At 41.4% G+C, this 72,089-nt stretch overlaps 1 protein-coding gene across 1 annotated transcript; it reads left to right on the forward strand.

Moving 5' to 3' along the window:
• The first annotated feature begins 3,201 nt into the window (after positions 1 to 3,201).
• Positions 3,202 to 37,761, forward strand: LOC120317438 (sortilin-related receptor-like). Its single transcript, XM_039364083.1, has 24 exons — positions 3,202 to 3,235; positions 14,555 to 14,749; positions 15,515 to 15,622; positions 16,018 to 16,149; positions 16,230 to 16,361; positions 17,168 to 17,302; positions 18,426 to 18,581; positions 19,832 to 19,981; positions 21,054 to 21,182; positions 23,113 to 23,239; positions 23,753 to 23,922; positions 24,740 to 24,852; positions 25,103 to 25,207; positions 25,981 to 26,053; positions 27,387 to 27,469; positions 28,042 to 28,138; positions 29,856 to 30,040; positions 30,821 to 30,940; positions 31,886 to 32,050; positions 32,745 to 32,919; positions 33,069 to 33,175; positions 34,211 to 34,403; positions 34,687 to 34,899; positions 36,068 to 37,761. The coding sequence occupies exons 1-24, from the start codon at positions 3,202 to 3,204 to the stop codon at positions 36,133 to 36,135; spliced, it is 3,165 nt and encodes a 1,054-aa protein (XP_039220017.1). The 3' UTR covers positions 36,136 to 37,761.
• Positions 37,762 to 72,089: the final 34,328 nt, after the last annotated feature.

Here is a 72,089-nt window from a genome sequence, read left to right on the forward strand (position 1 = left end):
TGCCAGAATTAAAAGGACAGAGAGAAATTTTGAATGGGAAAATAACAGCCTTGGAATTAAAAACTGTGATGCAAAAACAAAAAAATAATAAAATCCCGGGGCCAGATGGCCTCCCAGGGGAAGTATACAAGACTCTTTACGAGGACTTTGAAAAGATATTGTTGGATGTGTGTAATGATGTGTTGGAGAAAGCTAAATTACCAGACTCCTGGAAAGAAGCTACCATATCCCTGATCCCCCAAAAAAGGCATAGACCCCAAACAGATCAAAAATTATTGGCCAATTTCGTTGCTAAATTCTGATTATAAAAATTTTACTACTGTAAATGTTAAATTTACTCAAGCACAAAATTTGAGGGAAAATTTTTATAAAATGTTTTATAGATGGCATTTGGATCCTAAAATGTTATCTTGTATGTATCTGAATTTGCAACCCAAATGTTGGAGATGTGGTTCCTTGGATGCAACTTATTTTCATGTTTGGTGGACTTGCAAAATTATTAAAGCTTTTTGGATTATGATTTGGTGGAACATTCAAAAGGTTTTTAAAAGGAAAATTAAATTTACTCCCCAATTATTTCGTTTGGGTATTTTTGTGGATTTTGATGTTAAAGAAACTATTTTAATGCTGAATTTAATAACAGCAGCAAGACTACTGGTGGGTCAGTATTGGAAAAAAGATTCTCTGCCTTCTTTAGAAGAATGGGTATTCAAGGTTTCTAATTTAGCAGAAATGGCTAAAATTTCTGCTTATTTAAAGGACCATTCACAAAAGAGATATGTTTCTGTATGGAGAAGATGGATAGAATATATTCAGAAGAAGTATGGAACAACAAAGTTTCATTTATTTTATGAATAATGGATTTTTATTAAATTATGAATTGAAGTTTGCAGAGAGTTAAGGGTTATTATGATTTTGGTTATTGTATAAGTAGTAAATTTAAGTTGATTATGTTTAGGTTTTTTTGTTTTTTTTTTTTGTAACCCTGTACTGAGCTCTGGGAAGGCGGGGGGAGAAGGCGGTGTGGGGAGGGGGGACGGGAGAGTATGGGTAGTATGTTCAATAGTTCAGATAAGTAGGAATAGTTTTATATTTTTAAGACTTTTTTTTTCTTTTTTTGGTGATAGAGGATTGCTCGGGCATTTTCCCCTAGACCGCATCCAATTGAGAAGAAGAGGAGAGGGATAAGCAAGTAGAAAGATGGAGGAGAGAGGGAGGAGATGAGGAGAGTGAGGAGGAAGAAGGAAGGGGGAAGTGAAAAGATGAGAGGGGGATGCGGTTTGGGGAGAAATGGGTGAGCAATGCCGGAAATGGGTGTGTTGTATTTTAACTTGTTATGTATCTGAATTTTTTTTCTTATGATTGTAATGAAAATAAAATAATAAAATTTTAAAAAAAATTTACTACTACAATGGCAGAAAGATTGAAACTAATATTACAGGAGATAATACACCGAGATCAAAATGGCTTTTTACCTACAAGACAAATTAGAAATAATACGAGAACGGTGTTAAATGTCTTAGAGTATTACGAAGCACATCCGGGAAAACAGGTAGCACTAATTTTTTTAGATGCGCAGAAAGCATTTGACAGTCTCAGTTGGCAATTTATGTTCCAACAGATTGAGGACATGAAATTTGGAGGGAAATTTGAGAATATAATTAAGGCAATATACAAAACATAAAGGGCCAGTGTGATAATTAATGGAGATAATACCAAAAGCTTTGACATAAATAAAGGGGTAAGACAGGGATGCCCAATGTCACCTTTACTTTTTATTTTGACCTTAGAAGTGCTGCTAACGCAAATCAGAGCCAATAAGGAGATAAAAGGGTTACAGGTTAAGACAAAAGAGTATAAGATACAAGCATTTGCGGATGATTTGGTCTTTTTATTGAGGAACCAATAGAGAGAGGAAAGATTTTGATGAAAGAAATAGAAAAATATGGAATAGTGGCAGGATTAAAAATTAATAGAGAAAAGACCAAAATGTTAGTCAAAAACCTAACCAAAAAACAGAAAAGGAAATTAGAAGAGAATCTGGAATTGCAAATTGTAAAAAAGATCAAATATTTAGGAATCTGGCTTACTACAAGGTGCTTCTCAATAAAAGAAGATAACTATAAAAAATTGATACTACAAATGAAGAAAGATTTTGAGACCTGGGGGAAATTACAATTATCATTATTAGGTAGGATTGCATTGATCAAAATGAATACATTACCAAGATTATTATATTTATTACAAACAGTCCCGATAAAATTAGAGATTTTTTTTTTTGAAGAATTAGACAAAATAATAAATAAATTCAACTGGTCAGGCAAAAAAGCACGGATAAACATGTAAATATTACAAGATGGTAGAAGTAGAGGTGGACTTGGGCTCCCAAAATGGGAAATTTATTATCAAGCAGCTGGACTACTCTGGATCAAAGATTGGATAAACCTAGACAATAAAAGAGTTTTAATGACTGAAGGGCATGACTTACAGGCTGGCTGGCATGCCTTTTTATGGGGGAAACATAGGAAAACACACACATACTTTTATCAACATCAGATAAGAGATGCGCTGATTCAGACGTGGGAAAAAGTTAAAAAAAGACATTATAGGAAAATACCGAATTGGATTTCACCGATGGAGGCGATGATTCACCCTAACACCTTGGATAAGAAAAAGATGATTAGATACAAAGAACTATTAGACAACAATTTAAGGAAACCTTAAATCAAGAGAAAAATTAGAAGAACAAGGAATAATCATAGATTGGTGGCCATATTTACAGATCCAATCTAAACATAGTAAGAATATGGAAGAGCATGGAATAGGCCAGACCCCACATCAATTGGATAAAATTTTAACAGTTAAGGAAGGAAAATTTTTAACAAAAACCTATAAATATTTATTAGAGGTAGATCTGGAGGAAGAAATAGCAAAAGGGCCAATGATAGCATGGGTGAGAAATGTGGGCCGAAATATAAATCTGGAAGAATGGGAAAGATTATGGAACATAAATTGTAAACTGACATTGTTAACTGCATATAGGGAAAATCAATACAGAATGTTCTATAGATGGCATTTAACACCGGTGAGATTGGCCAAAATGTACACAAATATGAATCCGGAATGTTGGAAATGTAAAAATAAGAAAGGAACATTCTATCACATGTGGTGGCTGTACCCTAAAGCAAAGAGCTATTGGGAATGGATAAGGAACTGGATACAGGAGATAACCAAGGTACAAATTGAATTCAAACCTGAACTATTTCTTCTGGGTATAATAAATTCAAAGATGTAAAAGCAACTCCAACACATCATTATACATATATTGACAGCAGCCCGCATAGTATACGCTCAGTGTTGGAAGGGTGAAAACATACCTACAAACGATATGATTATATACAAAATTCTCGAATGTGCGGAAATGAATAAACTTACGCTAGAATTAAAAGACAAGGAGGCAACAGAATTTTATGAAATATGGAACAAATGTTATGATTGGCTAGAACAAAGAAAGAAAAAGACATGATTACTGATGTAAATAAATTTAAATAATATATATGAGATATTATTTTGTTTTGTTAAGGGGAAAAATGCATTTTTCAGTTTTATTTTTGTTGTACAGTGAAAAAAGGAAAAATAAAAACTAAAAAAAAAAGAGCCAGTGTGTTTGGTACATGAAGGCTTATTAAAGGTGTCAGGAGATTAAAAAAAAACAAAAAAGCATAGTTCAGAGAAGGTGGAGAGAATGAAACCTTTTGAGAAAGAAAGAATTAGACTTCTTCCTTCAGGTCTCTTCATGTCCCTTGATCCTTTTTGTAGATTGCAGGATGTTGCATGGAAAGCAAGCATAGATGCTGTTGGATTCCATCCATGATCTTTCTGAATTCTGTGCAACTATATCAGCTGTTTGATTATTTGTGCATAATATTCTGCATATATTTAGGGAAACAATATTGCACAATAAGAAGGAGGAGGGAGCAGCCAATAGAGAATATATTTAATTAGGCAAAATAGAATTATTATTATTATCATTCATCGCACAGTCAGCCAGATGTTCAGACTGGATTTGGCATTTTGTCTACCTATCGAGTCCTTACCCAGGACCTGGGATAGGCAGATGTGGATGTTTGATGGTATTACAGGTATCGTCGCAGGATGGAAGCAGTTCCTAATAAGGCCGCCTTTTGCAATTGACTAATAGCAAATTGGTCAATGCCAATGGTGTTCAAGTGGTGCTCCAGTTGTTTTGGGATTGCACCTAAGGAGCCTATTACTATTGGTACTACCCTTGCTTGCTTTTGCCACAGTCTTTCTATTTCTATTTGTAGGTCTTTGTATGTTGTTATCTTCTCCAGTTCTTTCTCTTCTATTCTGCTATCTCCAGGCACTGACACGTCCACTATCCAGACTTTTTTGTCTTTCTTATCGACAATTGTTAAGTCTGGGGTGTTACGTTACAGGTGCTTGTCTGTTTGAATTCTGAAATCCCAGAGCAGTTTAATTTGATCATTTTCTATGACTTTCTCTATTTTATGATCCCACCAGTTTTTGCTTACAGGCAATGATATTTTTTGCAGATTCCAAATGCCAACCATTGTTAGCTATTTGTCATGCGCTGCTTGTAAAAGTCGTGCAATCTTCTTGAAAACCGTCTACCAAGTGGTCCACTGTTTCTTTCAGAGTCTTTGCAAGGCGGCACTTACTGCTGTTGCTGTCTTCTCAATTTTGACTTTGTATGCATGTGTCCTTAAGGCTTGGTCTTGTGCAGCCAGAATTAGTTCCTCGGTCTCTTTCTTCAATTTTCCTGCTCTTAGCCATTGCCAGGTTTTATTATTATCTGCTTTCCCAGCTATTTTTTTCATGTATTGGCCATGTAGTGCTTTGTCTTCCCCTGCCTCTATTCTGTTCTTCATTTGGTCTTTCGTGTAGGCCAGTTTGGTCTCTCCAGTAGTTAGTAAGCCTTCCTGATCCACTAATTTCAGTGCACTCATCATTGTTCTTCAGTATTCGCCAAGTCATTTTTTCTTCTTCAAACCATCTGATGTACTTTATGTAGCATTCCACGCCCACCTATTTTGCTTGGTAGATAAAGTCTATCAATGGTCAATGCAGTGGATCGAAGGAGGCGTGCAGTGATTCATTGGTATATTTTCTGGTCTGCCTATCATTGCTCTTTATTCCTGTCTGGAGGCCAGTCCACTATTCCAGCTGTGCTACCTAATGAAATGGATTTGCCCAGTTGTTGATTGCCCTTTTATGGTATTTTCCTCCATTGACGTTTGATTTTAAGATCTTCTTCAGTCTCTTGATGTATTCACCTCTAATCTTGTTCTTGACTTCAGTGTGCTTGATGTTGTCAGCTTGAAGGATACCCAAGTATTTGTAGTACTCTTCCTCATCCAGACTCTTAATGTTATTTTCGTGGGGCATCTTGATTCCTTCAGTTTTCACTACTTTTCCTTGTTTGATAGGAAGTGTGGCACATTTGTCCAAGCCAAACTCCATAACAATATCTGGTAATATACGGACAGTGTTGAGCAGCGATTCTATTCAGATGATGTTTTCATACAGTTCAGATATCCATGTAAAGGAGGTGGGATAGTCTAGCAGATGTTTTGATGTTTGATAACCATGTCTGAGTTATTCAGTATTGTTGCCAGTAGGAAACAGTGCCAATAACAAATAGTTAATGGTGATAATGAATTTCCTCCTTGAATATTCCTCTCTTGATATACCTCTCCCAGCTTTTTTCACAATGATTCTGCAACTGTGTCTTCCATTGTGCCATCGATCTTTGCACAAATTTTCTGATGTTTCTACTGACTCCTGTTATTTCTAGGCACTTTATTATCAAATCATGTGGCAGAGAGTCAAATGACTTTTTGTAGTCAATCCATGCAACATTCAGGTTGGTCTTCCTTCTCTTGCAGTTTTCCAAGATCATTTTGTCTATTAGGAGTTGATCTTTTGTTCCTCTGCTATTGGGGCGGTTTCCTTTCTGCTCAGGTGGAAAGAGATTGTTTTCAACTAGATGCTGTTGTATGCATCAGCTACCACACCAGTTAGTAATTTGAAAGTTGTTGGTAAACAGGTAATTGGCCTGTAGTTGCCTGGTGTTGCCCCTTTTGCTGGATTTTTTATTATTAGGTAGGTTTTCCCAGTTGTTAGCCACTTTTCAATTTCTCCTCCTTGTAGTATATTGTTGAACTGCTTGGAAATGAGTGGGTGTATAACAGTTAGATGTTTCAACCAAAACCCATGCAGTTCATCTTCACCTGGTGCTGACCAATTTTGATTTTCTTTGCTCTTTTTTCTACCATTTTTGTTGTTATTACTAGTTCTTCAATTCAACTTATGTTCTTATTTGCATCCAACCTCCTTTAACCAAGCTGCATCCTTGTTGTATTGGTCATTTGGGTTACCCATATCATGCTTCCAGAAGTTGCTACTGTTTCTTACATTGTCACCGGTAATGACTGTTCTTTGCAGTCTGTCTCCATTGATGGATTGGTTATTGAAAACGTTCTGATTGGATTGAAATTGGAGGTTCTGCCTATAAGTTTGCAATTCGAGCTTCATATCTACTGATTTTCCTGGCTATAGCTGTTATTTGTTGCTTTATTATTTCCAGTGCTTCCTTGATCTTCCTTGTTTCTAAGTGGTATTTCTTGATTAGGTATTCTTTGGTCTTCTTGTTCTTCAGCTTCTTTTCTTTCATCTGTTCTAGCTTGCTTGCATGTGATCTTAACTTGCTGATCTTATTTTCTAGTCTTAACCTTCCATTTTTCTGGTGCACTGTTTGTTTGTTTTCTTTTTGTTGATTTTACATCCCAGGTATTCTGTTATAACTGCAGCTGTGCTGTACATTAGTTGGTTTGTTTCTTGCAGTGAATTGGTGCTTATACTTGCTATTGAAGTATTTGCATCTTTTAATGCTTGTGCTAGCTGTTTCTTTGGAACAAGCTTCAATGCAGGTAGCCTTATTCTGTTGTTTTTGTGCTGTTCTAGATGCTCAGTTATTCTTTGTTTCAATTCTTTTATTTCTTTAGTTAGAGGGGTTTGTTCTTCCTGAGGAAGAGGTGCCTGGTTTCCAAATGAGAACAATTGTATATCTCTGCTGGATTCCTTCACTGCCAACTCCCCCTGGTTTGCCTCTACATTCTGAATTACTTCTGGTAAGGCTTTGATTTCTTTGCCCTGGGTAAACCTTTGCAGTTTGTCCAATTCTGTTTCTGTGAATACTTTATTTTGTGTTATAAATCGGCGTTGATCTGCTAGTCTCTGTTCTGTTATTTCTGATTCTGGATGGTGTTCTTTCCAGAACTGGTGCATTCGTTTTAGATATCCTCTTCTTGTTGGACTTGATCTGTAGTAACAGATAATTATTTCTTTGTTTTCAATCACTGTGTATCTGCGACGGGTAAACACCTTTTCTTCCAGTAGTTCTGCAGCTGCTGGCCCTGGTTGCTCAGCCAACAGTCCTGAGTCCTGTAACCATTTTTCACCAGATATCCAGGAACTCCAATATCTAGCGCGGACCTTGTTAACCCGGGCGACATCCGAGCCGGTATGGCATTCTGAAATTTACGTCTCACCATAGTTTTTATGGGAGAGACACTCTTTGTCTGACTCCTCTGATGAGACCTGTCCAGTATGGTTGAACCTCTGGCATAGCTCTCATCTTCCTCAGAGTACACAAGCCCCACAACCACGTCAAGGTAGTGCCTCACTGGGGTTATTATTATTATTATTATTATTATTATTATTATTATTATTATTATTATGAAAATAATGGCATTAACTGTTTTCCCTCCTTGTTTCAAAGTCACTATTTTTTTTTTTATTAAAAGTTTTATAAATTTTACAAAAAAGAAAAAAGGATACAAAACAAGAAACAACATATACAAAAAAATAAAACTAAACAATACATATATATATAAAAAAAAACCCCCACCCCTCCCAAACCCCCCCTCCCTTCCCCCCCCATGAGCTTCCCAGAGCAGAATATAGGCTTAAGAAATAAAAATAAAAATTAAATTAAAAACTTTATATTTATATATATAAAAAGATTATCTATAATATATATGAAAATAAAACTTATGAAAAAACTATATAATATTTTTGTATACCCAATCTAAATTGTATAAATTTTATCCATTTGTCCCAAACAGCAAGAAACTTCTCTTGCGTTTGTTGCTTTAAGAAGGCCGAAATCTTTGCCATTTCCGCCAGATAAGCTACTTTAAGAAACCATTCCTGCAATGTAGGCAAAGATTCCTTCTTCCAATATTGTCCTACTAACAGCCTAGCGGCTGTAATCAAATTTAACATCAAAACAACCTCCTTTGTATCACAATCTGTAACAATAACTAACAAAAATAATTGCGGAGTAAATTTTACCCTCCTTCTAAAAATTCTCTGGATATTCCACCATATTTTGATCCAAAATGCTTTTATCTCTCTCTCTGCATGACCACCAAATATGATAATAGGAAGCCTACTTATAACCACATCTCCAACATTTGGGTTGCACGTCAGGGTACATATAAGACATTTTTTGTGGATCAAGGTGCCATCTATAAAACATTTTATAAAAATTCTCCCTTAAGTTCTGTGCTTGTGTAAAATTGACATTTCTCACCCAAATATTTTCCCAGGTGTCCAATGAGACTGGCTCACCAAAATTCTGCGCCCATCTTATCATACAATCTTTAATTAGTTCCGTTTCTGAATCCAATTCAACTAAAACCGCATAAATTCTCTTAATGTGGGGTTGTCTTGAATCCTTCACTTGCTTAATAAGATTTTCATCTTCTCTAAGAAAACCCACCTTACAATCCATCTTCCATCTGTCTAATAATTGCCTAGATTGGAACCAAGAATAAATAAAGTTTTCTTGTGCTAACTCTTCCCGTGATTTTAATTGCCAGTTTTGTCCATCCCATTTAAGTAACTGTCTATAAGACACCATATCCATTTTAACCCCTCTTTTTATTGCTTCTATCGCATGCCAAGGTATAGCCCATAATGGTACTTTGAAATCACTTTTATAATATTTTCTCCAAATCCTAAGTAAAGAGATTCTTAAGATATGAGATTTAAAAGCCCAATCCATTTTTTATTGAATATTAAATAGGCATGCCACCCATAAAGTAAGTCCCATCCCTCTAGATAAAGTATCTCAGAGTTTGTCAAATTTACCCAATCACTGATTAGTGTTAAAACCACCGCATCCTAATATAATTTCAAATTTGGTACCTTAAGTCCACCCCTCTCACGGAAGTCTTGCATAATTTTAAACTTAACCCTTGGCTTTTTCCCTGCCCAGATAAATTTATTAAGACCCTTCTGCCCCTCATTTAAATTAATCTCATTTTTCAAAATTGGTAACATTTGAAACAGAAAAAGAAACTTGGGTAAAATATTCATTTTTATCACTGCAATTCTTCCCATGATGGATAATTGCAACTTTTCCCAGTTCTTCAAGTCCTTCTGTACCCTGACCCACAACCTTTCATAATTATTTTTAAATAATTTTACATTAGAAACAGACAACATCACCCCCAAATAGTTTACCTTATTAACAATCTCAAAACCCGTCAGGTTAGTCAAAATCTGCTTCTCCTGACTAGACATATTTTTAGGTAAAATTTTGGTCTTATTTACATTAATCTTAAAACCCGAGACCAAACCATAATGATGAATCAACTGTAATAAGTTTACTACAGAATAATCAGGTTGCGACAAAGTAACAACCAAGTCATCCGCAAAAGCTCTTAACTTATATTCTGTTTTATTAACATATATTCCTTTAATTTCCTGAGACTCTCGAATTTTGATCAATAATATTTCCAATGTTAAAACAAACAACAATGGCGATAAAGGACACCCCTGTCGAGTACCTTTCTCTATTGTGAAAACCTCCGAAAGACCTCCATTAACAATAAGTTGTGCTGTTTGTTTTTGATATATTACCTTAAGGGCTTGTAATATGTTTTCACCAAAATTCATTTCTTCCATTACTCTTAGCATAAAATGCCAATTCATTTGGTCAAATGCTTTTTCAGCATCTAAAAATATGAGCCCTGCAGGAACTTGGTTGTTCTTATCTAAATATTCTAATAGATTAATAATTTGTCTAACATTGTTTTTCATATACCTTCCTGTTATAAACCCTGATTGATCTTTATGCACAAGATGATGCACCACCCTCATAAGCCTATTTACCCAAATTTTTACAAATATCTTATAATCCACGTTTAAAAGAGATATAGGCCTATAATTTTTTGGTAAAGTAAGATCTTGATCCTCCTTGGGAATCAATGATATAAAGGCACTACGCCATGAAGGAGGAATCTCTAAACCCTGTAAGATACCATTAAAAAGATCATTTAATGGTTGGATCATCTCCTCCATTAAAGCTGTATAATAAACAGCTGTTAACCCATCCGTACCCGGTGCTTTCCCTAGTTTCAATTGTTGAATTGCTGAGGCAATTTCCTCCTTAGTAATTAAGCCATTAATTTCATATTTCTGATCCTCAGTCAGTTTAGGAATACTTGCCTCAGCTAAATATTTATTTATATCTAACAATTGTACATTAGTAGATTTATATAAGTTTTGATAATAATCCAAAAAAGATTTTTTAATTAATTCCTTCTGAGAAAATAGTTTACCCTTGTAATTTATTTTCTCTATTATTCTCTGTCTCTGTTTCTTTCTTAATTGATAAGCCAACCATCTCCCCGGCTTATTAGCATTACAAAATGTATTTGGTTTCATAAATAATAAATTGGTTGCAGCTTGATCTGCTATCAACATATTAAATTGTGACCTTAATAACTTTACAGATTCTTTAGTACTTTCATCAGAAGGATTTTGAATCAAAGCCCTTTCTTTTAGTTTAATTTCATCTTCAAGTTCTCTACGTTTCTGAATCTGATTTCGCTTATAAAAATTATTCATTTTTATCAAAACACCGCGCATAAATGCTTTACCTGCATCCCATACCATTGACATTGAAGTCACCTTGTACATATTCAAAGCAAAATAGTCCTTTAAACACTCCTTTAATTTTTGAACATTCTTCTCTTGTCTAAACAAATTTTCATTAACTCTCCAGGATCTTCTTTCCTCTTTCTCTTGAATCAGCTCCATCCAAACTGGACTATGATCCGTCAGTGATCTAGGAAAAATCTTAACATTCTTTACTTTATTATACAAATCCGTGGTAATCAAGAAAAAGTCAATTCTTGAAAAAGATTGGTGTCTATCAGAAAAAAAAGTAAAGTCTCTCTCCTCTTGGTTACGTTCCCGCCAATAATCCCTTAATTCCCAGTCTTCTTTCATATCAAAAAAGGCTACCTAAAGAATGCATCTCATTTTATAACACATTGTGCAGCTAGGTTTATAACACGAGGCACAAAGGTGTGCTTTCCCACTGTGCTGTTATCAACTTGACAGCGGTACTGCAGAACATCAAAACTGACACCCTGGCTTGGTTTACATATTTTATTTATGTATTTACAGTATTTGTATACTGATTTTATTATTTTTGATAACTAACACAAGGCAGTGAACAACCAATTACACCTTCCTTCTCCTAGTCCCCTCCCCCCCATGAGGTGGGTTGGACTGAGAGAGAATGACTGGCACAAAGTCACCCAGCTGGCTTTCATGCTTAAGGCAGGACTAGAACTCCCCGTCTCCTGGTGCCCAAAGTTACCTAACTGGCATTCATACTTAAGCCGAGACTAGAACTTCCTGTCTCATGGTGATTGGCCCAAAGTCACCTAACTAACATTCATGCTTAAGATGGGACTAGAATTCCCGGTCTCCTATTGATTGGCCCAAAGTTATCTAACTGGCATTCATGCTTAAGCCGGGACTAGAACTTCCTGTCTCATGGTGATTGGCCCAAAGTCACCTAACTGGCATTCATGCTTAAGATGGGACTAGAACTCCCGGTCTCCTATTGATTGGCCCAAAGTCACCTAACTGGCATTCATGCTTAAGATGGGACTAGAACTCCCGTTCTCCTATTGATTGGCCCAAAGTCACCTAACTAACATTCATGCTTAAGATGGGACTAGAACTCCCTATCTCCTATTGATTGGCCCAAAGTCACCTAACTGGCATTCAGGCTTAAGATGGGACTAGAACTCCCTGTCTCCTATTGATTGGCCCAAAGTCACCTAACTAACATTCATGCTTAAGATGGGACTAGAACTCCCTGTCTCCTATTGATTGGCCCAAAGTCACCTAACTGGCATTCAGGCTTAAGATGGGACTAGAACTCATAGTCTTCTGATGATTTGCCCAAAGTCACCCAGCTGGCTTTCAGACTAAGGCGGGACTAGAACTCCCCATCTCCTGGTTTCGAGCCTGGTACCTTAAATCATTAGGCCAAACTGGCTCTCTCTATATATTGGGTCTGGTGCTCTTTTAGGGATGAGAAATAAAAGTTTCAGCTGGTCTCGTTTCCCTAATCAAAACGACTTTGCCATCTCGGCCAGCTTTAAATCAATCTTTTGATGCCGGCTTATTTATTTATTCATTTAACTAGTTCCCATAGCTGCCCCACTCTTCTGGAGAGAGGTTGATCCTCACCCCCTGCTTTGGATGGGGGCTGAGAGACTTTTATTGAAGTAAGGAAGATGCCTGGGGTTGTAACTCACACCCCCTTGAACGGCAAACAGATGGGCTGTCTCTGAGCTCACAGGACTTGCTAATTAGTGTCATGTAATGTCCCATTTTATGGCCCACCCCTATTTGCACGCCAGCTCTGACAGTTTCTAAAATAGAGCAATCTATAGTCAAGTGGCATGAACATCCCCGGGTTGATTTCTCTTTGTGCCTGGATAAGAAGCTCTTCCAAAAAAGCCAGCTTGGTTTTAATCTCATATTCTTAAGATCTGGCTTGAAATGACGCTGGAGTTATTTTTAAAAGGCTTCCTCCCTCAGCTCTGCAGGTTGAGGTAAGACGCTTCCTGGAAAATAATTACTTTTCACAGTGACTACTTAATAGAATATCACCCCCAGAAGAGCATAACAGCTTGGAATGTTGTAAAAAACATGTCATTCTCTCATGCTGGTATAAGGAGCAGAGAACCTAACTAGGGTGGTGAAGTTGATTTTCTTTCCTGATAAAAACAGATCTCAAGTATATAATGAAACTAAGATGAAAGTGCCAGAACCGCTGAAAAAACAGGGATGGTTGTTTGATACTCAGAGCTACTCAGTTTTGTATTTCCAGCAAAATTTGAGGTTCTTTAAGGCAGTCCACAAGTCTTAAACGTTGCCAAGATTGGACACCCCTGCTTTAAGGTTTTTAGGATTACATTCTATAACTCCTATTTTAAAAACAACAAGAAGAAAAACGTGGCTCTTTAGCAGTGGTTCTCAACCTGTGGGTCGGGACCCCATTTGGGGTCGAACGACCATTTCACGGGGGTCGCCAAACAACGCAGTCCGCCATTTTTTCCCCCTTTCCTTAGCTGTGCTACTCCCTTTTATTCTATTGGCTTTTGAAAGCCAATAGAATAGACTATCTTGAATAGAGTCTAATTCTATTGGCTTTCAAAAGCCAATAGGAATTGTCCAGGCTGTCTCTGCCCTGCTGAGCCCGCCAAAAGTCCCATTCTGCAAATGGTGCTGCAGTAGTAGTCCTTGACTTACAACTGGTTGAGTATCCTCAACTTATGACCGGTTGGGGGTCGCGGCATTAAAAAGGTTGAGAACCACTGCTCTTTAGAATCATGTTTTGGATAGAGCAGGGGTTCGGAAAAATACAGGGGCTTGTGAAAAAGGACAGCACTATATGTCACTTATTAGAATTGCACAATATTTTTTTTTTTTTAAAAAAAAATACCCCATCAATTGATGCTGGGCAGGGAAAAGCCTCTTTTCTTTGCAGAAAGCATTAGTTAGTGGTGGGATTTACAGCCACAAATATGTTTTGACTGCTGGTTTGAGGAGAAGGTTTGGGCAAGCGGAGAAAGAGCGCGCGGTTTGCCAGGGGCTGTTCTAGTGAAGATCAAAGTCAGCTTCGTAAGCCTTGGGACACACAGCAGGGCAAGCCTGTCACTTTTCAGCTTTTCTTGTGAATTTTCCTAAGGATTTTCCTGCCTGACAGGCTGAGATGGTCAGCTTGACCTGATCCAATACAGCAGGAGTGTATTCTTGTTACCCAACAATATGAAGGACAATCATTTCAGCGTTTAAGACAGCTCAGCCATGCCCGCTAAATTTCTTTTTCCAGGCTGCTGTGGTTTGCAAACACAGCTGGTGGCCTACAGCTATCTTTAGCTTGGTTGCATTCAGACAACCGATTACATTGGGTGACTGAGTTAACTCATTTTCGAAGTCTGCCTTTGGGCTGGACGACTGATCCCTCATTGGCAGGGTCACTGGAGATGGTGTGTAGCCAGAAGGGGTTTGTTATCTTGATTTCCACATTCTCCCCTCCCCTTCCTTCTTTCCTGCTTTGGTCCCTCCATGCCGGTAAGTCAACACTGATGATGTTGCCTAGTTGGATAAAGAAACATCTGCAAGAAAACAACCAAACTCAGAGAGCACCAAGGCTCCCAGAGTAAGTCAACCATTTGTGTTGTGTTGCTTTTAGCTGTTCATCACACTTGTGAAGCCTCCAGTTTCCGCTGTCAAAATGGGCACTGCATCCCCCAAAGATGGGCTTGTGACGGAGATATGGATTGTCAAGATGGAACGGACGAAGACCCCGTCAGTTGTGGTAATGGACTTTTTAGATATAGGCAAACTCTCTTTCACTTTGACTTTTAACTTTCTCATAACACAGACTACGGTCAAACATCTCCTAATAAACTAGATCAATTCATCAGAAAGTCTAGAACTTTTAATAAGATGCTTTATTATAGCAAGACCAAGATGCGGCTACAAGAATTCCAGCATATCAAATGGGAGCACTGTTTATACAATCAATGTTCAAGTCTCTTGTGCCTCTTCTGTGTCAATGGCTAAAGACATTTCTCTTTTGGGTAGGTGGGTGAGTAGATGGAGAGAGGCAGTTTCCATCTGTTTCTTGCATTGGGTGGTCGCCAGATCTGGTACCATGTGAGAATATCTAAAAGGTTAAATCATAGCAACTAGACCAAAATTTTGTTGCTCATCCAAGCAACTTCATCAGTCAAAATAAAAATTAGATAGACAGAGAGTCATCGGAATGTACCAACTCTTAACTTACCAACTTCTAATTTTTATTTTGACTGATGAAGTTGCTTGGATGAGCAACGGAAGGTCTCAGATTAACAAACGTTGGTCCAGTTGCTACGATTTAACCTTTTAGATATTTTTGGCCTGGAAGATTGAGTCTTCACTGACCATGTGAGAAGTAATTTCCCCAGCCGCCTCATCGCCCTCTATCCAGTTCTCGTTGCTTTGGTGAAAACCAGAGACGTTCATTCTAGGTTTGCTGGGAGTCTCATGTATTTAAAACTTAAGTTTGCTTTCTTTGCTTCCTTGTGGGATTGGTTGGCAGAGAAGAAATGCAACGGTTTTCAGTGCTCAACGGGGGTGTGCATCCCTTCTAGCAAGCGGTGCAATGGGGCACGGGACTGTTCGGATGGCTCAGATGAACAACACTGTGGTGAGTGTACTGGAGTGCGTGAATGTTGTAGCCAGGGTGACTGGGGGGTGGCTGGGAAACCAGAAAGGAAACTAACTCCCAGACATTGGAGAACAACTTTTAATTGGCATTTGCAATTGTTCGTTTCACTCTGCATGTACAGGTAGTCCTACAACTTCACCACCGTTTAATTTAGGGACTGTTTTGAAAGGACAATAGCATTGAAGAAAGTAACTTGTATCTGGTCCTCATATTTACGACTCTGGCAGCATCCCCTTGGTCACATGATCAAAATTTGGGGCACTTAGAGCAAATTGGGCCACTGAAATGTTGGGCTCAGTTCTGCTTGTGAGTCAAGGACTACCTGTAAAACTTTCTTTCCCAATGTTTATTCTCTCCTTCCTGCCACTCTGGAGAATCCCTCTGTACACGCTACATGGATTTCATGTGCAAGAACCGGCAACAGTGCCTGCTGCGCTCCATGGTATGTGACGGCACCGTGCATTGCCGCGATGGCTCGGATGAAGATCCCGCCTATGCCGGGTGTTGTAAGTGAAGCTGCTAAGAAAATGGGATTTCCAGGGTTGTGGAATTTCCCTTTCCTAAACAAGAGCTATGTTACTTGCAGCCCAGGATCCAGAGTTCCATCGCACTTGTGACCAGTTCAGCTTCCAGTGTCAGAACGGCGTGTGTGTCAGCTTGGTGTGGAAATGTGACGGCACCGATGATTGTGGAGATTACTCGGACGAGGCAAACTGTGGTGAGTGGAGAATGTTCCCCTAGGACAGGGGTAGGCAACCTTGGCTCTTTTATGACTCGTGGACTGTAACTCCCAGAATTCCTGAGCCAGCCATGCTGAGAGGAAAGGGAGAGGTTTCCATGCTGAGCCATGCTGGCTCAGGAATTCTGGGATTTGAAGTCCACGAGTCATAAAAGAGCCAAGGTTGCCTACCCCTGCCCTAGAAGGAAAGGAGACATTGTGGGTGTGGGAAATGAATCACGGCACGTATCATGACCTCATCATCCAGCCACGTAATCTGTACAATTACACCATTACATGGAGGATACTATTCTGTTGCCATTGTGGTTATAAGTCCATGCAGTTTTGCTTTGTTCTAATTTCAGAAAACAACTACAGTTAGTCCTCGACCTATACAACACTCCATTTAGGGACGGTTCAAAGTTACAATGGCGCTGAAAAAAGTGACTTATGACCGTTTTTCACACTTAATGACCGTTGCAGCATCCCCATGATCATGTGATCAAAATTCGGATGCTTGGCATCTGACTCATATTTATGACCGTTGTGTCCCAAGGTCAATTGATCTCCTGTTGTGACCTTTTGACAAGCAAAGTCGATGGGGGAAGCCGGGTTCACTTAACCATCATGTTACTAACTTCTTAACTCTGATGATTCACTTAAGAACTGTGGCAGTTGGAAAATAGGGCAAAGCTTAACCAATGTTTCACTTAACAACAGAAAATGTGGGCTCAGTTGTGGTCTACCTGTACACCCTCAGCATTTAAGGTGGTGAAAACTAACTGGGAATATTTTGTCCTGGCTAGAAAACCCAACTGAAGCCCCCAGCTGTTCTCGGTACTTCCAGTTCCAGTGTGACAATGGCCACTGCATCCCCAACCGATGGAAGTGTGATCAAGAAAACGACTGTGGCGATTGGTCGGATGAGAAGTCGTGTGGGGGTAAGAGAGAGAGGGAGAGGGAGGGAGGGAGAAGGAGGGAGGGAGAGAGGGAGAGGGAGGGAGGGAGAGAGAGGGAGAAAGGGAGAGAGGGAGAAGGAGGGAGAGAGACGGAGAGGGAGGGAGGGAGAGAGGGAGAGGGAGGGAGAGAGAGAGGGAGAAAGGGGGAGAGAGGGAGAGAGAGAGAGGGAGAAGGAGGGAGAGGAAGAGAGGGCGGGAGAGAGGGAGAGAAAGAGAGAGAGAGAGAGAGAGAGAGCTCTTTTCCAGTTGCACAGAGTTCGTCTTGTGAGGCCCTGGGGTTGGGAACTGTGTTTTTGTAGATGCAGAACTAAAATTGCATTTGCCTTTTTGGCCACAGCGTCCTGCTATTCACTTACATTTTGTTTCGAATAAATGACTGTTGCAAAAACCGTCGCATTCCACGGATAAAATCTGTCAGGATCCTTCTGATTGTATTTCTCTCATGCGTAGTATTGGCTTTGTTTCATTGCAAGTTTGAATTTTAAAAAAATCCCCCCATCCCCACCTTTTAAATCAGAGTTCCCCAAACTTGTCAACCAGCATGAGGAATTCTGGGAGATGAAATCCACACGTCTTAAAGTTGCCAACTTTGGAGACATCCCCCGCACCCCAATCTATGTCATGTATACATTTTTGGAAGCAGAAAGGCCCAGGATTGAATCTTGTGGCACCCTGTTTGCTGCCCTTGTCCAGACAGGTGAAGTACCTGCCTGCTGATCGGCTGTAGCCTTCTCTTTGGGAAGAGCAGTCTGTGCAAAGACCCCAGCAGAAGCAATCTTCTCAAGAGAAGTTTGGGGATAAATAATGGAGAAATAGTATTATGATGAATCTCAATGTCTTGCTTTGGCTGTCCTGGTTTTGGACATGGGACACTAATCTGGATGGTTTAGGTCAGGGGTGGGCAACTATGGGCCCTTTACAACCTGTGGACTTCGAGCCAGCCATGTAGGCTGGGGAAATCTCTGTGTTAAAGTCCATAAGTGTTAAAGTTGCTAAGTTTAGAGACCCCAGCTCTACAACAATAAAGTAGCATTCTTGGAATCCCCAGTTTCTTGACTGGCCTACATTGAGGTTCTACTCTGACGTTGATCTGGTTGAAATCTAGGCTCTGCAGTCATCGCCATCACCACGGCAACTCCTGCCACGTGTGCCCCAAATCACTTCCGGTGTAATAGCGGGACGTGTATCATGAACAGCTGGGTTTGCGATGGATACCGAGATTGTGCTGATGGATCCGATGAGGAGGCCTGCCCCACTGCACGTAAGGCGCCCTTCTCTTTGGGCTTGCTCCTTTCACCCTTTGCTAGACATCGGTTTTAGTGGGCTGGGCAAGAAAAGGGAGGGGGGGAATGACCTCACACCATTGCGCAAATGACACAAATTGCATCATTCATGTTAGGATGGAGAAAGCCTAAGAGCTGCCAGATGTTCCAACAATAGGGAGGAGGCACAGAAAAGCCAACTTCCAGGAATCTTGGAAGATGATTAACTTGCTTTCCAGTGCCATCGGTTAGCAACCTGTAGCCACTGGAGATATGCTACGTTCACTCATAATACTAAGACCGGATTTTTTAGCAAGGGGTTGAGGAACAAGCATTAGTGGCTTGGCCTGTGCAGACAACTAACCACAACTCCTGGTTATGCACTAAGTCCATATGGATCAATTTGCATATTATACTGGGAGGAGGAGGAAGGACTGTGGGGTCTTTACTAGTCTGTGAGCTTGGCGGTTTTCTTCCAGAAGTTTCATTACCCAACTAGGGAACATCTTCAGTGCTAGAAGAGGGTGGGTTTGGGGTGGGCAGGAGAAGGAGGAGACCAAGTCCAGTATATCTCAGGGATACCAAATTTGGAAAAACTCTTGGGGCCAATTGGTAGAGGACAACCTGGCTAAGGTCCCATGTAAAATGATCGAACATCTTCAAACATGGAAAGGTCCTTTTGCAGGACCAATTCCTTAAAGGAATGCTACATGAACATCTCTGCTTTGATTGGATGGGGAAGGCATCCTTTTTGCTGAAGTAGCCAGCCCAGATGTGACTGAGTGCACCAGCTTCTGATGGATCAGATTTAGTATTAAGAAGGATCAGATCATGGTTTGGAAGCTGCAGTCAAGTTTTCTCCTGTCCCAACAGATTCAGGCTGCCATCTGGTGGTATGGGAAGCAAAGGAACTGGCTTTGCCTACAAAAATAAATTGTAGCCCAAGGAAGCTAGCTTCTAACGCAGTGTTTCTCAACCTTGACTATTTTAAGATGTATGGGTCAACTCCCAGAATTTCCCAGAAGTTTACTAACAGCTTTCAAAGATGATGTGTTCAGAGCAATGTTTCTTAACCTCGGCCATTTTAAGATGTATGGACTTCAACTCCCAGAATGGCTGGCAGTAGAATTCTGGGAGTAGAAGGCCACAAATCTTAAAATGGCTGAAGTTGAGAAACATTGCTCTAATGAAGCAGGGTAATAGTATCTCTATAGCTTCTGATGTTTTTTTCCACCTTCTGCCCACCCAGCTGTCGGTGCCAGTTCCACGTCTGCCAGTGTCCATGGACGTTGCAGCCGCTTTGAATTTGAGTGCCAGCAGACCAAGAAGTGTGTCCCAAATTGGAAACGCTGCGATGGCTTGAAAGATTGTCAAGACGGCACGGATGAACTCAACTGCCGTAAGTCTTTGTTGGTTTTAGTGGGAACTCTGTGAAAGATTCCTGCTATCCCAGGAGTTTCCCTTGCCGTCTTCTCTTGCCAGACAATGCTGGGAACCCTCTGGAATGGCTTCCAATCCGTACCATTGGTTTTGCCTTCCTGAAAAATGACCGTGTATCTTTGATGCTCACAACTAGTGTCTCGTTTCTCCATTCATTGGGTTCAAACAGATCATACAAACCCATAATGTTGGTTGGTCATGAATGAACAAACCCTACAGTTGTGGTGATTAAATAATGGTAGCTCATTTCACCATTAACTGGGATCAAACGCATCATACAAAACCATGTTAACCAGTCATGAACAAACCCAACGGTTGTATGAATAAACCATAGTAAGCTCATTTCTTCATTAATTTGATTCAATTAGATGTTACACAAATTTAACATTGGTTGATCATGAATGAAAAAAACAACCAACAATTGTGATTGGTTAACCACGGTAGCTCATTTCTCCATGAATTTGAATCAGTTAGATGTACAAAACCATAATGTTGGTTGGTCATGAATGAACAAACCTAATAATTGTATGAATAAACCATGGTAACTCATTTCTCCATTAATTTGATTCAATTAGATCAGAGTTGGGGAATGATGGCCCTTTTATGACTTGTGGACTTCAACTCCCAGAGTTCCTGAGCCAGCATGACTGGCTCGGGAATTCTGGGAGTTGAAGTCCAAAGGTCATAAAAGGGTCATCGTTCCCCATCCCTGAATTAGATGGTACAAAACTGGTTGGTCATGAATGGACAAACCCAGTGGTGATGAGTAAACCACGGTAGTTCATTTCTCCATTAATTTGATTCAAGTAGCCCATACATGACCATAGTATTGGTTGGTTATGACAGAACAAACCCAACAATCGTGATGGCTAAAGATCTACTAGGCTTTCAGGAAAAGCAATGGCACCAAAATTCAGGAATACTTCTACTATTCAAAAGACGGCAAGATTACTTAACGCGAGGCAACTAAGTAGATCCTCCCCATCTACTTGTTGTAAGATGGCAGTGTTGCATATTTTTCTGTCTTCCAGCGACTCACAGCACCTTGTTATGCCCTAGTGGATTCAGATGTGAAGATGGGGAGGCCTGCATCATGAAGATGGAACGATGTGACGGTTTTCTGGATTGTCCAGATAGCAGCGATGAAAAGAACTGTACTGGTAAGTCCTGACATGTAAACAAAAATCCGAAAACAATGAAGCCAGTGGAATCCAATCCAATCCAATAGCTTTATTATGGTCTTTAACCAGCCTTTTCATTAAAAAAAATGTACAGGGAAAAAGAGAAATCGTACGACACAACAGTTTGTTATAGGGGAAGGGGAAAAAAATAATAGGACAATAAAATGTCCTATCGAATTAAAAGTTCTATAACTTGGTGAAGATATTTGACTACCCAATACAAATAGTCCTCGACTTATGGCCACAGCTAAGCCCAAAATTTCTGTGATTAAGCGAGACAGTTGTTAAGCAGGTTTTGCCCCATTTTATGACCTTCTCTGAGACAGTTATTAAGTGACTTGGCTTAACAACTGCCATAAAAATGGTCGGTTTGGGTCCGGTCGTGTGCTGCCACCACTTAACCACCTCGGTGACGTACGACTGGAATTTCAATCCCCAATTGTCGTCGTACGTAGAGGACTACCTGTTTCCCATCCAATGAGGCTGGTGGGTGGAGCCCAGTTCAGAAGGCCTGTCTCACGGTGGCTTTTCCCCCAGGTGTTTCTTGCTCCCATCGTCCTCTGCCTCTACTCTGCTTGTTCCGTCAGCAAAACTCCAGCCCTCGATTCATTATGGCTGAGATAACATCGCCATTAATGGCCATCGATCGCCCATTCCGTTTGACAGCATATCTCTTCCCATGCGGCCGTGCAGCCCCCTTCCTCCCCAAGCAGGAAGGGTCATTGAGCATCCATCAGTCTTTAATTAAATATTGATTGGGAGAAGTCTGCCCAGGTTCTGTCCACCCACCACAACGTGGAAAACGTCCACCTGGCTGGAATTTTAAAAGAGCGGCGCTCAACTGCTTTGAAGCCGTGTCCCAAGGGCAGGGAAGCTGATATTAGAGAATTTAGTGGATCAGGGGAAAGACTAGGAACGGATTGAACTATTCTGTTTTTATTTGGGGGCGTTTGTGGGGAAGGGGCCACGGAGGAAGCGAGGTCGGGAGCTCAGCTGTGGCCGTTGATCTGTGCAACTTGGGCAGAAGCCCACTTGAACTCAACTAAGTTGCCAATCATTTGGGGGGTGGTGGATCCAACTCTCTTGAATGTAGCCCCTCCATCATTAACCTTTAAGAAGAATCTCCAAGCACAATTTATAAGGATAATATGGGAAGTCCTTGACTTACCCACAGTTCACTTAGTGATCGTTTGAAGGTACAACGGCACTGAAAAAAAATGACTTAGGACCATTTTTCATACTTATGACCGTTGCAGATCCCGGAGGGGGTCATGTGATCCCCTTTTGTGACCTTCTGACAAGCAAAGCCAAGGGGGGGGGGGAACCAGGTTCACTCAACAACAACCGGGTTACTAACTTATCAACTGCAGTGATTCACTTAACAAGTGTGGCAAGAAAGGTCGTAAAACAGGGCAAAACCCACGTAACAAATGTCTCGCTTAACAACAGAAATTTTGGGCTCAGTTGTAGTCATACGTTGAGGACTACCTTTGCCAAAGTTTGGGTCCTGGTGATCGGTTGTATTAGCTGCTGTGGACTGGCCTGTATGCAAGGAGTGCATAGTATGTAAATGGATTGGATGGATGGATGGATGGATGGATGGATGGATGGATGGATGGGAGGGAGGGAGGGAGGAAAAAAGGATAGAGGAAGGAAGAAAGGAAGATAAAGGAAGGAAAGAAGAAAGGAAAGAAGGAAGGAAGGGGAAGGGAAGGAAGGAAGGAAGGAAGGAAGGAAGGAAGGAAGGAAGGAAGGAAGGAAGGAAGGAAGGAAGGAAGGAAGGAAGGAAGGAAGGAACCTTTAGCCCAGAACACTGTTTCTGCACAGAGGTGGTGATAATCTCAATCCCTTCTTTCCAGTCCTAATCAAAGTCAGGAATTCTTTCATATATATATTTTTTTTTACATAGATGATACTCTTGTCTATAAGGTTCAGAACCTTCAGTGGACAGCTGACTTTTTAGGCAACATCACTTTATCCTGGGCTCAGCCGAAGAAGATGCCTCTCTCTTCCTGTGTCTACAATATCTACTACAGGTAGACTGTCTGATTTTAGCATTCTTGCTAACAACTCCTGACATCAGGGAGCTTGACTGCAGGCTTAAAATTAGGCCCCGTGTGCTAACATAGAACCTCTTATTAGTACAATTGCTATTCCATTCATGGCATATGCAGCAAATTGTACGGTACTCTGTGCAGCTCCTAAATTAGCTTTTCTTGGTGGGAATTCAAGGGGTGAGAAAGCAGAATCGAGCTGTGTCCTTTACCAATGTTGACGTTTCACTGACCTGATTTGCACATTAGAATGTGCTCCTACGTAACTGCGTTTTCCTGAGGAACCTAAAAGTGGCTGGTTTCATACAACACACTAAGTCACACTCTAGTCCTATTGATGCTTAGCGTGCATGGACCCAAACACGGATGGAATTAAATGTATTTCTAACACTATCAAGACAAATGATTGATGCATGCATGGAATAGTTTCAAAAACTGCCTGTCAATCACTCCGCCACAGTGATGTTGTGGTTTTTGGTCCACTCCCAAATCTAGGATGGTGGGAGAAAGCATGTGGAAATCGGTGGAAACCCACAGTAGCAAAACCAACACCATCTTGAAAGTACTGAAGCCAGATTGCACCTATCAAGTCAAGGTCCAGGTCCAGTGCCTGAGCAAAGTATACAACACCAACGATTTCATAGTCTTACGGACCCCTGAAGGACGTAAGCGAGTCCATTTCTTCACAGCCCGCATGGGATAAAGGTGGGGTAAAAACTCATATTGCTTGGGCCCAAGTATTTAATTACAGAGGAGAAGATCTCTTGCTCTATAAATGATCTCTAAATGTTAGATGTTCAGGGCAGGAATCCCAAATCACCTTATCCTACAGATGTTGATTGAGGTTCTCCAACCAAATAGAGGCCACCAACCCTTCTGGGACGTTGATTCCTTCCAAGCCACTCTTGCTGTTGGGAACCTTCTACCTTCTTCATTTTTCCTAATTTTCAAGCAAAATCTGTCCCTCAAGATCACTGTTCCACGTTCTGCATTCTGGAAAGATACAGAAGGAACAGTCCCTTTCAACCTTCTCAAGGCTGTGAATCCCATTTCTTTCTACCTTCTTCATCTGATGGGCATGTGTCTGTAGCATTATGTAGAAAGGGTGGTTGAATTGTTTAATTTCTGCAACTGCAAGGAGATCATTCAGTTGGAGAGCCATGCTTGACTCACGGGTGTCTTGTCCTTTTTACCAAAGAAGGATGCGTAGAAGAATGGGCTCTCAATGGCTGTCAGAGTTGATAGCTTTTGGGGGTCTACAAACTAGACCCCAAACACTGCCGACTAGACACACTAGGGCTGGGTACCACCAGGGCAAGGAGACAAGTTGCTCTATTCTTCAAGCTCCTGAATTTCATGCATCTGGTTGGCCAATAAGAGATACAGAAATCTGGGATTGATCAGTTCCTGGCTTGCTCCAACAGGACTACTTACCTACTCATCTTCCTTCCTCCTTCCCTCTTTCTCTTTCTCTCTCTCCAGTTCCAGATCCCCCCTGCCATCTTCAACTGCAGCTGAAGAAAGAAGCTGAAGGCATTGTGGTTTGCCAATGGGCCCCTCCCGCAAATGCCCATGGTCTAATCAGAGAATATGTTGTAAGTATCTCAGTGTACTTTGAGATAAGCTGACCCCAATGATGAGAATTGATTTTAACAGGCATTCAGGTATAAGGGGCACCATTTTACCTCCAGTGATCTTACTCAATTGCAGTTTCGCTCCACAAATATACAAGGTCAAACCTGCAGATTCAAACCTTTCATTTGAGGTCAGGGCATCTTAAAGATTTAGCCTGCTGAAGGCGACTTTAGCAATTAGATGGTTGTCCCTGTTTTTCCATCCTGGTAGGTGGAATACAGCAGAGCTGGATCAAAGGAGTGGTCTTCTGTGAGGGCTCCCACCAACTATTCAGAAGTTGAGATGTTGCAAGTCAACGCCTTATACGTTTTCAGAGTGAGTAGATGTTTTATTAGACCTCTATGAGCATCAACTGATCTTGGCCTGTAGAACTAGGAGATTGCTATTCTTCTGTTGTCCCAAAAAGAACAGATATTTAAAGGGCAGTGGATTCAGTGTAATGTAGCCAATCAAAGGACAGATTCTGATGGAACCTCAACTATCAGGATTGTTTAACAATGGAGCCAGTTAACTAGGGGAGGAATGTCCTTGTAGAAGCTTCTTCTGAGAATGTCTTCCAGATTTCTTGTACCAAGCAAGAATCTTTCTGTCTTTGTTCTTCTCTAAACATTTTCCTTGATGGAGACATCTTGGGTGGTTCCTTTGCTGAGAATAACCCATAGTTGTTTGGGAATCTTCTGCATGCTTAGCGATCACCACCTTCCTCCACCACAGTTTTCCTGTGGATCTGGAGATCCTTCAGCCCAAGGTCCACCTGGCCACCACTCTGGTCTATTCACGGCTGTTGGGATCCATCACTTGGCAGAAGTCTTCTGGCTTTTGGGGAGTGGCCTTCCCGAAGCTTTTGAGTTGTATTGGCTGGGAATACTGGGTTTTATAGTCCCTATCCCTTCAGGAGAGGGTAGAATAATTCTGTTTTTGAGCACTTGGCATTTCCTTCAGAATAACAGCAAATATGTCATTTGTTCCTCCCTCTCCTCCTTGCCGTTCACTTTTAAACTTCCTTGGCGTTTGTTTGTTTTAAAAAAGAGCTATTTTACCGAGGGAAATTCTCCTGCCTATTTTAACAAGCTTTCTGTTTGGAAAAGGTTGCTGCAGTAACGAGCCGTGGCGTGGGCAACTGGAGCGATTCCAAATCCATACGAACTATAAAAGGCAAAGGTAAAACCTTTCCAGGATTAATTTCTTGAATTCTTTTGTTGCACTAGACACCGAGGTTGGTAAACACAGCTAGATGGCAGCAGCTATTCAAGTCTGGCTGGTCTCCAAAAGCTCAGGAGATCTGCCTCGGCTTTGACTTGCACGAGAGGGATCCCAGAGCTGTGACAGAGAAGGACCTCCTTGAGCAATGCGGTAGAAAGCACTTCCACATGGTTGCCCCAAAGCCCATCGTGTCCATGAAATCACCCATCTTTGAGCTGACACACAAAGAGATGCTTTACTTAATTTCAGGATACAACTGCCCTATGGTGCCACTTTAAATACATATAGATATATGCATACACATACACGTACATATGTACATATATGTATATGATGTGTATATGATTATATGTATATATGTGTATGTATTATATGCATATGTATATGTATTATATGTATATGTATATATGTATATGTATTATATGTATATGTACTATTTGTATACTGTCCCCAAAAATAAGACCCAACTGGAAAATAAACTCTAGCATAATTTTCAGGATGCTCATAATATAAGCCCCACCCCAAAATAAGCCCCAGTTAAGATTGTCAGCCAGACAGACACATTTAGTACCATATTTCCCCGAAAATAATCCCTAATGCGGCTTTTGGAGCAAAAAATTAATATAAGACCCGGTCTTATTTTCAGGGAAACACGGTATGTATTTAAATTGGAAGCACACCTTCCCACCATAGGCCAGTTATATCCTGCTATTGAGTTATATACCAGTGCATGAATTACAGATGTTCCTCGCCATGGGAACATGATTAAACCCAGAATTATGATCATAACTCACCGTGGTTGTAAGTTGTATCACATGGCCGGACCCAATTTTTTTGCTGTGGTTGTTAAGCAAACACTGCAGTCCTTAAGCAAACATGGTGGGGTGGGGGTTTAAGCAAACCCATTGGAGTCAAACTGGAAGTAAATGCTGGAAATCGGCAAAAGAACGCTGAAAAACACAGAGTCATGTAAAACTGTAAAAGTGAGTTGGTTGTCACCTTAAATGTGATTGTGTGACTATGTACATGTGTATTGCCAACTGTGTCACTTCGAAAATGGGTTTTAAGTAGCTTTGGGGTGGAGTGGGATGTCCACTGTGTAGGGTTGTTAAGCGCCTGATAATAAGTTGAGGACTTGAAAAGGAACTATTGTCCATGAAAGAGCACATTAAATAGAGTTGGCTGGTCATCCATGGGATGTCCTTCCAGTTAATTGGAGTCTCCTGATGTCTGCTTATCTATCCATGTTCAATCTCATGTCTCTTCCTTTCTCTCCTTTGACTGCATCCAGTGATTCCTCCTCCAACGATCCACATCGATAATTACGATGAAAACTCCATAAGCTTCACCCTCAGACTAGACGCCAATATTCAGGTGAGATATATTCTTTTTATTTTTAATGGCTACTTTTAACGATCTGTACGGTTGGTTCCCAAGTGCTGCACCCTCAATACCTTTCCTAAGAGGGATCAATCAGAAATAAAAATAAAACTGGAATTTTGGGAAGGGTAGGAGAGAAATTATCTAGTATGTGTTTGTGTGTGTGTGTGTGTGTGCAGTTTTTTTTTTGGTTTGTTTGTAGTACCAGTCTACAATTCCTGGGAAGAAGAATGCTTAATTATACTAATTCTACATAAATACATTATTGAGGCCAGGATCTAATTAGCCAAAATTGGCTTTCCTCCCTGATTTCACCTGAATTCTAATTCTGTTTAGCCCGGCCCTGGAGCAGTTTGGAGAAGTTAGACCTCCTTGTCTTCATCCCTTTTTTCACAATCATAATATTTCCGTATTCTCAAAACAGCTTTTATAAAGGTTCTCATTTATTAAAAAATAATAATTGCCTTTTGTTGACAGGGCCCTTTTCTTCCACTCGTGTAAAACCAAACCAAATTGATCAGTTATTTATTTGTCTGTCTTGTCCATCTCATATTGCTGGTTGACAGGTGAACGGTTACGTCGTGAAAATTTTCTGGACTTTTGACACCCACCGACAAGAAAAAAGATCATTCTTTATAGATGGAGGGAAGTCGGCCCAAACAGGTAAGGTTACCTGAGCAAAATTACCAGAGAACACGGAGATCCAGTCCCCAATCCAACCTTAGCCATGGAATCAAATAGTTTTATTGTGCTCAAAGGCAAGTATATAACAATGCAGGGGATACAGATATAGAGATAGATAGATAGATAGATAGATAGATAGATAGATAGATAGATAGATAGATAGATAGATAGATAGATAGATAGATAGATGATAGATAGATAGATAGATATCTTTGTTTATTTTGCCCCAATCTCCCTCCCTCCCTCCCTCCCTCCCTCCCTCCCTCTCTCTCTCTCTCTCTCTCGATCTATCTATCTATATATTTATCTATCTATAACATATCTATTGATCTATCGATCTATCACAGTGGTGGCGAACTATGGCACGGGTGCCAGAGGCGGCACTCAGAGCCTTCTCTGTGGGCACGCGCACCGTCGCCCCAGTCCTAGGCCTTCAGCTAGGTTTTATAAAACCTTTTCGCTTCAGGCCTCCGCTGCCATGTGCAAAAAAAAAAAAAAAAAAAAAAGGTTCAATCAATCAGTCAATTTCAACTTCTCATGGGAAAAAAAAAAGATCTTGCAAAGTTGGAATTGATTGATTGAACTTTTTAGTCCCACCCGGTCTATTGTTACCACTGCAGCCACACCCAGCCAATGGGCCACACCTACCCAGCACCTGACGATGCATAAGTGGGTTTTGGGTTGCAGTTTGGGCACTCGGTCTCTAAAAGGTTCGCCATCACTGATCAATCACATCTCTATCTCTATCTATCATCTATCTATCTATCTATCTATCTATCTATCTATCTATCTATCTATCTATCTATCTATCTCTTATCTATCTATCTATCTATCTATCTATCTATCTATCTATCTATCTCTTATCTATCTATCTGTCTATACACACACATACATAGAGGCAGACCTCAACATAGGACTATAATGGAGCTGCCCATTACGGTTGTATGTTGTGACCATCGTAAATCAAAGTCATGATCGATTTTGCAACTTTTTTGCAGCAGTCATTAAGCGAACGCCACGGTCATGAAATGAACACGGTAGTCATTAAACAAATCTATTGTTCACTGTGACCCTGATTTTGCCAAAAACTCGAAGGAACATCTGGTTTTTCTGCAAAACCCGTCATAAAAGGAACTCGTGTCACTGTGGCATGCTGCCCACAGCTGAAAATGAAACCCTGGGGCCAAGCACCCAAAGGGCAGATCATGTGATTGGGGGGGCATCATCAGAAGTTTGGAACCAGGTCACAGCTCCCTTTTTCCAGGTAAGTCATAACTTTGGTCGCTAAATGAGTCATCTAAGTTGAGGACTGCCAGTATATATATATATATATATATATATATATATATATATAGAAAGCTCTATGGGTTGCACATTTTGTTTATGGCTCCTCTTCAAACCTTTCTTTTCTTTGGCAGTGCAGGAAGCGATATCTATCGTGGTATTATATTCATTTTATATATTAATATAATTATATTAATTTTTGCTCGAAAAGATGCATTAGGGCTTATATTAGGGGAAATATGATACTAAGCCTGGTTGAGGATCTTAACTGGGGTTTATTTTTTGGGTGGGGCTTATATTACAAGCATCCTGAAAAAAATCAGGCTAGGACTTATTTTGCGGCTGGGTCTTCTTTTCGAGGAAAGACAGGGTACGTGTCTCCAACTAATTCCCCTTTTTTTCCTTCCCCCAGTGAGGAACCTGACTGCTCAGACACCGTATGAAATTTCTGCCTGGGCTAAGACGGAACTGGGGGACAGCCCGCTCTCTTTCGCACACGTGGTGACCCGCGGCACAAGGCCCTTCCCCCCCAGCCTGAAGGCCAAAGCGGTCAACCAGACGGCCGTTGAATGCAACTGGAGCGGGCCAAGGAATGTGGTAAAAATGAGACTTCTTCCATTCATCCCATGCGCTGAAGATCTGTGGTTCTTTATGTGGTTGAGAGTTGTCGCTTTCTTGATGGGGAGGGAGGGAGGAACAAAGTGTTTTTAGAACCGTGTTCTGGAGTTCCGTCAAAACCAGATGATGTTCTTAAGAGACTTGTGAAAGAGAGGATCCATCAAATGGAAAGGATCGGTCTTGTTTCCTGGGGAAAAAAAAAGTTTTACAGGTAGTCCTTGACTTAACAGTCACAACTGAGCCTCAAATTTCTGTTGCTATGCAAGACGGTTGCTAAGTGAGTTTTGCCCCATTTTACAACCTTTCTTGCTGCAGTTGCAACTGCAGCAAGAACCACTGCAACTGTGAAGTGAATCCAGCTTACCCATTGACTTTGCTTGTCAGAAGGTCACAGAAGGGGATCCCGGGACACTGCCCCCGTCATAAATATGAATCAGTTGCCAAGGGTCTGAATTTGGATCGCAGGGATGCTACAACAGTCATAAGGGTAAAAAACAGTCATAGATCACTTATTTCAGCACTGTTGTAACTTCAAACGGTCAGTAAATGTATGATTGTAAACCAAGGACTATCTGTATGCTACGGCTGCCATTTTGTGGATTAGGAGATTCTGGGAACTTTTTTTTTTCCCACTCAAAGGTTCCATGGACCAAACATGTTTGAAAACCCTGGGCCTAAAGGATTCTGGGATGTTATTCACAGAACAGCAGAATTAGCATGTTTGTTAATTCTTTCTTATTTCCTCTCCACCCTCGGCAGATATATGGCATATTTTATGCCACGTCTTTCCTGGAACTCTACCGGAATCCTAGCAATGCAACCACAGCTCTCCACAACATGACTGTGATTGTTAACAGAGATGAGCAGTATCTATTCCTGGTAAGGATAGACTTTCAATTCATTCTTGTTGGCAGTTTCTACAAAAACCCAATTCAGTTAACTTAACTGAGAAAGGAGATTTGAAAGTTGTTCCTCTGGTATGCTTTAACCTGGATGGGGTCAAACACTGTGCTAAGCTATACTTTAACCATGATTTGTCCAACGTGCTCTATTAGCTTAGAGTGAGCTTTTTTCTTCCCATTATGGTGGAATTCAAGTTCTCTGATTGAGTGGTAGGTGGAAGGTAAGTTATAAAAGAATGAAAACCATGGGCTTGCAAAGAAGCTAAACCAGAACTAACAGTCATGTTGGTTAGATTCAGCCCATGCTTCGTGAGCTGGAAAATCCACATTGTGCTTTTCAGGAAGTGTGGCTTCAGTGAATAATAATAATGATGATGATGATGATGACGATGGAAGGGACCTTGGAGGTCATCAGGCAGGAAACCCTATACCATTTCAGACAAGTGGCTGTCCAGTCTTCTCTTAAAAATTTCCAGGGTTGGAGCATTCACCACTTCTGGAGGCAGATTGTTCCACTGGTTAATTGTTCTCACTCTCAGAAAATTCCTCCTTAATTCTAGGTTGCTTCTCTCCTTGGTTAGTTTCCATCTGTTGCTTCTTGTCCTGCCTTCTGGTGCTTTGGAGAATAGCTTGACTCTCTCTTCTTTAGGGCAGCCCCTGAGATACTGGAACCCTGCTATTATGTCACCCCTAGTCCTTCTCTTCATTAGACGAGACATAACTTCCAGCAACCGTTCCTTATATGTTTTAGCCTCCAGTCCCCTAATCATCTTTGTTGCTCTCCTCTGTACTCTTTCTAGAGTCCCAACATCTTTTTTACCTCATGGTGACCAAAATTGGATGCAGTATTCCAAGTGTGGCCTTACCAAGGCATTGTAAAGTGGTATTAAGAATTGCTCTACTGATTTCTCGTTTCCTCCAGGTGCGAGTTATTTCTCCCTACCAAGGACCACCTTCAGATTACATTGTTGTGAAGATGATTCCTGACAATCGCCTTCCCCCTCGGCACCTTCACGCTGTCCACCTATCAAAAACATTTGCCATCATTAAATGGGAGTCACCTTACGATTCCCCAGACCAAGATATGGTAAGAGGGTTGCCCCAGTCCAAGCTTGGCCCAACGTTGACTCTACATATGGTTGGGGGTCTTATGATCATGATCTTGGTGCAGCACTTTCTCCTTTTGGAAAGGATGGGAAATATGTCCAATCTTGTTAGCGCCAATTGGAAGACTTTGGATCATGGTTAGCCTTAATAGATTAAACAGAATTATTGTATTGAGGACATCAAGAATCTGGACCAGATACATTCAGATTTGCCTGCATCTCACGTTGTTGTCTGTGATCCTCACAAGGCACACAACGCCAGTCCAGGTTTGGTGAACTGATCCATAAACATGGAACCCTGGGCCTATGCCTAGTGCCAGAGAGGATGGTTCAACATAGGATGCTAGCTTTTGATTCCAAGGCTAATTAGTCAATTAATCCAAGATCAATACTGTCCTAGAAGGGATCTAGCCTTTTTCAGCCAAACTCTCAATGGATCGCTGTTTCCCTAAAGCACTGTCCTTTAACCTTGCGTGGACTTCTACTCCCAGAATTTCCCAGCCAGCCATGCTGGCTGGGGAATTCTGGGAGTAGAAGTCCATACCTCTTAAAGTTGTCAAGATTGAAAGACTCTGTCTAAAAAGATGCTCCAACTGGAATACAATATTTCGTACTGGATGTTGGAAGAAACATTGCATCTCCCGTGTCCTAGTTTCTACCTCTGCTTCTCCCCAGCTGTATGCAGTAGCTGTGAAAGATTTAATAAGAAAGACAGATCGGAGCTATAAGGTGAAGACCCGAAACAGCACGGTGGAATATACTATCAAAAAACTGGATCCTGGTGGAAGATACCACATTGTTATACAGCTAGGAAACATGAGCAAGGAAGCTAATTTGAAAATCAACACAGGTAAGAGTGTTTGGTGTAAGTGCTGAACTTGTCATCATCCGGAGTGCATGCCCCATTGAATTCAATGGGTCTTTTTTTCTGCATTTTATTAAGAAGTTGCTATTACATTGACCTGCTACATCCACCTGTCTCTCCAATTTTTGTTACAGTTTCCTTGGCTGCGCCTGACGCTTTAAAGATTATCCCAGAAAATGACCACATCTTGTTGTTTTGGAAGAGTTTAGCCTTAAAAGAAAGCCAATTTAATGAAAGCCGGGTAAGTTACAGTTGTGTCACAATGACACTCTTTCTCTCTCTGCTGCATTTAATTGACTCCTGCAAAAGATTTCCAGGTTCGTGTGCAAACCGGTTGTGTTCACACAACGCACCAAGCAACAGTTGACAGAATCGTAGTTTATTGTTTATTTGCATTGACAGGATTGTGGCTTATTGTTTATTTACATTGCACAGGGCTACAGTATCTGTGCAGAGCATGCTTTGCAGACCACATTGTCAGAGTTCAGGTAACAGAGTAAGCCCAAACAAAACTACATTATACACAAATGCAATATTATTGTTTAAATGTATTGGCCACCCAAATCCAGTGGACTCTAGGCAGCAAATAAAATGGAAAAAAAAATCAACCAAAAACATTAAATCTTTTTGAAATTTAGTTCGCCCACACTAAAATAATCTAATAAATAACATCAACAGAACAAAACAAAACAAAACAAAACAAAACGGGCCATTTAACAAATAAACTCCACCAGGTTTTCTGAAAGCCAGGAGAGGGAGTGTTGTCACTTTATGCTGTAGACCAGGGATCTTGAAACATGGCCCTTTTATGACTTGTGGTCTTCAACTCCCAGAATTCCTCAGCCAGGCACACTGGCTGAGGAATTCTGAGGAAGTCCACAAGTCATAAAAGGGCCAAGTTTGAAGACCCCTGATGTAGACCAATATTTTTCAACCTTGGCAGTGTAAGATCTGTGGACTTTAACTCCCAGAATTCTCCCAAATTCTGAGAGTTGGTCCAGACATCCAGTTGAAGTCTATCCATCTTTAGGAAGTTGAAGTCCACACATCCTGACCAATCAGGCCACGGTTGAGAAACACTGCTGCAGAGTAAAAGAAATCAGAATAGAATGAAATGCCATCAACATGAAAGCAAATAGAGGACCTCTAACAGATGTCAAACATCATAACCATAAAAGATTATGACTTATGGACTTCAACTCCCAGAATTCCTCAGCCAGGCACTGTTCTAAATACTTTTGTTCACCTTAAATGAATGTGTTCTTTCTGCCTTCAGGGATATGAGGTGCATATGTTTGACAGTGGGACCAATACCACATCGTACCTGGGGAATACTACAGAGAACGTCTTCAAGGTTTCCCACCTGAAGGCCGGCCACAATTACTCCTTCACGGTGCAAGCAAGATGTCTCTATGTTGGGCAGATGTGTGGAGAGCCTGCAACTCTTCTCTTCAGTGAGATGGGAAGAGGTAGGGGGAATGTCTCCATCTCTGGCTTTCCCCCCACATTTCTGTTTGGACCCCCCCCCCCAGAAGAGCAGAGCGGGAGAGACATGAGTTTGGATCCTTCCTCACATTCATATTTCTTCCAGTTGGCCAACATCAGGTCTTCTGCTCAACAAAGCATGTTGAGAAAGACTTTGACCTTTTTCAGAGAATTTCTTGGTATCAGTTGAATCTCTGTGAGCTCTGTTCTTTCATCTTTTTCTCTTTTTCCCTTTTTCTCTGTTCAACCCTTTCCCCCTTTCTGTAGATAGAGAGGCCACTGCATCCATATTGGGCAAATCAAAGGATGTTGCTGCCATCGTGGTACCAGTCTTATTTCTTCTACTAGTGATGGTGGGCGTTGGGTTTGTGGTCCTGTACATGAGGCATCGAAGACTTCAAAATAGCTTCACAGCCTTTGCCAACAGTCACTACAGCTCCCGACTAGGCTCTGCCGTTTTCTCCTCTGGAGATGATTTAGGTAAGTAAGGTCCGAGTCTTAGGAATGCTTGGGTGTAATTCAGAAACACTGCTGGGTTTACATCAAGCCACAAATTGTGCCTGTGCCTGCTCTACCTGGACTGAGGTTTGGTATTAATAATCAGTCCACGGAGATTCTTAGTCATCCAGGTCATGGTTGTCTCAAAAATGCTTTCTGGCAACTGGACTTCCTTGTTTTTCTTTGAAGACATTTTGCTTCTCATCCAAGAAGCCTCTTCAGTTCTGACTGGATGGTGGGGAATGGAAGGATTTATACTTGCAGAGAGCTGGTCATTTGCATTGAATATAAATCCTTCCATTCCCCACCATCAGTCAAAGCTGAAGAGGCTTCTTGGATGAGAAGCAAAATGTCTTCAAAGGAAAAACAAGGAAGTCCAATTGCGGCTTGATATCCAGACAATATCCAGTTGCCTTTGGGATATTAATAAACAGCTTGTTAAATTTCCACCTCAGCCATTTCCAGAATCCATTGGAGTTGGGTGATGAATGAATGAATGATTTAATTTGGGTTCCTTTATTGAGTCTGAATTAAGTGGTCTCATTAGGCCACATTTTCTATATAATTATTTATTATAAAAGAATGAAATGCAAAGTGGAAAAATAGAAAAATACGCATCCAACTCTAACAACAACAAAAAAAAGCAGAAAAAAAATTGTGTACAAAAAAGGGAAAGAATGACCCAAATATCCAATAAATTTAACATTAAATGTAAAGAATCCACCTTGATTAGATGCTGAAAATAAATAAATTTTAAAAAAAACTGATAAATTCTCCTCCCCTTTACATAACGGGTCTCCAAATAGTTATAAGCTTTCCCATCCCTGTTTAACAAGAATACTATATTAAATAAAAAAAAATTCCAGGGGAGGGGATCTCTATCTAGTAATCAAATTGACCTAACATCTGATCATAATATGGTATCATAAAAGAAATAAAAAACAGTCAACAGGTTAGACCAAACATTGCACTAATCCTCAAATCCCTTAGTTAACCATCGTTTATTGAGCTTTTCCAAACTTCTATGGATCACGGTGAGGACGTAGGGATGATCCCCAGTGATCCTCCATGCCCATCTCTACACTTCTTCGTGTCTTGAATGTCTCTCATTGTCGTTGAGTGTCAATCACCTTGTGGCTTGATTTACCAGGAGATGAAGACGACGAAGCCGCGATGATTACGGGTTTTTCAGACGACGTCCCCATGGTAATAGCATGAAGAAGGCTTCTGATTCCGGAAAGCAAAAACAAACAAACATAAAGTGGTGTAAATATTTTATTTGATAAAGAAAAAAAAAAGTCAACTGTTTATTTTAAAAAAAAAAACAAAACTAAAAAGCACTTTTGAGTTGCAATACATTATTTTTGTATCGGCTGCAAAAAAAAAAGAAAACTAAAAAGAAGTAACGATTACACTTTGTAGCACACTGCTGTGAAATTTCAAATCAGGTTGATTAGCGAGCGTTTTCTGTGGTTGGGGTTTCTTTCCTTCTTCTTCTTCTTTTCCAAACTTCACTTTAGTCTTATGCCTCCTGGGCACACCTTTTGATTCGGTGAGGTCTTTCCCATTGGCAATGACTTTGATCCTCTGAGAACCTGTGAATAGTTGGGAATCTTGGGACAGTTTGGCTCTGAAGAAGTCAGATGGAAACCAAAGGATAGTAGCTTGTCCTTAAGAGAGTCCTTCTTTGCAATGTGAGCTAATGAAATGGTATTGCCAGGTTCTTCGTTGCCCTGTGTTCCACAGATCACTGAGTATGCTGGGCATTGCATGAGACAGAAATATTTCCAATTTCATTTGTTTTTTTCCTGGGTTAGACCCCTGCAGGCATTTCCCCACCTTTTGATATGAAGTAATGAGTCACACAAGAGACTGGACATTGTTGAATTGTTGTCCATGGCAGCCATAGGATGCCAGCCCCTTATTTCTAGTTTGACCTCTGCAAGTTGACTTAGATATTATTCAGAGATTTGTAGTAATCTTGTGGGGAGAACACTGATCTTCTTCTTCTAATGATTTGGATTCTCACTTTTTGGAAGCAGACATCTCTAGTTTTGGCTCACTTGAACACCAAGCGTAGGTAAGATTCCTAAAGAAGTAAAAGGAGGAGAAAAGCACTCCGAAGATGTGCTGAAACCTTGCTGCTACAAACCCCTGAGGTTTTCAGGGATATTGGCTTAAAATCTATACCCCAGAGTTATGAATTTACTTTAAAATGACCTCGTTCTCTCAGGATCAATCTCAACCATCTTCAGGTTTTCTTTCTCTGAGTGTTTATTTTTCCTAAGCAAAAAAAAAAAAAAAAAGTTATTTTAAAAAAATGTTTAGGAAATCTATAATTTTATCTATATCTGTCTATAAAGAGAGAAGGAATAGTTCCTAAAGATTTTACATTGACTGAAAGATAAAAAAAATATTTGTATTATGTTTTATAGGAGGGGTGGGGTTTTGTTTCTGGGTTTTGTTTTTTTTAATTTTTGGTCGGTTCAATTAATTTATTAGGAAATCTGCTTTTGATCAGAGTTCCAAATTCTCAGCCATGCACATGATTGTTGGTTAGCAACACGACACTTTAATCTATTTTTGCAAAACGCTGGATTGTTCTGTTTGTTTTCTGTCTCCTGTAGTTGCATCAGGCATGATTGCCTCAGTAAAACACAATCACAACCTTTTTTTGAAAAAAAAAAATCTCTGAATACTTTTTCATGCTTTGTGAGAAAGTAAAAAGGTCAGGCGGGTAGAATGAAAATCTTACGAAGTTGTCACACTGAGGGCTTAAATGCTTTCTGCAGATTACTTTGCACGTGTTCGTAGATGCAAAAACAAACAAAAGGTTCAACAAGTCTATTTTGTTCTGTTTTTCTTATTGCTTTGCCTGGAGTCTGTAGACGCTGATGCAGCCTCAAGAGGTTGGTGGGCTTCAGCCCCCTTTTACAAACAATACTTTATGAAATGGGACTTTCTCCTTATTGAAATGGAGCCATCAGTACAAACACTATATTGCTTTGCATAACGATGTCGGTGATGATTTGGTAGACTCAGTGGCTCCCCAAATGTTCTCCAGGACCTTCTGGAGTGGGGGCCTCCCTGGACACTTAGATTATCCTTCAAACTTGTTTTCCTGAGTGCTTTGGTCCACCTTGCTTCTATCACAGATGAAGTTGGAGCGGGGGTGGGGGGAAATAGGAAAATAGATATCTGAGGGTGAAGGTTCGTTCTCCGAGCTTGTGGGCTGGTTTCTGGACGTTTCATTACCAGGCTGGGTAGCATCTTCAGCGGAGTTTAGAGGATGTCAGGGTCGGTGTTCTTCTGTTTATAAGGGCTTCAGGTGTGGGTGTGTTGAGTGAAGGTCTTGTGATAAGTTAAGGTCACCCTACCATCACAAGACCCTCACTTGACATACTCACACCTGAAGCCCTTATAAACAGAAGAGCATGGACGCTGACATCCCCTAAACTACGCTGAGGATGTTACCCAGCCTGGTAACGAAACATTCGGAAACCAGCCCACAAGCTCGGAGAACCAACTTTCACCCTCACCCTACACCTGAGCTACAGGTATTCGCCACTATTGCAAATAGATGTTTACTGGAGGAGAGGTGTATGAGATCAGAGGAGGCAAGGCTTTGGATCACATCATCTACAATCCTTTGGCACCATCTGTGGATGCTGAGGCTGATTCAGTGGAAGTCCGGAACATTTGTGCAAGGAACCTCTGCATGAATGAAGACAAACATACATGTCCCAGGATAATGTTGCAGGACCCCATCTGGGTCTGTCGCTGGGACCAGAGGGCTCCTGTTCTGAGCTTTCAGATTTGTGCTGCAGCCCATCCTCAGGGAACTTCTCTGTCTCCAGAATGTGTTTCTTTGGGCTCTTCAAAGCATAGAATAGGCCAGTGATGGCAAACCTTTTAGCGACCGAGTGCCCAAAACCTGGCCCCGCCCCCACTCCGCCCTTACCCCGCCTGCCCGCAAGGCAGCTCACCACCTCCAGGGCCCGCCGCAGATCGCCCAACAGCGCCATGGTGGCCACGCCTTCTGCCCGCGCCCCACAGCATCAACTGTGTGCAATGGGGCGTGAGGGCAGAGTCTTGTCTACGCTGTCTGGCTGCCATGTCCTTGGCTGCGCTGCTCCACGTGGGCCACGCTCGGAGGTGACTCTCCTCCAGGGGGGCTGCTGATGAGGAGGGGTCGTGGGGGAGGCAAGACTGGGGCAACGGCATGTGTGCCCACAGAGAGGGCTCTGAGTGCTGCCTCTGGCACCCGTGCCATTAGGTTCGCCACCACTGGAATAGCCTAAAGCACACATTCCAGTAGAGAGAAGTTCCCTGAGGATGGGATCCAGCATGAGTCTGAAAGCTCAGAAGACTAATCCTCTGGTCACAGTAACCGACCCAGATTGGATCCTGGAACTCTCTGTGTTTCAGGTCTCAGAAGAGGATCACAAATCTCTGGAGGTTAGGATCTAGTAGCATTGCCCGGGTAAAGCATGCCTGGGATCTGATGCCCCAAATCGCCTTGTTTCCATCTGCAGTTTTGATTAATTGTTTTCAATACCTTGACCAGGAATGGTCACTTCCTACATTGGTTGTCTTGTGGGGATGCCTTGAGTTCCCTCTTAGATGCACTGATGTCTCCTAATTTTGAAGAACAACAATTGGAGAAGCAAAACAAAAATTTAAAAAATGGCTCTGAGGTAGCTCGGCAGCCCAGTTGAACTCATTTTAAAAATGCTATAAAGTTGATTGTGTGTTTGCTGTTACTTCCCCTTCTAAATACATGTTTTGATTAAAGAAAAAATGCTGAGATGAAAGATCTTGGTTTTAGCTGGGCTTTTCAGAAGCAGGCCTCTTTAGCAGTATTTCCCAATAGCACATACGCCTAGAACAGTGTTTCTCAACCTTGACAATTTTAAGGCATGTGGACTTCAACTCCCAGAATTCCACAGCCAGCATTGCTGGCTGTGGAATTCTGGGAGTTGAAGTCCACATGCCTTAAAATTGTCAAGGTTGAGAAACACTGGCCTAGAACCTCTACACACACTGCACAACATGCACTGATTGGATGCTGCTGTGGAGTTGTAGCTGTGCAGATGTGATTCCAAAGCCAAACCTCAGCAACTAAGAATACCTGGTAATTCTTGACTTGTTCAGCGTAAGTTAGAATGTGGATTCCTCTGTACAAAAATAATAAAAAAATAGCGTCATCACAGCAGATTTAGGGGTCCAGTTTGGAGATAGAATCTAAGAACCATTTCTTTATACCACTAAGTGAATGCTCATCCTCAGACCTGTGGGGTAGAGGCAGTTTCAGCTTTAAATAAATTTTATATTTTTGTGATTGTTCGATGCACAAAACTGTGCTGAAGCTTGTGTTTTTTTTATTGTGTTCGTTGTTGTAAATATATCGACAATGGTTGGTTTTGCTTCCTGCAAATAAGTCTTGAGATATTTCCACTGGAGGGATGTGATGGCAGAGCCATGAACCTACCTTCTCTTTATAATCTGCCAGTTTCAATGTTCTTTCCAATAAATGATGGGCCATAAATTATCTAGATCAGGGATCTCCAAACCTGGCCATTTTAAGACTTGTGGACTTCAACTTCCAGCATGGCTGGTGAGGAATTCTGGGGGTTGAAGTCCACAAGTTTTAAAGTTGCCGAGTTTGGAGACCCCTGATCTAGATGATGTTCCTCCTTATGGGAAAAAGGAAAGGAAGGGACAGCTTACCCAGGCTGACTTTGTTGAGAACCAAGGATTTGGTTGCGATGTCTAAAACCTGATTGCCGTTCCAATTCTTCCTGTTGTCTAAAACCTGATTGCCGTTCCAATTCTTCCTGTTGTGTGAACCAAAATTATTGGGTTAGTTTTTGTTTGGATTCTTTGAACTCCAAAGGTTGATTGATTAATCAGGTTAAGTGTGTTACGTGATCGCCCAAGGCACACACACTACTTTTTCAGACTCTTGAGATCTCATGTCTCCACATTGTTTTTCTTCCAAGGATGCCTTTTAACACTTAGACCCAAATGAAATACTACCAACTGCAGCATCAAAGTTGCTCTTGATTGGTGGGATTAGTTATAGTCACCTTGCAAATTCTCTTGGGTTACTGATCTGTCTGTCTTTCTGTGTCTGTCCGTCCATCTATCTATCTATCTATCTATCTATCTATCTATCTATCTATCTATCTATCATCTATCTATCTATCATCTGTCTCTCTGTCCGTCTACCTACCTACCTATCTATCATCCATCCACCTATCTATCTATCTATCCTATTCTATCCTATCCATCCATCTGTTCGTTCGTCCATCTCTCTCTCTCTCTCTCTCTCTCTCTCTCTCTCTCTCTCTCTCTCTCTCTCTCTCGTAACATAGATTGGCTAACAAAAATGACCAAAATGACATAAACCTTAGAAAGAAAAAAGTTTGCAGAGTTGACCAGGAGGAAGTGTGTTCCTTGGGCCAGTGGCCAGTTTGACAGCCAAATCCGGCAGGTGGTGCTAAAGAGCAAAGGAAGAAAAGCATTTAAAAAAAAAAAAACCCACCCGAAATGACAAAAAGCAGATGTGATGCACCTCATCTCCTTGCCAATAGCCTTGGGCTTGCTTTCGTGCTTCCTAATTAAAGTCAAAACACTCCCTGGTATTGAAGATTAGAAACGCTGACTTCTCAGCACACACAAAAGTCTCAGATTTAACTTTTAAGGCAACCATCTCTGGGCTACAAACATCTGGATAACTGTTAGGATATAGGCTGAAAGATTGCAAGAAAATGGAGGATTTTTTTTCTTTTTTTTGCTAAATGGTGAGGTCATGTGATAATCCTAGCTTGCCTACTTCATTCAGCCACCTGAAATGCATTTCCTTTCTTCTGCCTCTTGGTTTTGGTTAGATCTATCCTGATCTATCTGTGGCTACTTTTCCTTCAACTCTCCTGCTTCTCTACTGCCAAAAAATAAGCCAAGCTATTAAAAGCAGAAATCAGTACTGCATATTGCACTATTAACTTAGTATATTAATAAATGAGATTTGTGTATAATTTAAGTCATCCAAGTAATTTAAGCAATGAAGTATCATTGAGATGTGAATCTACTACAAATCTACTTTCAATTGTTTAAATTACGTATGGATAAACATACCCCACTTCTTTATTTAAAAAACCCCAGTGCAGTCTATCTGGGCAATAATTAAAAAAAGGAGACATCTCTCTCGAGAACAAAGCTACAGTCCCCTCTGTTTCTCAAAAGACCCTCAAGCTGTGTTTTAAACAACCCACTTTGCAGCCAAGAGACCCAGAATAACATCACAATGCTTTCTATCTAGTGTGAAAACTCTTGAAACGTGCAAAACAGGGAAAATTGGGACTCTTTGAAACAGCCTTTGGTGAGACTCCATTTTGCACATTTAGCATTTCCACTTTAAAAAAAAATTAAAAAGCTGCTTTTGAAAAATAAAGGCATTGAGGACGGTAAAGGATTGAGACATCAACTCTTGGGGAAAAAATAGCCTTGATAGATTTTAAAGTGCAGACCAAGCAAAATCTGGATTATTAACATTTAGAAACTTTGCAGTACCGCCAGAATGCACCAGGGGGCAGCACAGACTTTGCTCCCTCTGCAAGATTCAGACTACTCTCTCTCTCACTCCCCCCCCTCTCTCTCCCTCCCTCTCTCATACTTTGGGTGGCCCCCCAAAAATTATTTGTTCCAGATGAGTTCTCGCTATTGTAATATTTTGTTTAACCCAACCCAATCTGAATGAAGCCGGTATAAGACTGCAGCTTTTTTTTTTTTTTAATGATACTCTGCAAAAAACGAGAGGCCGAGTTTTTAAACAGCCAAAGAGCCCCTATTCACATTTTGACAGCTGTTTAGCTTTTTGAGCTCCAACTTGACATTCATAATAGAACTTTTGTGGAAGGAATATTACCAGAACTGAAACTGAATATACATATTGGACCGAGATGCCCAACATGTCTGGATTTCTCTTTGAAGATTAGAATTATGAAGTCAAAGGAGAAGGACAATGACGCAGAAGGGACACCTTGAATCCCAAAGAGGACTTGTGGTAGCGAGATACTCAGTTTTTGCAATGTCGTGTCTTCATGATATATTGATGATACGGTTGTCTCAGGACAAGCAATTGCCTCCCCTACTAACCAGATTTTAAACATGGCGGGGTCCATTGGCATCAATGGAGCCATTTTTGTTGCACTTCACATGTTATGTGATCAACAGGTTATCGCTGGATTTTTGAAAGTGTCAGGAAAATAAAAGGTACGGTCGGTTGAACCAAAAGGCCAGGGGTGTTCAAACTTGGCCCTTTTATGACTCAAATCTCTTCTTGAAAACCTCCAGTGATGGAGAGCACCCACATCTCCAGGAGGCAAGTGGTTCCGTTGACAAAGTGTTCTCTCCGTCAGGAAATTTCTCCTGATTTCCAGCTTGGATTTCCCTCTAACAGCTTCCACCCATTGCTTTTTTGTCCTGCCCTGAGGTGCTTTGCAGAACAAATTCACACTCTCTTCCCTGTGACAGCCCTTCAAGTATTGAAAGACACTCTCTCCTAAGCCTTTTATTCATTAGGCTAAATCAGGGTTCTTCAAACTTGGCCCTTTTATGACTTGTGGACTTCAATTCCCAGAATTCCTCAGCCAGAGTGCCTGGCTGAGGAATTCTGGGAGTTGAAGTCCACAAATCATATCCCCAGATCTTAATTAGTGGGTGGGTGAAGGGCCCATTGTGAGATGACCTGGCTTCTCTAAATGGTGTTGGTTCTTCTGATTTGAGGTTTTTTTTATTGAGATTGTACAATGTATTTTGTATGTTGCCCAGGATCATAACAGATTGGGGTGGATGGATGGATGGGTAGGTGGGATGGATGGATAAGGATGGATGGATAAGGCAATCAGTGGAAGATGAAACTCCTAGGACTGAAATAACATTTAATTTATGCAAGGCAATATTTTTGACCTCAACAAGCACACTTTGGTTTCAGTTTTGTTTGTAGGCATTCCTCATATTCGGTTATCCAGAAGGAAATGCCTTTGTTTTAAAATAAAACTGGCAGATGTCATCTGCTCAGAATTTGCTTTTTTTTTGGGGGGGGGGAATCAAAACAAAAGAAAGCAACCCACATTGTTGTTTCAAAGAAATTTGCTGGCTGATTAATTTGGGGCATTTTGTTAGTTGATTGAAATATTTTCCAGCAATTAAACAGCATGCATTCTCAACACGTGACTTTTCAGTTCCAAGTAAGGTGTATCGACTTGGGAAGGTGTGATGTACCTTCTCTCAGGTGGTGATGTTGGGGCCTTGCTCTGAATATCTGGATGCTGGATGGACCCTGCAGGAATCGGAAATCCAACACACTTTAAGGAAACAGGGAAACTATCTGATGAATAGATTATTTATTCATTTATTTACCAAGAACACGTATATGGCTGCCCAACTCACTCACGGTGACCCTGGGCAGCTTTACAAAGATAAAACCTCAGTACAAAAAACAGTGACATGCCCCCCCTTGACAACAATCAGATCAGCACTTGATGGGTTCCATGCTCCCTGGAGTCCCCGGGTCCACTGGCAAAGCCGCGTCTTCAGGGTCTTCCAAAATAATGTCAAACTGGGAGTCAATCTTATCTCTGCAGGGATGATGTTCCTCAGGGAGAAGGCCATCACAGAGAAGGCCCTTCTTGGTCCCACCAGGAGATCTTCTTAGGAGAGGGGACCCAAAATATCCCCTGCCTCCACACTCTGGTGGTTCAGGTAAATGGGACTGGGGAAAGACGGTCCTTCAGATAACCTGGTCCCAGGCCAACTCTGAGTTTTGCAACTATGTAGAAGATTTTCTGCATCAATCAAAACCCAGTGCTATAACTTTCTAGAACAGTGGTTCTCAACCTTTTTATACGGCGACCCCGGTCATAAGGACGCGCCGCGCATGTGCGACGCCGCCCCCTGCAGGGAAAAAATGGCGGATCGCGTTGTTTGGCGACCCCCGTAAAATGGTCGTTCGACCCCAAATGGGGTCGCGACCCAAAGGTTGAGAACCGCTGTTCTAGAAGCAGTAATGGAATCATATGGTGCTTAGTTCATATCCAAACTGCACCAGCTTCAGTTTCAAAAGCTATAATGACAGCTCGGAATAAAAGTTTGTCATCAATGACCTCGGTCATTTCCCAGTTTATGATCTTCTGACCACACCCCTCTTCCAAAGCTGCCAATAACCATCCGTTTCTCTATATGCCCCATTTTGGAGTCTTCTAAAGCCCTGTAGGCTTTGATGTTGCCATGATTTTTCATCACTTGTGCAATTGCTATTCCATCGTGTGAGAGGTTTTAAGATATCTGTAAATACAAGAAAAAGGTATGAATTCTATTTAATTAATTCAAGGGGTTGGAATGTTGTCCTCCTTTTGCTCCTCATTGTAGGACTTATTTGTTGTGTTACTTGACATCTTGGTGGCTTCTCCTGATGCTTCACCACTTCAGTAACCACTTCAAAAGTAGTTTGCCATTGGAGTTTTCTGAGGTTGTTTTTTGACTTTCTAACCTAGACACTTATCCCTCAGATTTCCAAAACATCTCCCATCTAAATGCAAACTAGTCAGTCAACAAATGATGGTTAAATCAAGCTCATCAGAAGGAGATTCAATCTGGAAATAAGGAATTTCCTGACAGAATGATTAAACAGTAGAACAATTTGCCTCCTGGAGTTGTGGGTATTCCATCGCTGGAGGCTTTCAAGCAAAGGTTGGACCACCAGTTGTCTGGGATGGTATAAGGACTTCTGCCTTGGGCAAGGGGTCAGACTAGAAGATGTCCAAGGTCCTTTCCAATCCTTTCATTCTATGGTTCCATGATGACATCTACTGGAATCCACCCTGGAAGATGTATGTTCTCCACACAGAATGAAGTTATGGCCGGTCTTCTGAGTCTTTAGTCTCATACATCAACCATTTTCTGTCTCCATCGAACAAATTGTCTCTTAACTGCATGATCACAGGACACTTTGTGATGGTTTCTGTAGCTGGCAGTCAACCAACATAACCATTGTTTATATAAAGAGATCTCATTATCCTTCCAGCCCCTAAGAAAGGAAGACTTTCCTTACTCTTGAGGCCCATCTTGGACCAAATCTGATAAATGTCCTACAAGAGCATTGCATCTTCTGTTAGTAGAAGGGAGGGGCGTCATAAAATAATTCAACTGCTTGTGGCTTGAGGCTGTGCTCTAGTTACACGAAGGAACACACTCCTTTGGCTAAAATCCACCCAAGTAACTCGACTCTCGGATTTTTATGAACCCCAGTGTAACTATGAAGGCCACTTTTTAAGTAGGCCAAGTGATGCTAAAAATTCCTCTTTTCATTGCTATGAGAGCAAGGCAACAAAGGGGGACTTTTGTACCGTGGTGTTTCTGGAAAAATACAGGGAAGTCAGATACATTACATTGCAGCTTTAACGAGCGTTGGGAAACAAAAGGGCTTTCAGTCCCCTTTTTGGCCCAAGAGTTAAGCGCTACAACAATCACAACTACAAGCGCTAAGGCCAGAATACATCCAGTCCTCCTCTTAAGACCACAGCTGAGCCCCAGACCTCTGTTGCTAAGCAAGGCAGGTGTTTTACGATCTCTTTTGCCCTGGTTCTTGAGCAGATCGCTGCAGTTGTTAAGTAAACCATATGGCCTTTGATAAATAAGTACATCCTGGTTGTCAAGAGCCCGAATTTTGATCACATGACTGTGGGAATGTTGCAACGGTTGAAGTGAGAGGACCGGTTCTAAGTCGCTTTTTTCAGTACTGTTGTAGCCATACAAATAGTTGCCTTCTCTTGGCTGTCCCATGTCTGCTGCAGTTGAGGTCTACCAGGCTTTCCACAGCAACTTACTGTAACACCAGAGTTCACATACAAATGGTGGTCTCCCCTCCTCTATGGACAGTATAGTTTCCTCAATCCCATGCACAGAAGTTCTCATGTAGCCCAAGGTTCTCCAAACGTGGCAACTTTAAGACTTGTGGACTTCACCTCCCAGAATTCCTCAGCCAGCCATGCTGACTGGGGAATTCTGGGAGTTGACGTCTACAAATCTTAAAGTTGCCACGTCTGGAGACCTCTGATAGAGTAGCAGGATGATAATGATCGCCTCCGCTGCATGTATTTGTGAGTCAGATGGTTATCTTCTCCTTCCTTTCACAACCTCACCATGGGACGGGAACGTCTCTCCCACATAACGTCTGAATGGGGAACGGTTGAGAAAGTGGTTGAATCTGCAATTCAACCTACTCAGGATAAAGTTTAATGAGCCAACAAAATGCTGTGTATATGAGGTTGGATTTAGATTACTGAGTCCCAGGCGAGGTTCAATCTACCTTCAACCTGCAAACCCATGGCGGTCACTTTGGATCAATCCATCAAATGGTTTTTGGGGGACAAATGGAAGGAGGGTGGTAGGTATGGTAGGTTGAATTGGAGAAAAGAAAGGATTATTTGTTTTATTTGGCAGACAAAGAAGACAAACAAAAGCAGATTGGGTGTGCTTCAGATCCCATCAGCCAAAGAATATCATCTGGTAGGGACAAGAACATGGAGCCTTCACTGCTGTGGACCCTGCTCTTTGCAATATTATCTCCTCAGAGATTAGAATGGCCCCAACCTTGTTAGGCTTTAAAAACTCAGCTGGGTACCCAAATGTGTTACAGTCCCTCATTTCTTGTCTTTACTGTTAATGGGTTAACTATCTTGGCTACGGAATAAATTTATTTTGGGACATTTGTATTCTTTGTATTGTTTTATGTGTCTTTACAGTTTTAGAACTGCAAGCTGCCCAGAGTCACTCGGTTGAAATTGAACACACAGATAAATAAATAAGATAAATAAAACTATGGGCTGATTCCAGAACCAAGAAAAAAGGAATGTATCAAACAGCTCCATAGAAGCTGTGGTTTAGCAAAGAATATGCCAATTTTTTTTTTTTCAGATCAAAGGCTATTTCTGGCATTGGTGTGGCATTCCTAGGATAGTCACTCCTGGAACTGGGGAGGAAAAAAAAAACCACGGAACTTAATTTAATGTAGACCAATTTTAAAAGAATTAAGATGATAACTCTCCAAGTATTTAATAACTTCCCTTTCTATTGTTAAAATAGTCATAATTGACAGCAATATTGGGCCAGCCTCTCCTCCCTCAAATGCCTTCTCGCTCCTCTGTCTATGGATTTGCAGGCACAAATAGAAAGGGAAGCCTTCCAAATGCGAGCAGAGCAAGAGCAGCGCGATCTCAGCCGTCATGACGACTTGCTGTCTTTTCAATTATTTGCCCAACAAGAGCCTGACAGAGATTTTAAAGAGGGGAAAAGAATGAAAAATACAGGACAGACAGCAGAGAAGTAATTTCAGTAGCGAGCTGAAAGCAGTAATAATTTTCTAAAAATATTTTGTATACAAAGCTCTCTATGTTTTGGTCCTCAGTACTTCGACAGATTATTGTATGTTTTCTGGTGACTTTTGTTATCATTCATTGACATTTGGTGATATTTGTTAAATGTCTGTCTTCTGTATCTCTCTCTTTTTCTACCTATCTATCTCTGTCATTTTATCTGTCTGTAATATCTATCTGCTTATGATCTCTCTCATGAATCATCTTTATCTCTCCATAATTACCCATCTCTCTCTCTGTCTCTATCGTCTATTATCTCTCTCTCTTTATCTTTATCTGCCTACCTCTCTCTCTCTCTCTTTCTTTCTTTCTCTCTCTCTCTATCATCTGTCTGTCTGTCTCTATCTATCTATCTATTATCAATCTATCTTGATCATCATTTATCTGTATGTATCATCTATCATTTCTCTGTTTATATCTATCATCTATCATCTGTCTATGTCTGTCTGTCTATCTATCTATATCATATCTATCTATCTATCTATCTATCTATCTATCTATCTATCTATCTATCTATCTATCTATATCTATATCTATCTATCTAATCTATCTATCTATCTTTTTATCTATCTATCTATCTATCTATCTATCTAATCTAATCTATTTCTCTCTCTCTCTCTCTCTCTCTCTCTCTCTCTCTCTCTCTCTCTCTCTCTCTCTCTCTCTCTCTCTCTCCCTCCCTCCCTCCCTCTCTCTCTCTCTCTCTCTCTCTCTGTCTGTCGTATCTGTCTGTCTGTCTGTCTTTTCTTATGTACGGGTTGACTTAGCAATTGCATGAAGTATGAGAACCAGCCTTTCTTCTGCTCATTTCAGTTCCAACTTCTGCCCAGCGATTGGCTTGCAAGGGAAACATCCAGACCAATAAAGTCTGCCTTTGCCACCGATGTCCTAGCAACAAGCCTTGTTCCAATCCTCATCTAGCAAGTGGACACCTGAAAAATTACATCACAAAGAGCAGCAAAGCAAGGAGGGCCAAGACATTTGGGGGGGGGGAGAGGAATCTGTCTGCTGTTGAGTTCATTTAAGGTGTTTCAGTCTCGATTCTTAAAGCGACAGGACAGGAAAATGATTTACTGATCTTTGCCGCTTTGTCAGGTGGCTGAGTTTTCAGTTCACACCTCTGCGTTTCAGGTTGTTCTGTGGAGAGTCCTAGATTTTAAAAAAAAAAAAAATACACGCAACCAACCGTGTGTGTTAGCAGGGCTGATGAAAGAGAAAGGGAGACAAAGAATTTGGGAAGGCAAAAGGTGAAGCCCAAGATGTCAACCATGCTTTTAAAAAAATAGATACCTAGAGGAGGGGGGGGGGGAAGCTTGCCATTACAATCAGAGCACTTTTAAAATAAAAAGGGAAAATAGACTTTGCATCCATCTTTTTCCTTTTAATTCCTCCCCTGCCCCCACCTATGTAATCCATCATTTAAGAAGGCATTGATCATTAAAGGTTGCACAGTATGCTCAGTGGCCTTAAATCTGACACTGGTGGTTTCAACATGCCTGCATACTGTTTTCTTCAAACACTTTCTTGTGCTTTTCCAGGCATCATTTTTTATTAATGGAGGCAGAATTGCCAGCAGGCAGATAGAACTTAGTTTCTTTCTTTCTTTCTTTCTTTCTTTCTTTCTTTCTTTCTTTCTTTCTTTCTTTCTTTCTTTCTTTCTTTCTTACTCTCTCTCTCTCTTTTTCTTTTTCTTTTTTTTCTTCCGTCCCTCCTCCTCCTCCTCCTCCTCTGAACTTGGAGGTGGGGCATAAGGTTTGGGAGAGAAAGGAACTATGATCATTAAAGATTTTATTGTAAGAGTAACAGATGCATTGCACTGGAGGGAGGGAGGTTTATTAAAGGAAGAAAAGACAAACCCTTTGAACAAGGGCTTGAGCGACTATGAAAATGTCTTAATAAACCTTAGGAAAAAAAAATGAGTTTTTTGAAGCAGAAGAAAACAATCCGTTTGCCCCGATGTTTCAAACCAGACAGAGAAGAGGCAGTCAAAAGGCTGAAGATGAAACTGACCCATTGTAACTAACTAAAGGTGTGAAGAAATAAATCCTTTCTAAAACCTGATTTTTAGCTCATTCCTTCAGCCCTGGACTTGAACCTGCTTTGCTGTCTTTTCTTAGGCAGAGCAGAAACAAGAGGCCAAGGAGACGGTTCTGCCCATCTTATATGTACAAAGGATTTTTAGTCTCTATCGGAAATGTCGCCTATTTTGACCCCTGGAGGTAGCACCGTTCGGTTCTCCAGTCTATGGGGAAGAGATCACACGGGTGCGCACACAGACACTCAGACACATACCCGCCTCAGGGAACAGCCTCACATTTATGGACCTCTGTGAAAGATTGCGTGGTCAGCCCAGCGCTACAAATCCATATTATATTCATGGTCTCCATTAGCTCCGTGTATTTATTTATTTATCCCTCGGTGTGTTTGCAGCAAAAGGGAAGGGCTACTCTCTCTACGTCTCGCCTTCCTTTGCAGGCCGGGAGCGCAGTTGGGGCTGGCAGTGAGGATCTAGAGATTGGTTCTGGCGTCTTCTCTGAAAAGCACAATCGTGGTTATGATCCGTTACTATATAAGGCTAAAGAGGAAGGCGAGTTGGCAGAAGGTGGTTTGCTGTTAGGAGAAGCCGAGAGAAAAGCCAGAATTGCAGTCTCTTTTTCAAGGAATAAGAGCAGAATTGTTTCCCTGACTCTCCTCGGAAGCACGGCTTGTTTCAAACATCAGGGAAGAGCTTCAAACCCCAGTTAAGAAAATGGCTTTGTTCCTAAGCAAGCACTTTCGGGCATCCCTGGGGTCCGATGAAGCGGAAGTGCAAAAGATAAATATATATTTATAAATACATCAATATAAATACAGAGAATCCTTGAGTTCACTTAGTGAGCGTTCAAAGTTACCACGGCACTGAAAAAAAGTGACTTGTGGCCATATTTCACCCTTATGACCGTTGCAGCTTCCCCAGGGTCATGTGATTGAAATTCAGACGCTTTGGTCACTGACTCATATTTATGACGGTTGCAGTGAAGGATTGCTCTGCAGCTCACTGCAGAGGCTCACCAGTTAATGCTGGCTTTAAAAAGAGCAAAAATCCACAAATGACTCAAAGTCCTGAAGGAATAAGCTTAAAGAAAAAGAAAGATGCAAACCGTGTATAATTCCATATGGGTCTCCTAGGACTTATCCAGGATACAGAAACAAACCTGCATGAATGTTGGATTCGTCTTCTCACCTGGATACAGACTGAAGGATCTGCTAAGAAGATGGTATACCGTGCATTGCTAATGATAAATCACAAATGTACTTTATGCCTTGGGAAAAAGTATTGACCTGATGGAGGTATCAGATAATTAGCTAGCGGGCCGAAGATTTAATTGAGGATTAGGGTAAAGATTACTGCGGGAAATAGGGAGTGAAGATTTGAAAGAACTTGTAACAAATCATGGGCTATAAATAATGGTCAGCAAAAAAATAAGCAGTAGCTCCCTGCTAGAATTATTGCTGTGCTTGTGTTATTATTATTTACAATCCCTTTTTATGAGCCAAGAGCCGAGGACTGAGAGAATTAAAAAAGCAGTAGGAAGACTACAATGGTAGAAATGAGTATTATACTTTACTGCAATTTGTTATTCATACAATTCTAAATAACAGAATAATGGAGATGGAAGGGACCTTGGAGGTCTTCTAGTCCAACCCCCTGCTCGGGCAGGAAACCCTATAACTTTTCAGACAAATGGCTGTCCAGTCTCTTCTTAAAAACTTCCAGTGTTGGAGCATTCACCACTTCTGGAAGCAAGTCGTTCCACTGATTAATTGTTCTCACTGTTAGGAAGTTTCCCCTTAATTCCAGGTTGCTTCTCTCCTTGATTAGCTTCCATCCGTTGCTTCTTGTCCTGCCTTCAGGTGCTTTGGAGAATAGCTTGACTTCCCTCTTCTTTGGGGCAACCCCTGAGGTATTGGAACGCTGCTATCATGTCACCCCTCGTCCTTCTCTTCGTTAAACTAGACATACCCAATTCCTGCAACCGTTCTTTGTATGTTTTAGCCTCCAGTCCCCTAATCATCTTTGTTGCTCTTCTCTGCTTTCCTCTTCTGGTAGTTTGGCCTTTGGAAAATTTTCCACCAGGTCCATAGAATGAAATATCCTCTTTCTGTCAAAGAGAATACAATGTGGGCATCAGCCTGCTAGAGGTTATGTAATTGCTTGGACAAGAACATTCAATAGGTAAAAAAACATCTTTGGGAGAATAAACTTGTGTTTGTGAAATATATTGATTTCTTTCGGTGTGCCAAGACTTCATCCACGGAAGCTCCATAATGTGGAATTCCTATAAGTTCTCTGTAATGCACACATGCGCTTGCGTGCAGGCATGCGCATGCGCGCACACATGCACACACACACACACACACACACACACTGCCTATGTTGTGAAAGCAGTGGATTTTGCTTGGCCGTAGACTAAATGTATTTTGCATCTGTTAATTTAACATGCTGGAATCTAAGGAAACTCCGTCTAGAAAGGGAGCAGGCATTGAAATGGATCTGGGATCAAGGGGCCAGGGCAGGTTACCTTACCCCAACAGACCAACTCTATGCAAGTGGATGTGGCAACAGACCAAAGCTGTTGTCCTCCACCATCTGGTTTCCATAAAAGCTTTTTTATTATTATTATTTAATAAAAGATGTGATGCTGCGTTTATTTGTTTGACAGAAGACTGACACGGGGGGGGGGAGGAAAGATGGTGAGTCAGATTGCAAACAGGAAATTATTTCCTGTAGCGCTGGGCAACTGGAACCCTGCAACCGCTTGCCAGGGGATGGCCTATTTTTTAGAGGGGGTCCTCTGTGATGGATTGCAATGGTGCATCTGGCTTGGTGTGCAAGCTTTCTTGGGGGAAAGAAAGCAGCTTTACCCATCTTGTCTCCCTCAGCCACAGGCAATGTGGCCAGCAAAACAATGATGTCACCAAGATGGGCAGGATCAAAATGTTTGGGATTTAAAACTCACCAGGTGGCCAAATGCATAGGCTTTGTCGGTGGTTTTCCCATTGTAAAAATAAAATAACTATTCATCATTCAATCCAGGATGTTTATGGAGATTCTCAGTCATCCAGCCCACAGTTATCCCAAAGGTGCTTTTTCACGAGGCAACTGGACTTTCTTGCTTTTCTTTGAAGATGTTTCACTTCTCATCCAAGAACCTTCTTCAGCTTTGACTGGATGGTGGGGAATGGAAGGATTTATACTCCTTGCAGACAGCTGGTCATTTGCCTTCTTTTAGAGAGTCACTGAGGCCACTTGGAGGCTTATCTGTGTTGTCAGGTTTACCTGAACGTTGTAAACAGGTGTGGAGCCATCCTGGAACTGCCGAAAGGACTGTATTGTAGGCTGGAGACAGATGATGTTGTATCCCTCCCCCTCTGTTGAAAGAGGGCTGTTCAATTTTGACCTAGCTGGCCTTTTTGACTGGGGAAAACAAAACCTCTATAAATGTGGCTTGTGGCACCAATATGTGAATTCTGCTCTTGTATCCTCTTTCCTAGAACAGATATTTGTGGTTCTTGATGCTCCCTGAGCTTGATTGTTTTCTTGCAAACATCTCATGACCCAACTAGGTAACATCCTCAGTTTCATCACCTGGCCCTGCTTGTTGGAAACTAGCTGGGAAAGTTGCAAATGGAGATCACCGAACCACCAAACCCTACAACTGTTGTAAATGTGGGCTGGTAACTACCAAGTACCTGGATTGCGATCAGGTGACCATAGAGATGGTGTAATGGTTGTAACTTTGAGGACAAGTCATAGCTCACTTTTTCTGAGGCCATTGTAACTTTGAACCATCGTTAAATGGATGTTGGTAAATGGAGGACTACTTGTCCTTCAAGAATAAAACTAGGAGATGAGTGTTATCTCCTTTCTTGATCTCCAACTCTTCACATCTCTTGGACCTAAGATGCAAACAAGTCTTCTGGGCTGACATTGTAAGCCTTATTTCTTGCTCTTTCCTACAAAGGGATCTGTACAGTGGTGGGATTCAGATAGGTGAACAACCAGTTCTCTGTGTGGATGCCGCTTCTGGAAGTCCATTCTGGGCCTGGGCAACACAAAATTAGCTACCGGTTCTGCTGAACTTGTGTGAACTGGCTGAATCCCACCACCAGATCTGTACAACTTGGAAGGCATAGCTGTGGAATCAGCAAGTGAAAGAAATGGGTAAGGCGAGGAGAATTTGTTATATTCATGTCAGATTATTTATCTACCATGCTCAGAATTATTTGAACAGACAAGCAGCAGCTCTCTGCAGGATTTCAGGAATCTTCTGCATGCAAAGCACTTGGTCTACCACTGAGATATGATACTTTGTTTGGACAAGTATCATCACAAGAATTTAATGGTGGTGACACAGGAGTATTAACAGGCTCCCTCACATAATGCTCCACTTTTGAATGAAAGGATTTAGCTAAGAACTGGAATGGCTGGAAGAAAGAAACATGTCTCCAGATGAAGACTTCTTACTGAAAGGTCCATCAGATCAACTGACATCCAGAAGGTCCAACTTGGAGCTAAAGGTCTGGAGCACAGGAAAGTTCAAGTCTAGAGTCAAGTTCCCACATGAAGAAAGATCACCCACCTGATTGGGAAGATGGGATCACACAGCACCACCTAGCTGAAGAAAGGGCAGGTAGATGAGGTTCAAGTTCTTAAAACTTCACAAACAGGAAAAATATCTTGGAGAAAAACAGATTTACTCAGGAGTAAGAATTTGCTGAAAAGAAAGGATTTTGACCTAGAAAGCTCTCACTTTCTAGCCGACTAAGGTATGGTCAACATGCCCTATGAATTTTACTCAACTGGAGTTCTTTGAATGCCTGTTATGGAAAGACAATTCTAATGAAATCATGTCCACTGGATCACCAAGACTTGGAAGCGATTCTCTTCATCTCTCTCACAGAAATCTGATGCTTGTGAATCCAACTGGTAACAGAATTCCAGTTTCTGAAAAGTAAACAATTGGGTGAAATGATTGTAGGATAATAAACATTCAGTACAGGTCATGATAACCTCATATGAATCATGATATTACCTGGCTGAATTAAGTAACTAATGCCTATTACATAACATTTGCCAGATGATGTCATGTCAGGTGTGCAGTGATTTGCCTATCCCCTTAAACCAGGAGTCTTCAAACTTGGCCCTTTTATGACTTGTGGACTTCAACTCCCAGAATTCCTCAGCCAGGCACATGTGCCTGGCTGAGGAATTCTGGGAGTTGAAGTCCACAAGTCATAAAAGGGCCAAGTTTGAAGACCCCTGCCTTAAACATTCATCCTTCTGGCCTGATTCTGCAGAAGAATGGAGGAATTCCATCAAGGCCTCAAAATGTGTGTGGCATTCAAAATTGCAGGGAGCATCTACCAATAATAGACCCCAAAGCCGAAAGCTTCAGTGTGGTTCTAATTTTAAGTTTCTTAAAACACGTCCAAACGTGTAAAGCATGTATTTACATTTCCTTAAGCCAGGTAATCAGAGGGATTTGAAGTTTGCTTAAGAATCTCAAGGTGGTAAACATGAACAAGAAACGGTTGTGATTTTTTTTTAAAGATGGCCTGCCTGTTATGTTTCTCATTCTCAGAGTCTCAATCGTATCAAAATAAAAACATAAATATCGTATCTCTGCTAAAATAATGGAATTTACAAAAGGGCAGAGGAAGACCTGGAAAACTGCCAGTTTGCTCCCAAATACAATAAAAAAGGAGGAGGAGGAGGAGGAGGAGGAGGAGGAGGAGGAGGAGAGATTTAGATTTATTTAGATTGAGGATGAAGAGACTCTCTTGGTTGCAGGTGGCAGCAACAGCCAAGAAGACCCTTTATTTGGTCACTCACATCCAGTCACTTCATGGCTAGACTGTTACAATGTGCTGCACATGAGATTATCATTGAAAAGCTTTCAGAAACTACAGCTGATCCACCTGATCCAAAATACAATGGCTTAGGAAGTGATGGGTGCCCCTCCATATGCCCACAAGTCATCAGTACTCTGAGCAGAGCGTTGGTTGCTGGTTTGCTTCCAAGTGTAATGCAAAGTTTTGGTTGTCACTGATAAAGCCTTTCATGCAGTGGTTCTCCACCTGTGGGTCGGGACCCCATTTGGGGTCAAACGACCATTTCACGGGGGTCGCCAAACAACGCAGTCCGCCATTTTTTCCCCCTTTTCCTTAGCTGTGCTCCTCCCTTTTATTCTACTGGCTTTTGAAAGCCAATAGAATAGACTCTCTTGAATAGAGTCTAATTCTATTGGCTTTCAAAAGCCAATAGGAATTGTCCAGGCTGTCTCTGCCCTGCGGAGCCCGCCAAAAGTCCCATTCTGCAAACGGTTCTGCACCAGTTGAGTAGTCCTTGACTTACGACTGGTTGAGTAGTCTTCGACTTACGACCGGTTGGGGGTCGCGGCATTGAAAAGGTTGAGAACCACTGCTTTAATGGCTGAGGGACTGGGGATTTGAGGGACCATCTTTCTGCAATGGCTTCTGCCAATAAAATAGAGCAGAGTGTGGAGGTCTTTTCTCCTTCTCCTTCCCCTTCCCCTTCCTCCTCTTCTTCCTCCTCCTCTTCTTCTCCTCCTCCTCCTCCTCCCCCTTCCTCTTCTTCTTCTTCTTCCTCCTTCTCCTCTCCTCCTCCTCCTCCTCCTCCTCCTCCTTCTTCTTCTTCTCCTCCTCCTCCTCCCCCTCCTCCTCCTTCCTCTTTTTCTTCTCTCTCCTCTTCCTCCCTCCTCCTCCTTTTGCCCTTCACCCTTACTCCTTCTGTTCCCCCTCCTCCTCCTCCTCCTCATTTGTCTGGGTGCACATGTGCTTTTTCCCATTGTTTTTTCCTCCTAATTCTATAGGCTGCCCAAAGTCATTTGGGAGTCAAGCAGCTTCTAAATCTAATAAGAGAAACAAATAAATAAAATTCTGGTGGAGTCCTTCCACCGAGGCTCAGAGGACCCTTCCCAGCAGCCCCCTCCCAAGTCTGAAGTATTCCAGACTGTTTTTTACGAGAGAAGGAAATCACAAAGAAGCAAGGAAAGGCTGTGCTGTAGACTTAGTAATAACTGAAGCAAAATTCCCCAAGAGATACCAGCAAACACATGCTGAAGCAGAATATCAATGAGGGTTGTTTTAAAGCCAGGCGCATTAAAATGCAAAACTAGACCTAATGAGGTAAAGCAGTGAGTTGGGTTTTTCCTTTCTGTTTTTTAAAAGAATGTGCATACATGTAAACATGTGTGTGTTTGTGTTTAAAGCTTAGCAGTGGTTAAAATTTGCATTTATTAAGCCCATTTGCTATTTTCAGAGGAAGATAAAAAATGAAGTGCTGATTTTCTCCATCTACCCCATTTGATGGGACTCCTTTGATATGTTAATTTTAATATGTTTATATTAGAGTCCTGTTCTTGTACCCCAAGATAGTGACCAGAGGGAATGTGAACCAGGGGTCAAAGCACCCACCGTGTTCGTAAGCGACACTAGTTGCTATCCATAGCCCACATTATGGAGTTGGCCAGGGGCACAGAGCAAGCCGGGACTGTTACTTGCCGCTCTTCTGGTCTTTGTGCGGGTGTCTGTATGTGTGCATGCACACTCCCCTGTCTCTCTTGTAAGGGAAAACGTCACATAAGGTCATATTTTCCCACAATCACTTGCAGAAGGTCTCAAGTGAGTGGAATCGAATCAAGTCATGAGCAGGGCTAGAAGCTCATGAGATGGGGAAAATAACAGAAGTAGTATTGTAGTCACACGACACAAACTCTGCCCCTTTTGTATGTGTGTCATGTTGTACACATGTACAAGAGGGAAAGAATATCTTTGCGATGGGGATATTGTGCTTTTGCCATTTCTTTCCTTTTCTCCTTCCTTCTTCCTTCCTTCCTTCCTCCCTCCCTCCCTTTTTATCATTCTTCTTCCTTCCTTCCATCCATCCATCCATCCATCCATCCATCCATCCATCCATCACTCTCTCCTTCCTTCCTTCCATCCCGTTTGCAATTAAACTTTACATTTAAACTTTACCTTTCCACGTTTGGGTGGGGACTGGGCAAAATGTTGATTTGAACACCCTATCACTGCTTCCTACTCACTGCCTCCTATGGCGATGTTCTGTTTTTTTCTTCTCTTTACTCTTCTGTGTCCACTGAAGCTGAGGGTGGGGCAGTCAACAAAAGCACACGTGACCTTCAAAGTACAGAAAAGACCTTTCTGAAGTTCCATTTTGACTCATGAATTCTATTGCTCTGCAGGAAAAGAAGATAATTTCAAATGCTAATAAACCCTTCTGTGATCCAGAACACTTGCACTCTGGGACAGAAATTTTACTTTATACTTCTTTTCCTCTTTCGGCCTTGATTTATTGGACTAGCGGATGGGCCGATGCCATGCTCTGGTGCCAATGGCTATTGCAAGAGAGGAATTTAAATGGAAATGAGAGTCCAGAGCAATTGAAGGCGAAGGGAGGGAAACGGACAAAAGCAGGAAGGAAACCAATGCACGGCTTTATAAAGTACCATTTTATAAAGCCTTAGTAAGACCTCACTTGGAATACTGCATCCAATTTGGTCACTATATTATAAAAAAAGATGCTGAGACTCTAGAAAGAGTACAGAGAAGAGCAACAGAGATGATTAGGGGACTGGAGGATAAAACATACAAACAACAATTGCAGAAACTGGGTATGTCTAGTTTAATGAAGAGGATGAGGGGAGACTTGATAGCAGTGTTCCAATATCTCAGGGGCTGCCACAAAGAAGAGGGAGTCAAGCTATTCTCCAAAACGCCTGAGGGCAGGACAAGAAGCAATGGATGGAAACTAATCAAGGAGAGAAACAACCTAGAACTAAGGAGAAACTTCCTGACAGTGAGAACAATTAATCAGTGGAACAACCTGCCTCCAGAAGCAGTGAATGCTCCGACACTAGAGGTTTTTAAGAAGAGACTGGACAGCCATTGTCTGAAATGGAATAGGCTTTCCTGATTGAGAAGGGGGTTGGAATAGAAGACCTCCAAGGTCCCTTCCAAATCTGCTATTCTGTTACTAAGTGCTTCAAGAACTTTGCTTAACCGCTTCTGTCTAGGGGACAAGGTGAGGGTTTTAATGCCTCTGGGATGCTAACGAGGGGGGGGGAGCCCAGCATATTTGGTCTGGTTTTGAGCATTGCAGCCCTCCTGCCGATCTTCAACTTTTACCCCAACTCTCCCAGTGAGAGCCATTGTAGCAACATGCCTTTCAAGAGGTTGAACGGAACAAAGGAGGCGGAGGCTGGTGCTTCTGGCCATGCCAGGAGACCCTGGGCTGGAAATTAAAACCATGTGTCTCTGATTCCAGAGGAATGAAATTCAAAAGCCTTTGTGACTTAAAAAACAACTCTTTGTTTTCTCATTACAGTAAAAGGTGACTAGGGATGGCAGCACAATCAAGCCCCAATGGCAGCAAAGTAGCTCTTTCCACCCACTTATTTTGAAGAAGGAAAGGTTGAAGTTAACTCTTTCCTTCTCCATCTGAAGTCTTGGAGGAAGGATGAGAAGGCAGCGTAAAGTGTGCAGAGAAGAGCAACAAAGATGATTAGGGGGCTGCAGGCGAAAACATACCAAGAACGGTTGCAGGAATTGGGCATATCTAGTTTAATGAAGAGAAGGACTAGGGTGACATAATAGCAATGTCCCAATATCTAAGGGGCAAAAAAGAGGGGGTCAACCTATTCTCCAAAGCACCTGAAGGCAGGACAAGAAGCAACGGATGGAAGCTAATCAAGGAAAGAACCAACCTAGAACTAAGGAGGAATTTCCTGGCAGAACAATTTATCAGTAGAATAACCTGCCTCCAGAAGTTGTGGGTGCTCCATCACCGGAGGTTTTCAAGAACAGATTGGACAGCCAGTTGTTTCCTGCTTGAGCAGGGGGTTGGACTAAAAGACCTCCAAGGTCCCTTCCAACTGCGTTATTCTGCCATCTGTAAATGTTGTGCAATCTAAACTCGGTCCTGTTTAAAACCATATCCTATCCTTTCATTTTTGCAATGAAAAGATTAAAAAAAAAAAAAAGGGCCATCGTTACAATTAATTGTGTTGCCCTTTAACGTCATGGAGATGAAAGGACTCTGTGTAGTAGAACTTGGCTGACCTTGGTTATTCGATGCATTAATTCCAGGGGGAGATTAGACCTCTCTTTGGATGGCATTGTTATGGCTAATTTTGCACAACAGTGACCCCAATCCACTAAAAGGAATGAAGCGATCTCTGAGGGATGCCCAATCCAACTGCTTTAAATCCCTGTTTATGGTAAGAAAGGAGCGGTGGCAATGGACTTAGGCACTTTCTGTCTTTTAATACTATCGTCATTGTTATCCTTTGCAGACTCTATGGCATCCTGGGATGCTTACAGCTTGGAAGCGTTAGGAGTTGGGCATCCCCTCCCTCTTCAGGAATGTGGAGGAAGGGATCGCTGGCGAGGAGGTACTAAAAACAATTTCTCTTTCTTCTTTACAGTAGGGATCGCCTTCACCACCGAGATTCCACACATGTTCTCAATTATTGGAAGCAGAGTAGGGTTTGATCAGAGAAACACAGCCCTTGCTGACTTCTTGAAAGGCTGTAAAATTATACGTATATATCCATAAGTACCTATCTGTAACCCAGTTAGGCTCTCAGATAATCCACTCTGTAAAGCAGATCTGATCCCTGGTTGAAAATACTTAGGGTCTCCTCCTGTGATGGTGTCACCAAATGTTTTCATAGACACCCCGAAATGAAAGCAAATCATGAAATATTAGAAACCAGCATTGTTGCTGTCTATCTGAAAGTTGGCTTGAAACTCAACATTAAGAAAACCAAAATCATGGCATCCGGCCCTCTCAATTCCTGGCAAATAGATGGGGAAGAAATGGAGGTAGTGACAGATTTTATTTTTCTGGGCTCCAAGATCACCTCAGATGGGGACTGCAGCCAAGAAATTAAAAGACGCTTGCTCCTGGGGAGGAAAGCTATGGCAAATCTAGACAGCATACTAAAAAGCAGAGACATCACCCTGCCAACAAAAGTGCGTATAGTCCAGGCCATGGTTTTCCCAGTTGCAATGTATGGCTGTGAAAGTTGGACCATAAGAAAGGCTGAGCGCCAAAGAATTGAGGCCTTTGAACTATGGTGCTGGAGAAGACTCCTGCGAGTCCCTTGGACTGCAAGGCGTTCAAACCGGTCAGTCCTAGAAGAGATCAACCCCGACTGCTCTTTAGAAGGCCAGATCCTGAAGTTGAAACTCAAGTACTTTGGCCACCTAATGAGAAGGAAGGATTCACTGGAGAAGAGCCTAATGCTGGGAAAGATTGAGGGCAATAGAAGAAGGGGACGACAGAGAATGAGATGGCTGGATGGAGTCACTGAAGCAGTAGGTGTGAATTTAAATGGACTCCAGAAGATGGTAGAGGACAGGAAGACCTGGAGGAACGTTGTCCATGGGGTCGCGATGGGTCGGACACGACTTTGCAATTAACAACAACAATAACAACAATCTGAAACATCAGATATTCTTTATCTGATAGGTAATTGGTAACGTTATTGTGCTAAATGTTCTTGGAGGCAACAGGGTTCCAAGTACAATTCTTCCTAACTCTGCAGTTTAGGCATAACTGAATCCATCAACTTCTTTTGGGTTCCTCATTTCTGGGACTCTCTCAGCCCCCGTTTCTCTGCTTCTCTTTTTCCATTGATTTGTCTTCTGCCTCTGCTAATTTTCTATTAAAACAAATACACATGAAACAAAATTTCATATGTGTTTGGAGGCAATCTCTCCCATCAATTTTTTTTTTCAATTTTGCCTCAGAAACACAATCTGTTTCCCCTGAGATAATTAATTCTGTGCATGGTTTTCATTACTGTGCATATGCATATTTGGTAGACATTTATCTCGTGTGTGTAGAATTTTTTTGTAAGACAATGAAAGCTGCATGTAAAATTAAGGAATAACTGAATTTTAAGTCACATGTGTGAGCTGAGCAATAATGGTTGAATTCAGATATGAATTAACACTTGCTGCATTTAAATATGAATTAAATGAATTCCCCGCCCCCAACTTTTATACAGAGAAGGGAGTTATAAATAATGTTGTTTTAATCCCTTTATGCATGCATGTATGTTCACTGTAGAGTTATTTATAAAAATAATAAAAGTGTATTTTTTAAAAAAAATCTAAAATAAATAAATATGAAAACTCATATATCCTCAACCATTTTCTTTAGAATCAAAACAACATGGAAGTCAATGAGAAAAAAAATCAAAATCTGGAGACATCCTTGGGAAAGGAAGAATGGATAGGTTTTTATAGGGAGATATATTTCTTTTACTGGTCTACTAACCAGAAGGATTTGCAGAATTAGTAGATCTGTTGTTTTTTTCCTCCCCATTTCCTATCTATCAAGAGCAGAACTGAGAACGTCAAGATGTCATCCATAACAACTCCACAAGTATTATCTGCAGTTAATGACATTTGCCAGATTGGTGATCAAGGAGGCACGTATCCTGCCCTTTTTCCCCCAAGGAAGACCTAGGATTATCACCCTAGAACAGAGACAGGCAGTGAACGCACCAAGATTAACTGTCTCCACTGCTGATTAGAGATGGAAGAGGCCATATCTCAGTTAAAGTTTACCCATACACATTGCTAACAAGGACATTGTCTAAAGGCCCAGGGCAGACATGCAAGGTCTAATGGTGTCTTTACACATGGACAGACTTCACCATAGTTTTAGCTGGGAAACTGTGAGCATCCTAGATTAAGCCAGGTCCAAATATGCTAAAGAATTCCTGGAAGCCTGGCATCAGCCATCAACAGGCACATAGAGATAAACAATATTTACATGCCATTCAAAAAAAAAGAATCAAAAAGCCAAAAGGAAACAAAAAGACTTAAACACCTCCTTGCCAGCAATCAACATCCAGATAAGCAGAAGCTAAGATGAAGATGAACACTAACCATCAAGTGGTAAACAATATCCCAATAAAGGAACTACCAACACAAGCAAACAAACATTAAACAACAGCGTTATCAAGGAACCACCAACAAAACTTCCAACAACACTGACTTGATTGTACATATAAAGAGAGCAAACCCTTCTAGTATTGATAATGTTGTGCAGTTTGGTAATGAAATGTCTGCAAGAAAGCAACCAAGCTCAGAGAGCACCAAGGACCTCATAGTTCAACCCTGAGCTACAAATATTCTCTTCTGTTGCTAACTTTACTCACAGGTCGCTGGATCCAACTTCTACTCAACGAGTGTGTCTTTCAATTGTTTCTGAACTTGTAATGTGACTTCTCTTGAGGTATCGTCCTGCTTATTAGAATGCTGGGGTCCCATCTAGGGTGAAATCCTATTTGAGTAACTGTGGAAAAGTCTTTCTTAGGGGATAGATCAGATTATGGAATACCTGAGTCACGTAAAGATCAAGTGTTTCTTTTACTTTTCCCAGTTCTTGAAGAGTATTTGACTCTGACAGCTATTCTTTGTATATGGCAGATATTTTTTTTTATGTTTTGATCTTAACCGCTGTATGATCTTACTGTCTTACTTGATCCGTCACCTTTTTTGACACTCATGAAACTGTGGGTTTTAAATGATGTAAACTGCTCTATCTATATACAGTACAGTAGCGCCTTTCTCCCTCTTGCACTGAGTCAGGGTTGAGTCATTGCGTAATTGGGGAGCGGAGTATAAAACCAAAGAACCACAGTGCCCTTTCTAAGTCCCACCAGACCACAGGGAGAAGTCTTCTCGCTAAATCTTTTCTCCAGATATTTCCCTACAACTGTAGTGACCAGACTGACTGGAAAATTCTGAGAAACTGTAGTTTCAAAACACCTTCAAGGTATTTGAAGATATTTTGCTACAGCAGAGGCTCTCAAACTGCACTTCGGTACCCCTGGAGATCACTGGTTTATTTTAAACCTGATCAGCCCTGCACAGGCAGGATGGGGATGCTGGCAAAACTGTTTTTATTTCCCAAACAAGCCCCACTGTGCGGCTGTGATTCGGCAAAGTTGGAGACCCCTGGTGATGCATAGATTAAAAGGTAATTATTAAAAATTTCTTCTGTGTTTACCTTTGGCCCAACCTCCACATATGCCATACTTTGATTCATGGGAGACACACAAATCATTTATCATTTTAGGAAGTCAGAGGGTCTCAGAATACGAGAACCCCTGTGCTAGGGGCTAAAGAAACATAGAAAACCAATGCTCATCCTTACCAGATCAAGGCTGAATGAGGACTCTGGGATCTCAAGAATGGTTTTCCCTGTAACCAGTGACCTTCTCATCAACATGGACACTCTTTAGTCACTTCTGAAGAAGTTCTTCCAAAACCTCCAGGTGGGCACAAGAGGTAGGAAAACTATTTGAAAGATAAGGAGGAGTACTTAGGAATTACCCAAATCTCAGTCTTATCAGAGAATTATAATTTTGGAAGGGGTCTTGGAAATTTTCTACTTTGACCCCCAGCCCAGGGCAGGAATCTTCAAACATTCTGAGTTTGAAAGTTTGGTTGCCCAACCTTCATTGGAAACCTCCAATGATGGATACCCCATTATCCAGGAAGCAAGCTCTTCAATGTTTCATAGCTTTCCTGATCAGGAAATTCCTCCTAGTTTGATTTGGACTCTCTCCTGAATGCTTTTATGCATGTTGGGTCTTGTCTTACCTTCTGGTGAATCAACTCACCTCCTCTTCCCTGGGGTAGCCCTTCAAGCCTTGGAAGACTGCTATGATGCCTCCTCTTCATCTCTTCTTCAGGTCAAACCTACATCTTTTTAAATCGGTTTTAGTCTCTCAATCTTTCACTGTCCTTACTGGTCTTCTTTTCAGCTATAGCAAACTATTTCTGCACAGCCACAAGAAAACTGCATACAATAGTCTCCAGTAATTTTCTTTGACTTGGGACATCTTTGCTTTACTTGCAGTTCTCTACCTACTTCCCTCAATTATTACCCAATGGAAGTTCAACTACACACTTCAATATATTTTTTTTAATTCCGTTCAATCATGTCTGATTCTTGGAGAGTGCTTGGACAAGTCCCTGCAATTTTCTTGACTAGGTTTTCTAGAAATGGTTTGCCATTGCCTTCTTCCTAGGGCTGAGATAAAGTGACTGGCTCAAGGTCACCTAGCTGGTTTTGTGACCAAGGAAAGACTGGAACTCACAGTTTCTTGGTGATTGTCACTCAGACAGCTTTCAGATCTAATGCGGGACTGGAACTCATTGTCTCCTGGTGTTCAACCATCTGGCTTTTGTGCCTAAAGCAGGACTAGAACTCACATTCGCCCAGTTTCTAGTCTGATACCTTCACCTCTACACCAAACTGGCTCTCAATAAAATAAAACAGCCTCATGAAAAGGAGAGGCAATGTGGGAATAGATACCTTTATTCCCCGTATGCAAGAATTTGAACTTTTTAGAATACTATCCCAAGACAGCAGTGTCTATCCTCTCTGTCACGAGTTGACATCTTAAAGCTCTTTTATTTCAGCAGCCTCCTGGATGCTGCTTGTAAATAAAACAGCTTTGCCTTTGTTCCTTTGTCACTGTGCAAGTTGTTTTAGCACCATGCATCTCCTTCTCCTTGTTGAATATTCATTCATCATCTGATTTCATTGGCGGTCCTCACTACCGTTTTTACAGAAAGCCCAGCTGGTGGGAGTGGTAAATACTGGATGCAATCATAAATGTTGCTTCCAAAACCAGTGAATAATACATCAAAGGAGGGTTGTGAGGGAAAGTAGCGAAATTAACCCATCGACTTATTTTATCCCAAGGACGTCCAGGTTTGAACATCCGTTCTTTGTCCTCCATCCTCCATCGGTACTGCTTTTTGGGGATGTGCAAGATGGAGAATCAGGAAAAGACCAAAAAGATTCCCCATATGATGTCCTGGAGAACTGAAGAGCTTCTCATTAGAAAGTGGGGTGGGGGGAATTATCTGGCGCCACAGAATGGAGTATAGCAAATGTATTATTTGTACCCAGGTTGAAAGCAAAAGTGCTGATGGACAAAACTGCAGGAATGAAAACAATGGACCTCAAGATAACAGGAGAAGGGTGGAAAAAGTTCAGCTCTAAGGAATGCGGCTTGCCCACAGGCTGATATTTATTATGGGATGGTGTCAAGCCTGGCTCATGGGAAGCTATTTTATCTTCTTTTAACTCCAGGAGATGATTTTTCTTCTCATTCTCTTAAAAGCTGTGGAACCACAGAAGCATCATGAAACACAGAGTTGAGGTGGGTCATTCTAGAGCTTAGCACTTCTTCAGAACATTTTGCACGTGCGATCTCTATAGCAGGGATGTCCACAGAGTGGGGCAGAAAAGTCAAGATGGCAACTTGTGGCCCATTTAAACCTTTTTTCTTCCTTCATTCATGGATGCCTCTTATAGGGACTTTGCCTAGCAGGATGATAAGGTCACCAACATGCTGTTAGAGCAGAGATGTCCACCCTTGGCCACTTTAAGACCTGTGGACTTCAGCTCCCAGAATTCCTCATGTTGGCTGGGGAATTCTGGGAGTTGAAGTCCACAACCCTTAAAGTCACTAAGATTGGACACCTCTGTCTTAGAGGATAAACATGAAGATTAAAAAAAAAACCTATTTCTTAAATTTACATGGCAAAAAGCTGAAATCACTTTTTGAATTCTGACCTGCTGGTTTTTTTTTTTCATCCCCACAACCCCAATAGAATAGGTTTTGTGGACTATCCCAGAGATATCAAGTGATTTTCACAACCATCGGAGACCTGAAGTTGTCACTTATCCTACCACTGAGACAAGTTTTCTCACATCAGATGTTTCTGGACAGGAGATAAAGCTATGGGGTTGGGGGTTTTATTGCATTTCTTTTTTCTTTTCTTTTTTGCATAATTTCCCACTATTGGACTATTCTAGGCACAAAAACAGGTCTAGTACAAAAATGTATAAATTTTAAAATGATGTTGTTGCTTCTCTTTTTCTCTCTCTCAGGTCTGTAACAATTCCCCCTTCAAAATACCTCTTTAGAATCTGCGTGCATTTGTTTTATTAATAAATTAATTATTCAAGATGGAAGTTTTTTTTTTAAAAAAATACTTTTCTATTCAAATAAGGTGCTTGTTTTTTCTAACCCATCTCACACAATATAGAGATAAATAATCCAAGCCCTTTGAGATGATTGATTTTATCCCTCAAGAGCCATCGGCTTATCTTTCTCTCTTAGAATTCCTCCCTCCAGCCAATGTTTTAGGAGAAACTTTGATTTTTTTTAATGATCAAATCAGCAACCAATGCGGCCCCTGTAAGAGAGGTACAGATCTAGACTTGCACATAATCATTCAGGCCACACAATTTGAACCAACTGAAGCTTCCGGATACTTTTCAAGGGCAGTTGTCAAGCTTGGAAATCAGGAAACCCAGGCAGATCAAATGTATATAAGGATTTATTGCAAGGTTAAGCTCGCTACAAGAATCTGAAAAATTAATGGCCAAAGCAGATAGGCGGTAGGTAACAGTCAGTGGCATTCAAGGGGGGCAGGACTTAGATCTCTTGTGGGTGCAAAGGGTCTCGAGACTGATGATGCGTTTGACCCCTCCCTCGGGCTCAGCCTGGTCATGTCCTACAGCAATCCCATGAACAGTGTGTTGCAGTAGTCAAGACGAGAAGTGACTAAGGCACCGTTGTAGCTGCCATCTTGAATTTACCGACCATCCCTTACAGATATTGCAATCATGCACATCATGCTCCCAAGTGTATGGTATCCTGCTTTAGCTGCTAACTTTATCTTGAACGTCTGGGTGTGATCCTGAAGGACTGGAAAGCTTCCTGTGGCTCCTCCCTATTGTTTGAATTACTCCTAACTCACTGAATCTTTCCTTCTCCAGCAGATGCTTTCCCTGTCACGTGTTTACCCCTCGCTTCAAGCCCCCATAGCATTCTGTCCGACTGGGCAGCTGCCTTGAATTTACAGTTTATTTGCACAGTGTTTCATCTTTGCTTTTTTGCTTCTCTCATGTAGTGACGAAAAGGATAGGAAAGGAGCAAGATTTATATCTCAGGCTGCTGCTACCTTGTATAAATAAAAAAAAAGAGGAAATATGAAATATTTTCTCTGTTGGGAAATGGGGAAGGCGAGAGCACATTGTTTCAACGTCCGCGGGCTCCTCTGGCTCGGTTGCAGAAGAAAACTTTTTAAGAAAAACCAAGTGAATTAAGAAAAGCCGGTTAGGTTTTCATTCTGCGTATAAGAGCCAGTTTGGTCTAGTGGTTAAGGCACACAAGCTAGAAACTGGGAGATAGGGAGTTCTAGTCCCGCCTTAGCCATGAAAGCCAGCTCAGTGACTTTGGGCCAATCACCAGGAGACAGTGAATTGGCGCAGCAGTGAGAGTGCAGTACTGCAGGCCGCTTTAGCTGACTGTGTTCAGCAGGTCAGCGGTTCAAATCTCACCGGCTCAAGGTTGACTCAGCCTTCCATCCTTCCGGGGTAGGTAAAATGAGGACCCAGATTGTTGGGGGCAATGTAAATATATATATACATTGCTTACTGGTGTACACCGCTTAGAGAGTGCTTGCACTTAAAGCGGTATATAAGTCTCATAAATAAATAAATAAATAAATAAATAAATAAATAATCCCACCTTAGCCATGAAAGCTGGCTGGGTGACTTCGGGCCAATCACCAGGAGATGGGGAGTTCTAGTCCCACCTTAGGCAGGAAAGCTGGCTGGGTGACTTTGAGCCAGTCCCTCTTTCTCAGCCCACAGGGTTGATGTTGTGGGGAAAATTGGAGAAGGAAGGTATATTAAATAACATTGTGTTATTTATGGAAATAATAAACAGGGATAAGAAATCTAAGATAAATAAATTGACTGTGGGAAGGAAGTTTATGAGGGCTGAAGATTGAGAATGTAAGAAATGATTGGATGATGAAACAGATTCCAAAATCTTTGCAACGGGCTGTGCTAGAAGGGATCACCTACGCGTGGGGAAACAGATTTTTCAGTTTGATTATTCTCTATGTGCGATCTCATTGGCGGCATTTCCACTCATTTTAATATTTATTGAAGTTTGGATACTTGACTTACAATAGTTCATTTAGTGGCCATTTGAAGTTACAACGGCACTGGAAAAAGTGACGTAGGACCATATTTCACCCTTAATGACTGTTGCGGCATCCCCCACGGGTCACGTGATCAAAATTCAGATGCCTGGCGATTGACTCACATTTATGACGGTTGTAGTGTCTCAAGGGGTCATGCGACCCCCTTTATGTGATCACTTTAGAGATCCAGATTCACTTAACAACCACGTTCCTAACTTAACAACTGCAGTGATTCACGAAACGACTGTGGCAAGAAAGCTCGTAAAATGGAGCAAAACTCCCTGAACAACTGTCTCATTTAGCAACAGAAATTTGGGACTCAATTGTTCTCGTAAGTCGAGGCCTGTAAGTATAACTCTTACCTGATGTTTCTTGAGAAACAGGCATGCATTTTCTAGGAAACAAACGTCCATGCGGTTGGGGGAAAAAAATCGCCACACCTATAGCAATTCTGCTCATTTAAGCTGACCATTGGCTCCATCCTGGCTGAAAATTCTGGGATGTCTCATTTCAACACGTCTAAAAAGACATTGCCGGAGCGAGTCCTTCATTTGTCCAAACGTCTCAGCGACTTTGCGGAGAGAAAATACAGATTTAAATATGGAGCTTAGCCTAACATAAATATTTTCAAAAGCACTATGCGTGTATTAAAAACAACATGTTCGGGTTAATGTAGCGATGGATTTATGGATAAAAACGGGTGGAAATAACTTGGACGGGGAATTGATTTTTCTGTCTCAAGGCCTCAATCATGACTAATTTTTGGTGGTAGAAAAAACGCTGGTGGATTTAGGAGGTGGGTTGGCTTGCAAGGCAAACATTTAAAAAAAAAAAAATCCTGAACAGCTACCTTGTTGGAGCGCCTAGATTTTTTTTTTTTTTTAAAGAATCTGCAAGCAGATGAGCAGAGTGCTGTTCAAAAGCTGCTCAGTCAAAATTCCCTTTTCAGGTTCATAAACAAGCTTTCCCTTCTTATGCCTTGGTTCTGCATCCACTGCAATCTGTTGCCAGCCCTAATTGAATAAGCCTAATTGATAACAGGTGGGCCCTGTAGAAGTTTAAAGTCTGATCTTCTTTGTCCTCCAGAAATGAGATAGCAAGAGTTCGAATCCTGGGAGAGACAAGGCCTTACTAATTATCTGCAATTGTGTGTGGATTGCCGTGTGCTAATGTGTAAACAAAATAAAACATCTCTTTTCTCCTCCTCTTCGAAATAATAGAATTAGGGCTGTTACCGTCCATCTTTCAGGAATCTTCTCTGATAGAGGTTCAAAATGGGCATGATTCCTTGAAGATCAGAGACATGTCTACTTTGCAACTATCCCTAGGCAGGGGTTCTCAACCTTGGCAACTTTAAGACTTGTGGACTTCAACTCCCAGAATTCCTCAGCCAGCTTTGCTGGCTGAGGAATTCTGGGAGTTGAAGTCCACAAGTCTTAAAGTTGCCAAGGCTGAGAACCCCTGCTAGAGATATATAAATCTTTCATACAAAGAAGAACACTGAATTAAATGGAATTGAATGGATGCTATTGAAACCACAATGTTTAGTACTATAGAATAAAAGAGACATCAGAATCCCTCTAGGATCATCTAATGAAATGTGGTTCCAAGGATTTCAATTCCCTGCTCAAGCAGGAGACCTTATACCATTTTAGCAAGTCACTGTCCACTCTTTTCTTGAAATCCTCCAATAATGGAGCACCCACAACCTCTGAAGGCAAGCCATTCCACTGGTTAATTGTCCTCACTGTTAGGAAGCTTCTCCTCAATTATAGGTTGCTTCTCTCCTTGATTAGTTCCCATTCATTGTTTCTTGTCTTGCCTTCTGGTGCTTTGAAAAATATGTTAACCTCCTCTTCTTTGTGGCAGCCCTTCAAATACTGGAATGCTGCTATCATGTCACCCTTTAGTCCATCTTTTATCTAGACTAGCCATAACCAAATCCTGCCATCATTCTTCATATGTTTTAGTCTCCAGGCCTTTAATCATCTTAGTTGCTCTTCTCTGTACTTTTCCCAAAGTCTCAATGTTTCTTTTGTAACGTGGTGACCAAACCTGGATCAGCAAGAAGAAGGTAATTCTATGCATTGTGCGTTGTGTACTGGTACATTGCGATAACTACTGAATTAGCCTTATGCCTCTGGAATTCTGTCCCCTGTTGAGAAACAGCCATTTTAAGCAGTGATTCCACTCTTATCATGTTGTTCCTTTTACACTGTGTTTCAACGGTGTCCTATTCTGCACTAGGTTCACCAAGGATCCCAGAAGAGATTGGAAAACATTTGTCCATTTGAATTGGTATAGGGTTTCATGCATGAGCAGGGGGGTGGACAAGAAGACCTCCAAGGTCCCTTCCAACTCTATTATTCTGTTAAACAGATCACCATTCCCATGCGTACGATATTTCAGGTCAGTTGTGGCTGAATATTAAAGGAAAACCAGAATTGTTGGAAGAGCAATAAATGATTGGTCCCAAATCCAACTGTTGTCTTCTCTCTAGCTGTCCTCTCTATAAGGCAGCTACTGGAGGAAGCATGGAATGAGATCTTGGTTCCTCCCCAGGTAGTCCTTGTCTTACAACCATTCATTTAGAGTCCATTTGAA

The sequence above is a fragment of the Crotalus tigris genome, unplaced genomic scaffold, assembly GCF_016545835.1.
Source record: "Crotalus tigris isolate CLP2741 ecotype Arizona unplaced genomic scaffold, ASM1654583v1 scf7180000019649.48550810456:505611, whole genome shotgun sequence".
Taxonomy (NCBI): Eukaryota; Metazoa; Chordata; class Lepidosauria; order Squamata; family Viperidae; genus Crotalus; species Crotalus tigris.

Coding starts and splice junctions, on each gene's coding strand:
- LOC120317438 (XM_039364083.1), top strand. CDS start 3,202: ATGGATAAGGAACTGGATACAGGAGATAACCAAG. Junction 32,920..33,068: donor TAATTTGAAAATCAACACAG/GTAAGAGTGTTT, acceptor TTTTTGTTACAG/TTTCCTTGGCTGCGCCTGAC. Junction 33,176..34,210: donor GCCAATTTAATGAAAGCCGG/GTAAGTTACAGT, acceptor TTCTGCCTTCAG/GGATATGAGGTGCATATGTT.